The 52,348-nt window shown below is 41.1% G+C and overlaps 2 protein-coding genes across 7 annotated transcripts; both read right to left on the bottom strand.

Moving 5' to 3' along the window:
* Positions 1-1,412: 1,412 nt before the first annotated feature.
* On the bottom strand, positions 1,413-16,824 carry LOC122966474 (nucleus accumbens-associated protein 1). Of its 5 annotated transcripts, none has more exons than XR_006398402.1 (9): positions 14,811-15,303; positions 10,162-10,315; positions 8,498-8,770; positions 7,277-7,907; positions 6,937-7,107; positions 5,952-6,057; positions 5,673-5,770; positions 3,062-3,786; positions 1,413-2,899 (listed from the first exon to the last, which is right to left on the bottom strand). XR_006398402.1 is itself a non-coding variant. In XM_044330754.1 (9 exons), exons 2-9 carry the CDS (start codon positions 10,285-10,287, stop codon positions 3,132-3,134), a joined length of 1,686 nt encoding a protein of 561 aa, XP_044186689.1. In that variant the 5' UTR covers positions 10,288-10,315; positions 14,811-15,303; the 3' UTR covers positions 1,413-3,131. The 5 variants fall into 5 exon arrangements, 4 of the variants coding, with proteins under 4 accessions (XP_044186689.1, XP_044186687.1, XP_044186686.1 ...); XM_044330754.1 differs by having other exon boundaries at positions 1,413-3,148; positions 3,523-3,786; XM_044330752.1 differs by lacking the exon at positions 14,811-15,303 and adding an exon at positions 15,439-16,824 and having other exon boundaries at positions 1,413-3,786.
* A 19,304-nt stretch (positions 16,825-36,128) lies between these two features.
* On the bottom strand, positions 36,129-51,651 carry ighd (immunoglobulin heavy constant delta). 2 transcript variants are annotated; one of them, XM_044330728.1, is made up of 20 exons: positions 51,544-51,651; positions 49,632-49,934; positions 43,848-44,159; positions 43,423-43,719; positions 43,014-43,328; positions 42,617-42,901; positions 42,083-42,379; positions 41,674-41,988; positions 41,277-41,561; positions 40,743-41,039; positions 40,334-40,648; positions 39,937-40,221; positions 39,403-39,699; positions 38,994-39,308; positions 38,597-38,881; positions 38,110-38,436; positions 37,574-37,891; positions 37,080-37,367; positions 36,807-36,955; positions 36,129-36,567 (listed from the first exon to the last, which is right to left on the bottom strand). In XM_044330728.1, the coding sequence occupies exons 1-20, from the start codon at positions 51,560-51,562 to the stop codon at positions 36,559-36,561; spliced, it is 5,313 nt and encodes a 1,770-aa protein (XP_044186663.1). In that variant the 5' UTR covers positions 51,563-51,651; the 3' UTR covers positions 36,129-36,558. The 2 variants fall into 2 exon arrangements, with proteins under 2 accessions (XP_044186663.1, XP_044186662.1); XM_044330727.1 differs by lacking the exons at positions 49,632-49,934; positions 51,544-51,651 and adding an exon at positions 44,261-45,070 and having other exon boundaries at positions 36,171-36,567.
* Positions 51,652-52,348: the final 697 nt, after the last annotated feature.

The raw sequence follows: 52,348 nt of genomic DNA, 5'->3' as shown, positions 1-52,348 counted from the left end.
TCTAGGTTGGGCTGCTCTGTTGTGAAAACAAACTAAAACCAATGCTGATTCATTGGTGATACTTCAAGTCAATGACTCAGAGTAGATTACAAGTCATTCAGTGGGTCACTGTAACATGGTTACTGTTAGCAGCAAATTTAAGGTTATTTCTTGCTCTAAATTGCTTTAAAAGATTGTTTACTTTCATTTTAAAATTCATTTTTTTAAAAGATTTATGTGGGAGTTGTGTAATAATGGAACTAATTTCATCTGATTCCATTTAATTGCTTGATTGGATGCCCCCCAAAGGACCTCTGATTAAATTGTGTTAAATTGTCCTCATGATTAGTCTCTTGGTCCTTTCATTGCACACAAAGCAATTATCCAGGAATCTGGTATTAAAATGGATTTATTCTTAAAACCTTGAGCAAAGTGTTTTGGAGCTTTTGGATTTATGAAAAAATAAATTACAAACATTCTCAGTTTGATTTATTTCAAACTTGAAATGACAGGTTTTCTGTATGGATTATGGTAAACACACCTGGCAAAGACTAACTACATAATTAAAAAAAAAAAAAAAAAAGTTGGAGAAATGTAATTTGAGTTGTGAGTTCGGGCCCTGATACAAAAACCAGCTGAAAGCCACTAAGCAAATTAAACATACATGTTATAATTCAGATTTAACAACCTAAAACCACAACTTTGCCTCTCTCTCTTTCTCTGAAACGCATGAATAAACTTGTGGAAGTGAAACATGACACCAGCTGCATGAAGGACAGGAAGCACAACAGTCTTCAAAGATACTGAAGAGGTAAGTGGGGGGAAGGGTGCTCATGTGGCATTTACAGTCAAATACAAAGCTTACTGAGGTTTTGTTGTCATTTTACACAAGGTACTGCATTTTTGTTCTGTCTTCTTATCTCCTGGTTAAACCGTTTAAAGGTGCAGTGTGTAGAATTTAGTGGCATCTAGCTGAAAGGACAGAAATGAAATATAATATTCATAAGTAGGTTTTCATTGGTGCATAATCACCTGAAAATAAGAATCGTTGTATTTTCGTTACCTTAGAATGAGCCCTTTATATCTACATAGGGAGCAGGACCTCTTCCATGGAGCCCGCCATGTTTCTACAGTAGTACAGAACGGACAAACGAAACACTGGCTCTAGAGAGGGCCTTTAGCATTTTTCATGAGCCACTGTAGGTTCTACACAGTTGGAACGGGAGGGTGAGGGGAGGGGTATTCAGTTGGTTGCAATCTGCAACCTCACTGCTAGATGCCACTAAAGCCTTAACATTGGTCCTTTAAGTAAACTCATCCTTGTACTTTTAAACAATGATGGAAATAGGAAGAGCTATATCCATCATAATCTGGCTATTTTTTCTATGAGATTGATTCGACTGCCTTTTAAGAATGCTTTTTCCAATTAGAGAAAGTAGTCAGTTGCCTGTGAAAGCATTTCAGGTTTTCCTACAAACAGTATAAGAACACATTCCTCTGTCAGACCATTTTCACTTTTATCCACCTGCAACAGGAATAATGAATCCCCTGTGCTGACCTCTGATCCGCAGGCAGATCAACATGCTTTCAAAAAGGGTTTCTAGCAAACACAAACTTACACATAAAAAGGTCAGTTGTTGACATTTCATCGTAACCGAACTCCTCCAGCAACAGAAAGGAAGAACACTTGGGTTTTAACTCAACAGTCTTCTTGATTATTTACAGTAGGAGTTTGTGCCACTTCTACACAAGAAACACAGGCAGACATGGAGAAAAAAAAAGACAAATTCCACCTAAAGAGGTTCAATTGCTACACAACATTTCTCAAAAAGGTGCATGAACCACTGGTTCTTCTCATTAAGGTGCTAAAACCTCCACTCTACCTCTTATGGAAGGTGCAAACTCCAAAATAAACTCCAAAATAAAACTGTCATCAGGCATTTTGAATTTCCATATTAAAGAGGCGGTTCTACAACATGGAAATACATTAGATACATGAATAAACCACATACCAAAACAAACAGCCGTGCAATACAGACTCTCCTTCTTTACACACACATGGATAATACCATGAAACCTATTTGCTTAAAGCAATATTGCCTCCTTGACATCACTGTACCCACCAGACTAAAGTTTATCAATTTCAATTAAAAGGCACGTTCCAATATTCCATAAATATTTCCTGTGGCTTTTGCACTTGCACAAAATGCCGGCAGGTTTTTTTTCATTTTTATTAATTTCAGTACAAAGAAGAAACTAGCTGAGTGTTCAGACCAATAAAACCTTTACATTTCTACAAGTAATTGTCAGAATTGTGGGCAAATGTTTTATCGAAGGAGGCAAACGTTCACAACCTTACAAGAAATGGTTATTATAGACAACAGTCAAGCCAGCTGAATCAGTCTTATTATTCCTTCTAAGTTAGTGAACAGAAGATGAAATGCTTCAAATTTAGCAGTTCAACTGCTCATTCCATCACTCTGCACTGTAAAATAAAGATAAAAATAAATGACTGTGGGTCCTATGATAAGACTGCTTTATTATACTCCTTTTTTCTGCAAAAATAGCACTTTTCCTTATTTGTCAAGACCTCTTTCAATAAAACATGAAGATTTTTAAAACAATCCCTCCCACTCTCTCTGCTCACACCATTCTAGGCGTGGGCACTTGTATAAATATAGTTTGTCTTCTAAAAATATGACCATCTTTTGATTACCTGTTGTCCTTAAAATTTCTTTACAATCATCTCAGTAAAAAGCTTCCCCCCTTCTTTCTGGATCACTTTTCCGTTTAAACATGCTAAAAATATAGAAAACAGAGAAAGATGAGATATATTTATATAAGACACCGCAGAGTGAAACACTCAGGTGGAGAGAGATTTTCTCTGGTCTCAAGAAAGGTGAGGTGGGATGGAAGAGTACTTGCAGGGCGATGAGTGGAATATGCAAGGGGAGGAAGAACAGGTAGTGTTAATTCATTTTAATAATGTATCTGTTTTAAATTTTACTGGTAGTTCCTTTTTTTCTGAGGCTGGAACACAAGTTGTCAGGCTTGCATAGAGAAAAATGCCACTGACACTTACATTCAATATACTCGCCACCTCTCCTCCCTGCCTCTCCATCCAGCCGTCCCTTCCTCCTCAGGCTGCACTATCAGCTCCCCCCACCACCTGCACTTCAGGGAATGTATTTAATATGCAACAGTGGATGCACTTACACACCTTAAAAAGACAAGGGGAGGCAGAGGGCAGTTAGGAGAAAACTAAACACCCTCTTACTCTCTCCCTTTTCTCTACTAACTCCATTGTACAGTCATGAAGCAAAAATTTAAATTTTCACGTCCTGGTTACATCAGGTCAACAGCTGTCGACCCTTGCAGTGTAGTATAGACAGTCAGATGTAAGAGATCAGCGTGGGCCAAAGAGTGAGGAGGCAAGCAGAACTGGGGAATACTTGTATGTGTGTCACCAAATTTCAACCTTCCCCGGACACAATGTTCAAAATAATGGTCCTCCATCCCCGCCCACACCTGGTAGTGATTCACCTGAAGAGCCACCTGACTCCATGCCGGCACCGCCAGCGGCCTCCAGAGTGGCGGGGTCGAATGCCGGATCGCCTCCCAGTGCGTCGTCCTCCGCCTTGACGCCGTCGGGAAGGAAAGAGGTGTAGGCATCGCTGTCGGCCATCAGTAGCTTCAGCTTGGGGATCCAGCTCTTGCGGACCACACGCCGGGCATTGGTGCACATGTCGGCTGCGATGGCGTTCATCTCGCTCTCTTTGAAGCTGGTGGCAAAGTTCTGGCAATAAACTGATATGAGGAAGGAAAACATAAAGTTATACTGACTGCACCTACAACTAAGACAAGAACTGGTGCCATAAAGCAGACGGGCACCTAAACAACAAAAACAGAACTGCCAGATTGAAAACCAAAAAAGCTGAACATGCTCTAAACCATTTCCTTACCACCTACTACTCTTATTTTCATGAGATTTAATATATCACAAACCAAACCCAAAACAGCCTCAACCATGTAGTAGATGCTTTACAGTAAGCCGATCTATATTCTGTATGTAGGAAATGACTTTTAGTAAAATCATTTGCTCTATGACTTTTTAAACTGGGTCATTATCTACTATAAAAACCAGCCAACTTAATAATCAAAATTTGTCTCTCAGGTTTTGATACATATTAGCCTGACTGAAATTCTACTACATTAAATGTGTCTCATGTCCCCGACTTATGTCTCCTAACCCTAAAAAAAAATCTGTGATCGTTTTGAAGTTTGTTTTCTGATGACAGTCTTCTTAACGGAAAACTTATACTTCTGTGATATACACATTACTTAATGAGTAATTCGTGGTGTGGCGCTGACTCATTCTATACTTTTTTTAAATGCCAATCTGTCCACTGTGTTCTGGCACAACTTCATCTACTTGCAAGGATAAGAGCATATCAAAGCTCCTCCTTGTCACACTGCAACACTTGCAGTATTGATATGTGTTGCTGGGGCTTCAATACTTCCTGTTTACAAGGTTAGGGACATGCAGATTTTACTCAGATTTTACTGTGCATGTAAAATTCTGAATCATCTCAACCACCTAAAAACTCCTCCTCACATCTGTCTCCCCCAAAATTTCCTTCATTCTTACATACAGTTCAGATGATACTGTAATATACTGTATAACTATCTCCCTACAATAAAATTAAGAAGACATATTTTTAAAAAATAGAGATATAGGACACTGAATTATACTTGTAAATTGAACAGCTCAGAGACTTAAAATATGTCCAGCTGTCTTACTCATTTCACTAATGAGATGTAGGGAAATTTGTTCATTTACTGAGTAATCCTAACAGCTGGAATACACCAGGCAGGGATGTGGCACATAGGCAGGATGGAGCGGGGTTTTCTACCTGTCTCCGTTACTGCATGCATATTGAGTCTTGGCAAGTGATAATGCAGTTGGTTATGCAGGGTTCAGAAGTGTATATTAACTGGTACTGAATTAATAAACTAGATTGCACTAGGTTGCACTGCTGCGTCGCATTGCCTCTGGTACAATGAGGTATTTATTTTAATCATTTTTAAACAGATTGTACTTATTTTTTTGCACAGTTCTTTGTAGGTTTTACCTGTTGGAGGGCCACATAGTCACCCGTAGAGGAATAAAAATAGACCAGCCACCCAAAAATATAGATGAGCCATGCAACGCCCTTCCGGGTGCATGTGGCTTCCATGGTCAGTGTAGCAGCTTCAGCTGACTATAATGGACACACTCTGTTGCGGCCATGCTGCAACAGACATGTTGCACTGCGTCCGTGCCCGGTATATTTTGGCCGTAAGAGTTACATATGATTTCTGTTTAAAACTTTCCCTTTTTCATAAACATCTGAACATGTATTCACCTGGCTAAGCTGTTTTATACGTGTGTAATACAGTATTTTCTACCAAGTCTGTCTGGTGTTGACATTCAGTCATTCATTCAGTCTCAGGTTGAATGTTGCTATCTAGTGGTCACCGTGAGTCATTACCTAATCCTAATTATAAAGATGCAGTAGGTAGAAGGTCATCTTCCATTTGCACTTTCATCCAAAACTAGCCTGAAAATGTATTTAAGTTTCATACTTAAATGAACTTAGACAATTAACAGCCAATCATTAAATTCAGCCACAATGTGCTTTACAAATACTCACATTTGACTGCATGCAGTACTCTGTTGTCCAGGGGCTTGCGGCTCGGGTCATTGGTGGACGAGCGGATTCCTGTTCCACAGCTGTTGGCCAGAGTATTCCTGATACATCAAATTAAGAATGAGTTCCACAGAACAGATGAAAACAAAAATAGCTCTTTTACCCCTCCTACAGTATGCCAGCAGATAAAACAATACTTTAATTTCTATATTAAAACTCACTTTACATGAAAGTCAAACACTTGCAGAAATAGACCCAGACACGCAGACAGAAGGAACAAACCTGTCAAAGAAGGCAGCCAGCAGCCTCCTCAGCAGCACCTTGTGTCTGGTCCCTGCGCTCACGTGACAGTTCATTAGCTGGGCTCGCGATATATACACAGAAGTACCTGGTGATACAAATACAAAGAATGTCAACAATCCACAGATAAATGAACACATTTATTACTGACACTTATCATTTATGATTCATCGATCGCCTGTCTTTATGATACTTTTGACTGGTTTGAGTTCAGGTTTTGTGGGTAATATGGTATTAAATCAGGATCTTCAGTTTCATTTACTTGAATGAGGTATTTATATATAAAATATTGGAGCTCTGGGTGGAAAATGAGGAGACTGTGTCATAGTTTTAAGTTTTGCTTTTGCTCTTTGCTTTTTTTTTTAATCTATCATGTTTTTGCATCTGTGTCACAGAAAAGTTCATTCATTTTCATATTATTATGTAGTGTGCAATACATCTCTTCTCGCATTTTGCATCTTGCAAACTACCCTAAAATACTTGCCAGCTGGCTTATGTTAATTCCCTCCTGTTCTTTCTTTCTTTATCTCGCTTTCTTAGTCACCCGCACAAAAACACACAATTTATTGCAAAGTATGTAATCCTGCTCGTAAGGTTACACAGACATTGTCACAGGATGTCCTTGACATAAACACTCTGAGTCACATGTACGGTGTTGCTGCATAATCTGCATGCCAATGCCAAGTCCTGTCATTTGAGGACAGCCTCCTCTAAATATGTGTACTGTATACATATCACTGCTGTTGGCCTTGTCCTGTTTAGATCTCCTGTATGTTGGTATATTGTGCATGAAGGATTATTTTATTGTTCAACTGTACTTTTGTACCATTACACTTGTACCCTCCAAATGTCTACAGGCCTAGAAAAACACTAAAAACCAATTCTGTATGTTTTAAAATCCAATCTCATACAGATGTTTGTCTTTTGTAAGGACAGCACAAACGCTCTCTCTCACACACAAACATACCTGAGACTAACTCTAGTTTCTCAGCAGGGTCTCCTTCCTCGTACAGTTTGGGGTGACAGCGGTTGCCTATCTGAGCGATGAGTTCTGCAGGGAGACATGTAAGGTCTCGGCCTCGCATCCGACCCCGTGTCTCTGTGTGGTCTGGTAGAGCCTCCACCCGCTCGCCAGCTGCTGAGGAGACAATACTGTGAAATTAGAATAAACCCACATCACTTGTACACACAGTCCCCATGAGTGTAGAGAACAATGCCTGCATCACATATTTGCTTTAATATCAGCATTTAAGACAAAAAAGGCAAGTAATATGTATAAATGTATTACTATGTCTCATGCCGATTACCTGCAGCTCCCATGTTGAGCATGCTGTACATGGTATACATGTTGCAGATTTGCCTGTACTGCTCCTCTGCACATTCATCTGTCCCCTCTTCCTCTTCTTCGTCATCATGGTAGCTGATAGGTGAGTCACTGGCATAGGTGCTTAGGGTGCCGGGGCTGGCGCCCTCTGACACACCGAGACCTGCTGCAGAGCTTCCATTGGTGCCGGCACTGCCACTAAGCCCACCACCAACCACCATGCCCGCCATGCTGGTAGCTGTGGTCCCCATACCCATGGCCAGTCCGAGGGCTCCAGGGCTCTGGATGGCACTGCCCCGCACTGCCTCCTGGGAATAACGGGCCGCCTTCCTGGCCCCCCCTCCGCCCCCTGAACCTGCTCCACCTCCGTCTCGGCTGCTGCCACCCTCCCACAGCCGCTTGGCTACAGGAGTGCAGACCACCGAATACGGAGTGGCTGCTTCCGGTTGGCTAGCTGGCTGCTCTGTCTTCACTCGTGATACCAAGGGGAGCGGCGTCAAGCAGGAGGCGGGCCGGCCTGCACTATTACTGGTCTGTGTTACGGGGCTCTGGGGCTCAGAAGGTGGGGCCTCCTCTGCGTGAAGACCCTGGGAGTCGCAGCTGGGGGAGGAGACCTAGAAATGAATGTATACATCATCTTTGTGTCACCATATATGAACACTTCGGTGCACCAACAGATATGTGTTTGCTCTTTTGATTTTACCCACCCTCTGTTAGTCCGTCAGTTCTTCCAACTCTTTGGAACCCTGTCCGGCTATAACTCTGGCCATTGACAAGTTATGTCAACAACTGTTATAACTGGCAAACTGCTATTAAATTTCCTCGATGAGTACATCCTCCCCCACAAATAAACCCTTTCCATTTTAGCCAAACTGCTGGCCAAACTCTGAACACCATATATATATTTCAGAACTGTACAAACTGGAATAGGTACTTGATTTTTAATGGTGAATTCACCCAAATACTGAGAAACAAATCCCATACATTTGTAATAGAGTTTTGGTTTAGCTTGACCTGTTTTTCACCAAGACTCTTGCCGCTACCTTAAAACAATTGATGTAAATGGCATTTGGTTTGTGCATTTATTGCACTCAAACCACTGGAAATTTAAATGTGGAAAACTCAAAAGGCTCTCTTCTCTTTTTCAGATAATCCCTGCTACTCTGTTACTTGCTTTGACAAGTTTTTACCGAAAACTGTTTACCTTGAGGAAGAATTCGGTGCCTTTTTCCATGATCTGTTGGATCTGCAGGAAGCCGGCAGTATACATGAGGAGAAACTGGTCCCCCACTGTCATGCTGAGACGGCCCGTGTAACAGAAGGATAGAATCTGCTGGAAGCTCTGGGGCTGCACAGCTGGTGGAAGCTCCACTACTGTCGGGCTCGTCTCATTGTTGCTAGCACCTCCATTATTGCTGCTGCCACTGAAAAGGTCCCGAAAATATGAACTGCTAGCAGCCAGCACAGCTCGATGGGCCTAAAACAAAAGAAGAGAAGGAAGGTGTCCTATTAGAACTTTTGAGAGTAGAGCTGATTTTGAAGATTAAATGTAGGATTTTAGATTTTTGGCATTTTCTCTCCTTTCTCACTTAATGATTTTAACTGAAACAGAATTTCTGAATTCAATGTCTCGCTCGATGCTTCAACACAGGGATTGGCTGCTGCTGGGATCAAACCTGAGATGTTCAGGAGATGAGACACCTTAAGTCAGAGCTTCGACCAAGGTATTTGTGGTGAGTGATACCCATGCAGAGTTCCTTGATATGAAGACAGGGTCTAAAAAGATCACAGTAAACTAATGTACTAATTTACTTTTGGTACCAAAACTAAAACTAGACTCTTTGTGATACCTTATTTTGCTTAGTGCAAGCATTTACTCTACAAAACAATTCCAAAAAATATATCATAACACAATAAGTCAAGCCTTTCAAATAAATCAGTGTTTAATTTTGTCTTTATGTAAAACAGCTGCACAAGAACCTTTCAAATGTAAAAAACAGTATAACACTGACAAAAGTATAAATTAAATTAAGTAAAGAAGACAGATATTAAACCAAGAATTTGGTGCCAAATGTTGGTGAATTAAATTTAGTCAGTATTTGAATATTGAGTTTCAATACCCAGCCATATATTTATTTGTGTAGTTATTTAATAAATCTTCAATATAACATATAAATAATATAAAATACTTATTTGGAGTTGTCTCAATGTTCTATGAAAGAAAGCCATACTCATTGACAGCTCTCTTACAATTGGCGTTATTAAAATTTTGACCCAGGGCATTAAAGTTGGAACCCTAAAAAATAAAAATAAAATTAGATGCCATTAAGAGGGTCCAGGAGAGGACAAATTAATTTAAGTCACCACAGTAGTATACTAGAATGAAAATCTGCACATTGTGAAAGTGTATCAACATTTAAGGTTGGACGATGCATTGTCCACCATTGCTACGAAGTTACAAAATAGGAAAAGTTACAAGAGCTGCCCCCACTTTGAGACCAAACAGCATTTCTTTTGAAGTATATGTTCCTGCAATCCTGTATGCAACATGGCTGCCATAGAGCCACAAGACTAACTGTTTACACCATGGATGTATTAAGGAGAACTGGATAACAAACTCAAAGATGGTGCCCCGTTCATTCCTATGAAAGTTGCTCAGTGGCACATGAAGCCAAAAAACTGGCTTCCCGCTGTGAAGAAATTGCTCAATTGCTGCTCTTGAATCTTTGAATCCAGTATCCAGTTCTTTCTAATAGATCTATGTTTACACCCAAGACCAACTTCTCCAGGGTTAACCTTGATTTTCAATACTAAACTGTAATTGCCATTAAAAAAAAAAACAATAATAACTTGCTGTCTCATCAGTACCTTGAAGGCATGCCCCTTGACCACCACCGAGACGTCACAGTAGAGGCCCTGCAGCCGCTGCTCATTCAGACACTCTAAAACATTGTTGCCAAAGTTTGGGATCGCCATCTGCAGGGTCTGGGCCATGGTGCGCCTACGCACACCACCAAAGGGTCTTGTTGGGAAAGAGACAGAGACAGAAACAAGAGTGCAAGAAAGAGATAAGTGACAAAGTTATTCCCCATACACATAAAACTCTGTGTATAATACTGGTTATTAAACATGGGTTCAACTTCACTTGAAAGTACCAGACTTTTTCTGTTTTTATAAGAACTTTGGTCTGCAAATTTAATGACATACACATCACCCATCAACAGGGTTGACTGTAATGTTGGATATTTGTAGAGCTGCAACGATCAGTTGATTAATTGATTAGTCAATCGGCAGAAAATTAATTGCCAAATATTTTGATAAATGACTAATCAAGTCCATTTTAAAGAAAAAATGCCCAAATTCTCTTCTAGCTGCTCAAATGTGAATATTTTCTAGTTTCTTTAGTCCTCTATGATAGTAAACTGATATCTTTGTGCTGTGGACTAAGACAACAATGACTGACATTTTACACCATTTTCTGAAATGTCTAATTGTTTAATCGAGTAAATAATCGACAGATTAATCGATAATGAAAATTGCTGTTAGTTGTAGTGCTAGATATTTGTTTACTTGGGTCAACCATACAGTCATTTAACATAGCTTGCACAGCCAGATCTCCATCTTGTTGAGTTCAAGAAGACATGGAAAGATTCAAACTAAAAACTTGATAAGAAAAGGGAAGACACAAAAGGCTGTCACTTAAAGTTGAAGTAACAATGGGTAGAACTCATTTGTACCCAACCAGTTCTCAGCATGTGTTTGATGAGGACTGATTTTGTGAGATTATCCATAAAATAACTGTACAGTCATTACCCTGTTCATACACAGGTTACAGTACTTTATCCCTGGTGCGATAACTTGACCAGGCCTATTCAGAACAATGGCAAAAACTGTTTGATCCTGGACTGTTTCTTTGGTTTGAGGGGGGTATCAGTAGGTAATGTGAGGAGGGGGAGGTGTAATATAACATGGAAATGTTAAATGACAAAAGACTCAAGGAGAAGAGACCTAAAACAAAACAGCTGAGGAATCTCAGACTCTTATATTAAAGGTAGAGTCAGCAATTCTAATTCAATACACTTTTTGTCAAATTAAGCAAATATCTCATTGCGGTCTGCTATCTGCCCCTTCTCTGTGTGCGCTGAAAAAAAATTTGGTGGTCATACGCAGCCCTGGCTCTGTAAATGGGCACGTAAACACAGTGGCTTGGAGTGAGCCACACAACACTATTCCAGCCAATCAGCAACAGGGGGTGTTCATACACAGGACAGGGAGAAGTCATCAGAGCAGCTGTCTGTGTGAGGACATGATGGTCTCCCGTCTCCAGCATTGGTTGAATGGTGGGGGAGGGCTGGCGAACTGGAGAGAGAGAGGTTGTGGCCAATTCACATAGAAAGTGTTTTCTTACTGAACAGATAAACTTCCATTTTATTAAATGTATCAGTGCACACTGAATCAGAGACAGTCTCACGGAGACCCCCCCCGCCTTTTTTTACACTCTGAGTCTGTTCTGGTCGCGTTTAGTGAAGCGTAATCTGAGCAGGCAGCTGTTTAAATCACACTAATATCCCACTGTATGTGTTTTGAACCTATTAATCATCAGTGAATCAATAAATACAAACACTGTTGATTTCTTCCTGTGGAGCCGACATGCAAACTATTTTGGTTCAGTAAATTTAAATACAGTGCGAGAGGAACAGAAGTGGCTCTATTACTTTTTTGGTCATTGCCTTCGCAATGAGCGTCCATGAATTTGGGGGGGCGGAGCTTCTGAAGGAGCACAAAGGGAGGGGTGTATTTGTTTGTGTGTTTAGTTCAAATATCAACAATCAAAAATTCTCCAGACTGACTGACTCTACCTTTAATGGACGCTATAAAATGGTTGACAGTCTTTCTAAACACATATTAAATCCAATGGAAGTCTATTTTTATCATTAATAGGCTAAATTATCCATAATGAAATGCCTCTTTTCTGAAGAAAAGTAGTTCTGAATAAAAATTACACCCCTTGGAATATCCAGTTGACATAGGCCGCAAATATTTCTTCACACAGTCCTATCGAGAGTTTCTGTCCAGCTCACAGGACGTTGATATTCGAAACAAAGTTTTGTTTAAGGATTCGTGGATAATCTACGTTGCATTAATCCTATACGTCACTTCAGCCGTGCAGTGGTTGTTATTGCCAGGAGCAGGCTCAGTGAAAGCCTTTTTATTTTCTGTCTTCTACAAGCTATAAAATCCAGTGTCCTCAGATAACTGGGTCAAGTTCTGTTATTCTATGTGCAAATGTGTGGCCTACACAAACAACGCATAGCATGTTTCCATTCACTTTTCTAAACAGTGAAAGGCAAACATACCCCCTTGCCCTGCGCCCTCTCAAAGATTCCTATATTATGTTTTGTCAATATTAAATGTAAGTGGACCAATGTTCCCTCTGCTGTGGATATGAACACTGTCTGCAGGCCTCTGCTTCATACTGTAAGATACAGTAGCTTCATATTCAGTGATAGGATATGTGAAGACACAATGTAGAAATTATACCAAATATATTCTTTTATGTTTCTGAATTTTCATTCTACAGAGTGGCATGAGGAGGAATTCAGGGATTAACATGTAAAAGCATGATATGCCCTCTGAGCCCACATGATTGTCTTTGTTTTTATATGTTTTTTTTCTCTCTTATGTGTTGACTATTGTTGTTTCCCCTTTGGGGACCAATAAAGTCTATCTATCTACTATATTACCCTCAAGATAACAGCAAAGAATACAACAGATCAGACAGATAAGCATTTACATAAAGCAGTATATCAGTCATAAAAGTTCTCACATACATACAGCTGAGGATATAGTGGTGCACTGCACAAGTGTGCATGCATAGCCTAGATAAAGCTACTTTTCACACGGATGCTTTACCACTTAAAAGTGTTGCATGAATGCACGCTGAGCAAACACACACACAGAAAAATACCAATACCAAACAAAGACAATCTCTGATACTGTGAGAACAAACTGATTGAAGCCCACCCTGTGAGAGGCATACAACTAACTTTGGTGTGACTGACTGATGAGGGCTGGAGAGAGCCGCCCCATCATATCCAAAGCCTTTCATTTGGGACCTAGCCAAGCTCCAGGGTAAAGAGAAATGCTCTCTTTGTCTCCGTCTCACTCAAGCTCCCTCTCCCTCATACTAAAACACAGATGCGCACACACAAACTCAAACAAACCCACAAAAGGCACACTGACTCACACACAGGCATTAGACAATACTGCTTGTTTACAGTTTGGCGAGCCGCAGTAAGCACACATGCGTGCACATAAAGACACACAAACACTGGGCTGAGAGCAGGGTGTGTTTGCACAGTTTGCCCTGACAGTGAGAGAGAATGTGACTGTGTGTGCTCGTGTGTGTGTGTGTATGTGTGTCTGCATGTGTGTCTTTATGTAGCAAGGAGGGGCTGTGGGGCTTGCAGAGATGAACGGGATCATCTCAGGTTCTTCTTCTATTAAATATATAGAGTGCAGCCAGTGTGAAAGAATGAAATCCACCCGAAATGACCCCTGTGGCTTAGATCTCATACCAACCAGCCTAGAGAGGAATGTAGGTCAAACAAGCAACATACTTAAGACCTTAGACTTTTCATACTGAGCCTTAAGAATGGTTCGCCCGCATTCAAAAGGCTTATGTTATGTTATGATGGGAGGGCTGTCAACATATTTTGGAACTTATATTGTCTGACAACTTTCCAGTTTATCCAGTTTGAATACAGCAAGGGCTTTTATACTGCTATGAGGGTGATTACTGTAGAGTCACTGGTGCAGCTGGCACACAATGCTTTCCCTCTATAGGCATTTCCTGGTTTCTCAAGTGCCCATGCCTGCATGGCTGTGGTAGGCTACTCCTATCAAGTCAAGACAGTACATGCAGGATTATTCTTAACAGGGAAGACTCTGGATAGGTAAATCAGCACAGACATCAAACGTCTCAAAACTTCTTAAACTCCATACATTATTACTGAAGCTGTGTTCAAATGTCTGTGCAGAAATGTTTAAACCTAAAAGGATGGCGGGTATAGGGGGAACAGATAGGACCGCGCCGTGTGCCAGTCTAGCAGCCGGGACTTCTCCTCTGTCTGCTGGCAGCGGAGCCGGGAGGCGCCGGGAGGGGGGCGACACAGGCTGGCAGCAAACCCCGGTGATACCCCGGCGAGGGCGACCGTGTGTTAGTGTTGACGTGCTGTGAAATGACATTCCAATACATTTATCTAAAACAGTTTCAGCGTATTAGGCTGTCGTTATGTGTCCTCCTTTCCCCTGTGGCTGATAGCGCTGAAACGTTTGATGCCCTCTCCCATCCGCAGCAGGCCTATAGAGGTGGCTAATGGCTAAGCTAACAGCACTGTTAAATATTTTGGGTTCGCCCCGGCGCACCATCCACCTCATGCACACTCAGCCCAGCTGCACAATGTCAAGCATTTCCGCGATAGTCCCCCACTCAAAAGATAAACAATGACACTTACTGCCTGTGTGGACGAGGTAGCGGTGCGGCGACGCCGGTTGTCAAGCCCAAAATGTTGCTTATTTAAATTTTTTGGTGATGGGGGAAATCGCTCCCCCTGCCATTCTCCATTCTACCGACATCAACAGGTCATCCCAGGACACGCAGCAGCTGAGGGCGAGCCAGACGGAACCAGTGCGGCACGGAGCGGGGGGGCGGGGCGGCAGGGGAGGGGGGCACAACAAGGCACAATTCTTTACAACCGGCGCTCGCAAGGGCTGACGTGCCAAAAAACCCGACTGCCATCGCGTTTTCGCATATTTGTGAGAAGACCTTCATGAAAGTAACGATTTAGCAACAGACGTCGCTCTCCACGCCGATAACAAGCAACGTTTCAGTCTTTTGAAAAGGCTGGGGTAAAGAAAGTTTAGGATCACCCCCTACTTATCCCCAAACTTTAATTGTCCCGTATCTACTGGATCGTTCAACCCAAACCCACGGCGCTAACTAAGGACACCGGCACAGACTCCTCTCCCCTCCCACACTTCATACAACCCTCCACCCCCCCACCCCTCCTCTGCCGCCGCCGGTGGATCCTGAGACGACCCCGGCAGAACGCCTCGCACAACGGCAGACAAGAAGACACTCACCCCCCTCGCTGGGAAGTTGATGCGGAGCGTTGGTTCAAAGGAGGGGACGCAGCGCTCTCTCTCCCCGCTTTCCCTTGCTCCAGGCAGCCATTCAGTGTGAGCGAGACGCCGATAGCAGAGCCATCGAGGGCGGTACGGTATCCCAGGGGATTGCGGAACACAGAGCCACTGATCGCACAGAACAGAAGAGGAGGAAGACAAGCATGACGCGCTCGTCATTCAATCGCATGATCGTTTCGAGCGCAGCCTCAATTTGGGGAGACCTATCCCACGGCGTAGACTGTTTGCGCATTGGCACAGCAACAGCAGCAGCCTGCAATGAGAAACGTCTCTCTCTCTTTGAGTTGCTCTCTCCCCCCCTCTCTCTCCCTCTCTCTCTCTGCATATGAGCGATAGATTTGGGAAAAGTAGGCCGCGCGCGCGTGTGTGTATGTGTACTTATTTAACTTGAGTGAACTCGCTGCGCGCATATAAAGTAGGGATAAAGCCGCGCCCTTGGTGGCTGTAAACAGTGAAACCGTGCAAATTGCAGGGTGCTATACACCTACATACATATACATACTGTACATACCTGTGTCTGGCTGATAGTTTGCTATAAAACACGGAGTTACATTATCTATAATGCCCTACAAAGTATACTGAGGCCTAACTGTAAGGCCATTTATGTGACTGTGCATTAATATTCATTCTTCTGTGCATCTATGCTTGTATGCATTTATTCATACCCATGTGAAGCTGGAAGCAAAGCAGATATTCAACCATCATACATATTTCATATATGCCGACAGTAGGCTACACATAGAAATAAATTCACCTCTGGAGTAATGGAGTTATGAATAAATGTCTTCAAAATAGCATGCCTGCAGCAATATTAAAATGGAAAAAGTATAAATAACCTGTGACTTATGCAGAACAGAGTGAAACAGAAACCTTATTTATACTATACAATGTCATGGGAAAATTTAAGGATAGATTCACTCAGTTTTTCAAGTCTGTCTTAAACAGTGAGGTGCCCAAATGAACACTGAAACAGGTTTAACTTGCTGTAATCATTCCTCCTGATTATACTGACTACTTAAAGATCCCTTCATAATCCGCTTTCAATGTGAGTGATGGTGGACAATTAATCCAGAGTCCTTGTTTTGTGCAAAAATGTACACCAAAGTTTATCTAGTGTAAATATGAGACTCCAGCCATCTGAGCCATTCCTCTTTGTGTTTCCCTGGACTGCATTTCCTAGACTGCTGAAAACTCATACTGTATTAGCTTCAGAGGAACTTTGGAATACATTCTTGCACAAAACAAGAATTGTGGATTTTTGTGCCCCATCACTTACACTGAAAGCGGATTAGAAAGGGGTCTTTAATCGCTCAGTATGAACAAGAGGAATGATTACAGCAAGCAAAACCTCTTTCAGTGTTCATATATGCACCTGATTTTTGTTTTAAGACAGTTTGTATATTTGTGTCATACACATGTGCATCATGTCTGACACTATGGTTTCGGCGGTATAGACAAATTGTGCATTTTCTTGTTATGAATGAGTGCACAGTGGTATTATTCATTCCCCTCTTTAATAGTGCCAAGCTGACATATTATTCAGATATAAATGCTTTTCATAAGTTGTTTCTGTCCACCCTGGAAAAGGTTGCACCTTGCAAAACCCTGTTAAAATAAGAGCAACCCCCTGGATAAAGAAAGACATTTAGATATTAAAAGAACATGCAGGAGAGCAGAAAGAAAGTGAAAATCTAATAAATTACAAGTGCACTTTCAATCATTAAAATATTTATTAAATTATTTGCATTATATTTGTTTACATAGGTTATTGTTTCTTTTAATTTGCACTTTCATCTGTTTTATGTATGGGCTCAGTGCTGCTAGATCTGGTATATGTGCCTAATTTTTCTATTTCTTCTATGTATGCATGAATTGGGGGGAGGGTAATCTGGAAAGCACTTAATTCTTATGCTTGAAAAGTGCTATATAAATGAAATGAAATGATGATGATGTTGATGAAGATGATGAAGATGATTATTATTACTGGTCATTTTCAATGCTCATGTTAGAGAGACTTCTTACTGTTGTTTCGTTCTGTCCTTGGTACAGTATATGTGTTTCATTGGCAGAGGGCTTGTCTGTTATACTGTATGTCCACAAGAGGTGAAAATATTGTTGATGCAGCTGTGGTCACTAAATTCTTGATTAAAGTATACCCTAAAATATGAGTGAGTTTGAATAACTACGTAAAGCTCAATTTAATTCATGCATTTGAATAAGTTTACTAAATATATCATCAGCAAATAATGGAACAACTACTGAACAATTTACAGAACTCATGATGAAATAAAGAAGAGAAATAAAGAGATAAGAACTTGTCACAGTATGAAAAAACATAGTTACCAGTATCATTAATGATGGTTCTGTTACATTAAATTGTCCCATTAAGCCATGACAGTGAGATAGCATGCACAAGTGAAGCTTTAAGATACAAAATACAACTCTTATGACAACACCAAATTCATCTTGTTATTTCTTTCTTTTAAATCACTCATAACAATTTGCAAATAAATGGTGAATAAATAATAAAAGTAGATGGATTCATAATAACAGTTTTAACATTCACTTTTGGGCCTAAATCATTTCTAAGGAGTGGGTGAAAAGTTGTTTTTTAAAAATATTTTTGTCCGTAGTGTCAGTTTGTAGTATTTTTTCTTTTCATTCAATACACTTCCTTTAATCTGCCTGTCCATTCTACTGTGGAGGGGGCATCCTCGCTGAACCTTGCCTTGCCGTAACCAAAAGAATATTTAATAAGTATGAATGTCTACAATCCTCAGGGATTACCTACAGTACTATAGTTTTGGGATTTGCAAGGATGCCTCCACAAATCTTGATACAATTCATTTGGTAAAGTATTGAATTATATATTTGTAAGACATATTAATATGTCATCCAACAATATTTTATGCTCTTCATCACCAATTTTTAATATCTTTAATATTGGGTTTAATCTTATCATTTGTGCAAAGGGTTCAATACTAATTGCAAAAAGAAGGGCACTTTAGGACAGCATCGATGCACTCCTCTATCAATACCAAAAGGTTGTAAGATGATGATAAGTGATCAATTATTCATACCTTGCATGATTAGTTGAAAATAAGATTTGTGTTTTAAAAAAATTTGGGCCAAAACCATGTTCATAAAATATCTGGAACAAGTATGAACATTATACCCAATGAAAGGCTTTTTGTGCAGCCAAAGCTAAAGCAAAATTCTCTCCACCGACTGTAGATAGAAGTTATACTATGTAGCAGTCTTTGAATATTATCAATAAACTGAGAGCCTGTGATACATGTCATTTGATCAGGGTGTATAGTGTGTTCCAGTGCCACAGAAGGTAGAGGTGTGCCTGAATACAAATACGGCAAAGCACAAACAGTGGGTTTTTTACAAATATTTGTTTCATACAAATATTTAAAAATTATTTGTTTTCTGGAAGAGAAAAAAAAGCATGTCAAATATCAGTGCGCAGGTCGGTTACATCGCTATCTCAGTCTCTCTCATCTGCTCCGCTGTTATGGCTATCAGCAGGTCTCAACGAGGGGAGTCACATCCACCTGCTACATGACACACATTTCCTAATTTGGACATCACTCCCAGAGTTGGGGGTGTTCCCCAGAGATAAAGCTGAGCTACTGACACACACAAAATGCTCCCAAGGGACTCTCCATAACTGTTTTTCCCTTCTCCTTTTCACAAAATTAGGTTGTAAAAAATAGGCAATAAATGAAAAATACAAAGCAATTATCGCCTTTGAAGTCCTTCCCTACATGTCACATGATGTGCTGTCTCTGTGTTATGGGTGTATAAATAGGTAGAGGTCTGTCTGCAATGAGGGGATGAATAAAGTTTTAGTTCAGTTGTCAGCACAGTCGTCTATGATCTGGGAGACTCCGGTGTGGGGACCTCCTTTGTAAGGTAGTTTATTCATGAACACTTATTGTAACACTTTAATTTTCTAAATTTACAAGTGTACTGAAAACAAAAACAGGACAGAATACAAATAGTTTTGCTGCCTCAACAAATACAGATGCAAATACAAATGCTGGGCCCTCTGCACAACCCTGACAGAAGATTAGTAAAAATACAATAGCAAAGTTTCAAGATAAATAAAAAAAGAAAAAAGTGAACCTCTAAAGAAGCAAACATTAAAAATCAGTTTGGTTTAATATCTATGCCAGGTAATTCATCTTTTGCTTCTTCTTCCGAATATTCATAAGGATAGATGGACTTTCCAGATGATTGGTTTATTATATTAATGTACAGAATTAATGTACAGGAAGTAAGATCATTGTTCCTTTCTTTGTTTCTGTGTGCCTGTCATTGAGAGAGGCTCCTTCCATCCTGGCGTAGGCCCAAATAAGGTGATATTCTGGGTCTCAAAATAAGCAAAACACATCAATGGGTCAAAGGCCACATATGGTTTGGGGGCCTTGGTTTCTTGTGTGTCTTAGGGAAAGATGGCTCTCACATATATGTAGAAGTACATCTTGTGGCCTTCTGACACTATAATAGATTAGGTTTCCTTTGTTCATTGAAACAAGCTAATGCAAATCTTTGTGTGTTCTGTCTCCTTATTGTACAATAATAATTTTTAATCTTCAACCCAGCAGTGTTTTGTGTATTATTTCATATGTGTGTTTAGTGTTCTCAGACAATTTCCACAACAAGGCTTTAATAGAAATCACTTAAAAATTGCTGTATTCAGCATTCAAATGCATTTGAACAAAATGAACTAGCGCGACATTAAGAGCAGTGCCACTTTGCGGTTCTGATTTTCTGTATTATGTTTTCAAGAAAAGCTAATGTAGCACATGTCAAATTACACACTTGTTGATTGTATAACTAGCCAAACTTGACAGTGGCTATCCCAGAAATACTATTTTATCAAACATTTACAATGATGCTGTTGTTGCAGTATTATATGTGTTCTATCTCACACAGGCTCTGCCCTCTACTGGACTCTATTGATAATACTCTCGTCCTATCACATGCACACAATCGCCCACTGAAATTTGCATGTACGTAGCCAGCCAGTCAGGACGCGCTTACCTATTACGTGTGTCTCGCACACTATATAAGCAACATTTCACTGCTGCTCACTATCCTCTTTTCTTCGGTGATGGTGAAATCCGCTCACTGATCTTTCCTCTCCAAGGATGGAGTTGCCACTCTAAGCTCGATCCTGCCTGTTGTGCCCTGGTCTCATCGCCGCTGCAGCCAGACATTACTTTACTTCAAGTGCCTCGGAAGGGACCACACAGAGAGCCGCATGAGGCAGCCACTGCCCTGCCTGCACTGCCAGGCACTCACTCCCGTTCAACTCCAGAAATGGTGGGAACATTTTTGGCTGTGTGACCTCTCACTCGACTGTGACGAGAGTGAAATTGGAGCTCGAGATTAATTTCCGCAGTGAAGATGAACACACCTCTTCATTCGGTCCTCTGCCGCCATCGGACACCTCAGCTGAGACTCTGCATACGGCTTCTCCGATGGATGATGATGACAACCTCTCTTCTGTCTCAGCTACTTAGCTGACCTTCAGAAATCTGTGGCCGAGTTCATTTCGCCATGATTTCCTGAAGGTTATAGCCATGGTGGCGAAGGCAGTGGCCAAAAAGCTGCAGCTTCCGCTGATGCAGGACAGAGACATACTGGAATATTTTAAGAAAATATTACGGCCGGGCATATGGCCAGGCGCACAGCTGGGCATAGCAGCGAACATTCTGGGTGTGTTGGGCATCGCGACAGAAAATACACCACTGCATGCCTCCTCCATGACTGAACAGGTTGAATTTCTGGATAGCACAATCGGTAAGATTAACAACCTTGTTCTGGGTGTTGCGAATGCTGCGGGGTGAGTGATGCGGCTTGCCACATTAGGCTAATGTCACGTGTGGCTGGGACTCTGGACAGTCTCTTTGGATTCATCTCCTCTATGACTCAGTGCTTAAAGACGCTGGAAGAAGAGAAGGCACAACTGAGCTGTCATCTGCCGCTGGTGCCTTCTTCGAACCAGAGAAGAGACGAGGTGCATTGCTGCAATGCCATGGCGAGGAAGAGAATGCACAGGCAGGGCAGAGTACCATCAGCCCCTGCTGCTTCAGCCACCTCCCATACCACCTCAACAAAGACACCACAGCAATGGCCTGCACGTGACCATGGATCAGCCCAATCTGCAGCAAGGAGTGCAGACAGACCCCCACTGAAGTTAGCTTATGCTTGGGGAAAGTCAGTGGCACCGAAATGACTGTCAGTGGGAGGGCGTGTCACATTGGTGCGGGCTACGTCCAACAACTCACCCCTGGATTTACCGGCGGAGTTCACTTCCCCCTCCCACCACTGCTCAAGTTCATTGTGTGTGTTCACATGTTGAAAATGTTTTAATAAAAACATGTTACATTTTCCAAAGAGCACAACCCTCCACCCTCCCCTTCTCCACCTCTCCAGCTCTCTGTGACACTGGGATGACAGCAATTCAGCCTACTTCGTCCAGCTGGCCACAGAGGCTTTGTAATACAGAAAGCACTTGCTCTGCTGGTGCCCCTGCGTCTCTTCTCTCTATCAGAGAAGCAAATAGCAGGAGGCTTTATTCAGCTGCAGACGGTGCTAGCCGAAAAAAGCCCAGTGCTGTTAGGCGTGATGTGGTGAGAAAAACACATATCATGCCCAACATAGCAACACTCAGAAGCAGATCTGAGTCTGGCTGCGCTCGCTGGTACTGTTATTTCTGTGGGAAATATGGAGGGTGACGGACGCACTGACACAAATTTGATGCCATGGGCCAAACTTTCATTTATGGAAGGTTTGGCCGTGGAAAGGGCCAAATCAGAATATCACAGCTTCCTGGCTGCTGCCCCCCAGCTGACCGCTCATCCTCAGATGCAGTTTTATGAGGAATGGCATCACAGCTGTGTCTTATTGGAGTGGATGGACAAAACACTGAGACTCCCAAGAGGGGATAGATTTTCTCTCAGAAAAGATCCAGGACCTGTTCCTGAAATAGGCTGTCTCAATCGTTCACACTCATGACAGACAGAAGGGGTTTTATGCCGTGCACTTCCTGGTTCCCAAGAAGACAGGAGGTGTCAGACCCATTTTGAACCAATGCATTGCCAGAAAGACATTCCACATGCTGACCATAAGGAAATTGCTGGAACTGGTTCAACCAGATGACTGGTTCACCACCATTAACCTGAAAGATGCTTATTTTTACATCGAGGTGGCAACAAAACACAGGAAGTTCCTGCACTTAGCCTTCCACGGATAACCTACAAGTACAACAGGCTACCATTTGGCAAATGTGTGGATGCGGTGCTACAACTGCTGCGCGCTGTGGCATGAGGGTTTTCTTCTACTTAGATGACCTCATTGTCATGGCCAGGTCCAGAGAATGGGCCATTTTCCACACTGCCAGATTGGTGCTGCACCTAAGTTAGGTTTTGCCATCAACTGGAAAAAGAGCACCACCCCAGCCACACCAGCAGGCAGAGTATCTGGGAGTCGTGCTCGACTCATTCAGGCTGCAGGTTGTTCTGTTGGAAGCCAGACATACAGCCCTGCGGCTTGCAGTTCTCAGACTGCAGTGGGGAGTGGCAGTGACAGCTTTGACTGTAATGCAGGCATTGGGGCTTATGGCGATGGGCCATCCAGTTGTTCCACTGGGGCTCCTGCACATATGCTACCAACAACGGTGGATCGCCGGCCTGTGCTTGGATCTCAAGGGGCACAAGCACTGCTTGATGAATGTTCCCCCATCAGTGCAGGAGGACCTGCTTTACTGGGGGTCCCCACAGCATCTGTTGACAGTCAACCGCATCACAGTTGCCTACATCAACAGGTAGGGCAGACTCCTGATCCACAGCCCTGTTGAAGATGGCGGAAAACCTGTTGGTGTGGGCCTCAGAACACCTCCTGTCTCGAAGAGTCCTCCACATTCTGGGTCTGAAGAACAGAGGCACTGACCTCATGTTGAGAGGCAGCCCTGCTGCACCACCTCAGGGTGCAGCAGATTTGGAACCAGTTTGGGAGAGCAGAAGTGGACCTGTTTGGCAGTTGAAACAACACCCACTGCCTGCTCTGGTTCTCCCTGACGCTGCAAGATGATCTACCATTGGGGGTGAATGTGCCATGGCCAAGGGGGCTGCTTTACAACTTTCCCCCTCTTCATCTCATTCTCTTGCTGCTGAAGAGAGTGAGACAACCGTGTAATGGTCATCCTTGCTCTGGACCACTGTTCGGCACTATGCTACGCAGAGATGACCCAGATGTTGGGGACCCAGCCCTGGTCCATCCCCCAAGTGTGGGGGGATGCTACAAGGCTAAGTAGTTGAGATGTCAATGCTGGTAAGAGGATAGGAGACTGGACCCCCTGACATGTGCGATGGGAGAGGTTTTCTCCTTTCTACAGTATCTGGAGAAAAGGGGCTGTCTCATGTCACTATTAAAATGTATACAGCAGCTGTTTCCTCCTGTCATGAGCATTTGGGCAACAGACTTGTCTTCGCCTATCCCTTCATAAAATGTTTCTTGCAGGGGATTAGGAGACAACAGCCTATGATATGTGTCTCTGCGCCCCAGTGGGAACTGCCGGTGGTGCTCGAGGTCCTAGACAGTGATCACTATGAGCCTCTGGAGCGCTCCTCTCTGAAGGCGTTATCATTCAAGACAACTTTGCTGCTTGTACTGACCTCAGCTAAGAGAGTAAGTGAATTGTGCACCCTGTCGGTTCACCCCAGCTGTTTGCTGCTTTGTGGTGACCGCAGCAGTGCTTCTCTCTTTTCAAGGTCCCTGATAACAGGTGCGACTCAGGACTCAAGAAAAGGGTGGCGTGAGTGTCAGCTGTGGTACACCCGGCCCCCCTGGGCAATTATACACCTGCATTCTTTGGTGTATGACCTATGACCCCTTCGAGGTTAGACGATGTTTTCACCCAGCTCAGGTCCATGTTACTTGGACTGGATGGGGCCCCTTACTGCTCCGCTTAAGCTGCTGGGATTATAAAGTATTAGGAGGGCCGCGACAAATAACCTCTCACTGGTTGAGCTAAATGAGGCAGTTTTGACACGTCACAGCAGGGCTAACATTCATCGGGCTCCGCCTACTGTACCCTAGAGCTTGTGTGAGATAGAATGAAAGTTACGATATTATAACCCTAGTTCAGTAAGCACAGGAGGAGCCCTCTACCTATGGACCCTGCCGCTTCTTCACCGTCTACTGAAGTGGTTTTGGATAGTTAGCGGCAGTGAGACACTACTTATATAGGGTGCGAGACACATGTAATCGGTAGGCGTGTCCCGTGATCAAACCATATACACATGCTGTATATTAAAAAACATGCTCGGTTATGACAGAGGCTACATTTTACATTACAAAATATAGATCGATATTATCTCCCAGAATATTTTGGGTACAACAGGGTAAACTTCAATTCCACAATTTCCTATTGAGCAACAGAAGTGACTCCATGAGTCAGATCCATTATGGTCTAACAGTGTACTTGTGGCTTGAAGAAAGATGCAAGTGAGAAACACAGACATTAAGAGAAAAAATAGATATATCTTATAATCTCTGTTTAACTTTTAGAAAACAGAAGAAGATAATATGACACAGAAAGAGAACCATAGATATAAAGAGAACATCTTACTCTCCTTATATTTTGATTGCGGAGCAACACTCTGAAGGGTCCTCCAGAGATAAATAGCCATAGTGGGAGTTTTGCCACCATCTAGAGGATAATGAAAGGACAAATAAAAAAGACCCCTGCACTTATTTGAAGAGAGTAAAAACAAATACAACTCTATCATCTTTGGCAACACATTAGCCGAGTAGTCTTAACCTGGAGTGATCTCAGCACAAATGATTATAGATGGTTAAACAGCTGTTTTGGAAGAAATACTCATATATTAATTTGTTGTCACCTGCAAAATCAAATACAATTAGGTGCTGTTTTTCCTAATAAATTTGGTGTGTTTGCCTTTTTTGCTTGTAGGAATACTAAGATATGTGTCTTTCTGTTATAAAAGCAAGTAAGTCTGAAGCAAACATAATAACAGAAGATGCCAGATGGTTGATAGTGTTCTTATCTTATGATCTCAAGATGAAGCTGATTATTGCCAGTAAGTGCTGGTCAAAAGAATTAAGGCTGCCCTTAAAAGTTTGGAATAGTCATAATTTGCTTTTATTTCATTCATCATCATTCATTCATCTTCCTCCTCTTCCTTACACACCTCAAAACAGCAGATCATTCTTGGTCTGACCCCATCCCTCTCCCTCCTGTCCACATAGGTGAAGTGAAGCATTTTGAATATATCAATTAAACACAATATCGCCACATGGACTGAATGAAGAGGTGCTTCCTTACAATCTAAGTTGAACTGTTATTATTTAGCTTTGACACAATTTGTTGGAAATTCTGCTGAAATTAGATTTTTTGTTTGTTCTCTTGGCTGGATTGATTTGTTTTGATTTAACCACAAGATGGTGCTACAATGTGTAAAGCAAACACATACAGCAATACAGGTGGTACAGATGATGGCTTGTTTACTGAATGATATAATTATCCTAAAGGATGCCTTATGTGATGTTTGACAATGTATAAAAAGTAGTTTTCAGCCCATTATTCCTGATTGGCCCCTGATGAAGGTGTATGCTGAAACATTGGGCTTTGATTCAGCACAATGCTGTTTGAATAAAGAAGAATGATGAATGATGAAATGAGCAAATCTGTGTGCAGTCCTCCTCCGTCAAGCAGTATTCCTGGAAAATAGAAAAAGTAAAATATGGAAGAAAGAAATTTTAACAGTCACATACTCGGATCCTGTCCGTTGAGGAGTTTGTTGCTTTTGTCACAGTTTTCCTCTTACAGCAAGGGAAAGTGGAGAGTCACTTTTAATTGTTTAATTGTTGTTTTAGAGAGTATGTTATTAGTGGAGTTGAAGTTTAAATGTTTTGTCTCGGTTCATGTAATGGTGAATTATCAATACTAATGCCTTGTAAGAGCTATAACATTAGGTTAACACTGCTAATATTTGCAGTTGGTTCAATCTTTTCTTAATCATGGTGGATAGGCATAAGCCATGTCCTCATTGCATTGTTTGACTAAAATCTCGCTATTAATTGTATGCATTCATTTTCAGACAAGCAATTTCTGAAAGAGAAAGCAAATGAGACAGTTTCTGATATGAGCCATTTCAGTTAAAAGGCCACAGCGGAAATTTTGACTGCATGGTCATAGAAGGAAAAGCACAAGCGTTATTAATACATCAATTATGTTCTATCTGTTCTATTCAAGTGTCCCAGTAAGCCATGACAGTGTGACAGTGAGCCAGTATGCATAACAACAGGACCCAGAAACTGTGAAGCAACTAAATGGAATTTAGTGTTGTAATTTAGAGATTGAAACAGCCCTGGCATGTTAGTGAATTAGGACAAAAGTAGATCTGCACTCACGTAGGCTTTTTTTTTCATATCATGCACTGAGTGGATGATCTGAAAGGTACGATATTGTAACCCTAGTTCTATAAGCACAGGCAGAGCCCTCTACTGGACTCTATGGGTAATATTCTCTTCCTATCACACCCACGCAATTATCCACTGAAATTTGCATGTACGTAGCCAGCCAATCAGGACACACCTACCAATTATGTGTGTCTCGCACACTATATAAGCAATGTCGTACAGATGCTCATTATCCGAAACCACTTCAGTGGACGTCGAAAGAGTGGCAGGGTCCATAGGTAGAAGGCTTCGCCTGTGCTTATAGAACTAGGATTACAATATTGTAAACTTTGTTCTATCTCACACAGTCTCCGCCCTCTACTGGACTCCATGTGTACAGTAGGCGAAGCCTGGCGGATGTTCGCCCTGCTGTGACATATCATCAATCTGCCTCACTGAGCCTGCCCGGCTATAGGCAAGTCACTGCAGCCCTCCTGCTACTTTATAATCCCAGCTGCTTAAGTGTAGCAGTAGGGGGCCCAACCCAGTCCAGTTATCATGGACCTGAGCTGGGTGAAAACTTGGCCTAACCTTGCAGGAGTCATAGGTCATACACCAAACACCCTGCACACCCCATTTCCCGAGTCATCTTGGATCATGGAAGAATGTAGGCGTATAATGGCCCAGGGGGGTCAGGTGTACCACAGTTGACACTCCACCCTTTTCACAAGTCCTGAGTCGCAACTGTGAACACAGACCTTAAAAAGGAGCCCGTCATGTCCAAGAGATAAAACCTTATGAACAGACAAGACTTAGACCAGGATGCCGATATACGTATGTCCTTGACACTCAACCCACTGAACAAGGCCATAGACATTGCCACGTCACCTGTGGAATGCGCTTGGACTAGGGATGTGCAGAGAGCCCAGTATTTGTATTTGTATCTATATTTGTTGAGGCAGCAAAATTATTTGTATTTGTATTTGTATTAGAATAAAACTGGAAATAGGCTTAAAAACCCTGTTTTTGTTTTTGTTTTTATTACGCTTTCATTTTAGAAAATTAAAGCGTTACAATAAGTGCTCATGAATAAATAAGCTTATGAAGGGAGTCCCCACACCGGGTCTCGAACTGGAGTCTCCCACATCATAGATGACTGTGGTGACTACTGAGCTAAAACCTAGCACATCACTGCTGTGCAGATAGACCTATAGGTATTTATACACCCATAACACAGAGACAGTACAGCATGTGACGTGTAGAGAAGAACTTCAAAGGCGATTGCTTTACACTTTTCATTTATTGCCTATTTTTTACAACCTAACTTTGTGGAAAGGAGAAGGGAAACAACAGGTTATGGAAACTTCCTTGAGAGCACTTCACACGTGTCAGTAGCTCAGCTCATTAGACTTTTTTTTTTCAATTCCTGAAAACAAATAATTTAAAAAATATTTGTACGAAATAAATATTCGTAAAAAAACCCACTATTTTTGCTTTGCCGAATAAGATACCACAGTAGGGGGGAGGTCCTTACACACCTGCATGTAAGCTTTGGAGATGCATTCACAAAGCCAACTAGCTAGGCACTTCTTGGATAGGGCTTTGCCAGCCACTCGCTCTCCATAGCACATGCGCTGAAAGGGGGCTGTGCGCTCAATATAACATGCCAATGCATGTACTGGGCACAAGCGATGCAATTTTGCCTCCCCTAGTGTACCACAGCTGGGTGAAAAAAAGGCCTAACCTCACAGGGATCATAGGTCATATACCAAACGACCTGCACACCCCTTCTCCCGAGTCATCTTGGATCATGGGAGAATACTGGTGTATAATTGCCCAGGGGGGTCAAGTGAATCACAACTGACACACACACCACCCTTTTCACAAGTCCTGAGTTGCACCTGTGAGCATGGACCTTGAAAAGGAGCCCGTCATGTCCAAGAGATAGAACCTTTGAACGGACAAGGCGTAGACCAGGACGCCGCTGTGCACATGTCCTTGACACTCACCCCACCGAACAAGGCCGTAGATGCTGCCACACCACACGTGGAATGCACTCAGACCACAGTAGGGGGGGTCCTTAGCCGCCTGCCTGTAGGCTTGGGAGATGCACTCGTAAAGCCAACTAGCTAGGCAGCTCTTTCTTTCTCATTCAACATAACATGCCAACACACGTACTGGGCACAAGAGGTACAGTTTTCTCTCCCTAGCATCCGCATGGGGTGGAGGACAAAACACCTCTATCTGAATAGTTCTCGACCTAAACAAGCTCCTTATATTCTTAGGAGCAAAGGAGGGGTTCGGTCTGAGAGCAGCACCACTGTGGTCACCATGAAGCAGCAAACAACTGAAGTGAACCGACAGTGTGCCCAACTCGCTTACTCTCTTAGCTTAAGTCAGTGCAAGCAGCAAAGCTATCTTGAATGACAATGCCTTCAAAGAGGAGCGCTCCAGAGGTTCATAGGGATCACTCACTAGAGCCTCGAGCACCACCAGCAGTTCCCACTGGGGGGTGGAGACATGCCTCACCAGCTGTTGTCTCCTAACCCCTTGCAGGAAATGCTTCACGAGGGGGTGGGCAAAGACAGGTCTGTCGCCAAACCCCTCATGACAGGAGGAAACAGCTGCTACATACACTTAAACAGTAGCATGGGACAGCCCTTTATCTACCAGATATTGTAGAAAGGACGGGACCTCTCCCACTGCACATCTCAGGGGGTCTGGTCACCTTTCCTCACACCAGTGTTGGAATCCCAAACACTGTGCCATGCACCAAGCAATGATGGATCCCACTCTTGCCACCTGGATGGTCTGCGTCACCTGTGCAGACAGTCCTGCCCACATCATCCTGTCCCTCTCAAGAGAGTTTGACCTAACATGGCCAGTGCACCTATCAAGGCTGCCTCCTGGGACAGAGCCCCCCACACTTGGAGGATGGACCAGGGCTGGGCCGCCAACATCTGGGTCATCTCTGTGTACCATGGTGCTGAATGGCGGTCCAGGACTATCGGGATAACTAACAGCTGCTCTTGTCTCACTCTCTCCAGCAGCGGGGGAATGAGACAAAGAGTGGGAAAGGCATAAATCAGCATCCTTGGCCCTGGCATGTGTTCAAACACGTCCACACTTCCACTCTCCTGAACTGGTTCCAAATCTGCCTCTTGACATGAGGACGGCACCCCTGTTCTCCAGACCCGGAATGTGGAGGGCTCTCAGAGACACGAGGTGCCCTGAGGCCCACACCAACAGGTCCTCAGCCATCTTCAACAGGGCTGCAGATCGGAATTCGCCTCACCTGTTGATGTAGGCAACCGTGGTGTGGTTGTTTTCACCAACACGTGTCTCCCCTTGACCAGAGTCAAGAAGTGTTGGAGAACCAGGAGCATCACCTGAAGCTCAAGGAGGTTGATGCGTCACTTTTCCCCTGAAGGCCACACCACCTATCATTCTCCCCAGCCAGGTGTATCCCCATCCCATCAAGGACACATCTGTGAACACCGCTATGTAGGAGGTGCCTTGACCTAGCAATGTTCCTGCCAACAGATGCTGTGGAGTTCCCTAATAATGCAGGTCCTCCTGCACTGATGGGGGTTCACCAAGGAGTGCTTGTGTCTCTTGGGATCCAAATGCAGGCTGGCAATCCACCATTGCAGATGGCGCATGTGCAGAACCCCTTGTGGAACAAATGGATAGCCTCCTGCCATAAGCCCCAATGCCTGCATGACAGTCAAAGCTGTCACTGCCACTCCCCGCTGCCATCTGAGGACTGTCTGCTGCAGGGCCATCCAACCCGCACCCTGAACAAGTCAAGCAGGACTCCCAAATACTCAGCCTGCTGGTGTGGCTGGGGGTGCTCTTCCAGTTGATGGCAAAACCTAACCAGGTTAGATGCAACATGAACTTGGCTACGTATTCTCTCGACCTGGCCATGACAATGAGGTCATCTAAGTAGAAGAAGACTTTCATGCCCCCATCACACAGAGGTTGTAGCACCGTGTCCACGCATCTGAATGTGCAGGAAGTGAGGGAGTAGCCAAATGATAGCCTGTTGTACTTGTAGGCTATCCCCTGGAAGGGGGAGGAACTTCTTGTGTTTCAGTTCCACCTTGACATGAAAATAATGATAGTAATGATAGTAATAATGATAGTAATGATAGTAATAATAATAATAATAATAATAATAATGATAGTAATAATGATAATGATAATAATAATAATAATGATAATAATAATAATAATAATAATAATAATAATAATAATAAGTTTATTTAGTATAGCACCTTTCACAGAAATTAAATTTGCTTCACAGGAGTAAGAGTTGAAAATAAGACTATAAAAACATACATAGAGTAAAAACATATGCCACAAGTTAAAATAAAAAAAAAGGTACCACAAGTAGAAACACATGAAAAAATGATCATTACACATCACACACACCAATCAGACAACTCAAGAAGACACAAAAGCCAATTTAAAAAGATGGGTCTTCAATAGTTTTTTAAAAACTTCTATAGAGGCTGCTGATCGTATATATACAGGAAGAGAGTTCCATAGCGTTGGAGCCACAAATGCAAAGGCACAATCACCTTTAGTTTTCAGCCACGAGTGAGGGGACGGCCAGTAGGTCCTGTTTGGATGACCTAAGTGACCTACTGGCGAGGTAGGGATGGATAAGGTCCATGATGTACTCAGGAGCCTGTCCATGCAGGGCTCTATATGTAATAGCAAGAACCTTAAAATGAATCCTAAAATGAATGGGCAGCCAGTGAAAAGAACTTAAAATAGGAGAGATGTGAGTCATCCTGCTGGACCTGGTTAACAGCCTTGCAGCTGCATTTTGGACCATTTGTAGCCGGTTCAGAGATGCTTTGCTGAGACAAGTGAAAATTGAATTATAACAGTCCAAATGGGATGATATGAACACATGGATGATCATTTCTAGTTCCAGTTGTAATACGATGGACTTGAGTTTAGCGATATTTTGTAGATGGAAAAAACATGTACGAGTCAATGATTTAACATGCTGATCAAAATGCATAGCCTGGTCAAATATGACACCAAGATTTCTTAAGTTTGACCTAACAGCTGATGAAAGGGACTCAATACTCAACTTGGGAGCTATACTGTCAGAAGCAACTTTCAGGTTGATGGTGATGAACCAGTCATCTGATTGAACCAGTTCCAGCAATCTCCTGATGGGCATGCGGAATGTCTTTCTGGCGATGCATTGGTTCAGAATGCGGAGATCCAAAATGGGTCTGAAACCTCCTGTTTTCTTAGGAACCAGGAAGTATGCAGAGTAAAACCCATTCTATCTGTCGTCAGTGGGAAAGATAGAGACAACCTGTTTCAATAACAGGTCCTGGATCTCTTCAGAGAGAAAATCTATCTCCTCTTGGGAAGATAGATTTATCTCCTTGATGCCAGAGAACGGAGGAGGAACACAGCAGAACTGGAGAGAATAACCCAGTCTCAGTGTTTTGTCAATCCACTCCGATAACATGCAGCTGTGACGCCATTCCTTGTAAAACTGCTTAAGAGGATGGGTGGTCAGTTGGGGGGCAGCAGCCAGGAAGCTGTGATATTCCAATTTGGCCCTTTCCACTGCCAAACCTTCCATAAATTAATGTTTGGCCCATGGGGGCCTGGCATTGAAAGGGTTGAGCAGATGGAGCGGCCCATGAATGCATCACCATCAGCTGCCTCAACACAGCATCGGATTTTGTGTTGGTGCGTCTGTCACCCTTCGTATTTCCCCCAGAAATAACGAAGGGGAGTGGAACAGACTCGGTGTCTCCTCTCCTCAGTCCGTGAGTGGGCCCGTAGCATTACTCTCCAAGAAGGAAGTAGCGCTGCTGGCCTTGCTAATGTAACCCCGAGAGGTGAGCTCTATACGCCGGTCCCAAGCAGGGCAGCACAAACAGCAGGAGACAGTGCTAACACTAAGTAGATATGAAGCGTTCTCACTCCGGTCAGTGTGTGGGTGCAAGGCATTATTCCTGTGTGAGGTCATAATGCCACCCACTGCATCACCATACCCCACGGAGACACGCTGAACTGGCTGCTCTGAGAAATAACGGTACCAGTGAGCACAATGAGATACAGATCTGCTTTTGAGTGTTGCTATGTCGGGCAGGATGTGTGTTTTCAGATAGCACCGTCTGCAGCTGAATACAGCCTCCTGCTATCTGCTTCTCTGACAGAGAGAAGAGATGCAGGGGCACCAGCAGAGCAAACACTTTCTTCATTCAGCTATCCAGTCATTATGGTGCTGCTGACTTTCCGCAAGTCTAAGCCAGCTTCAGCAAGGGTCTGTCTACGCTCCTTGATGCAGCTTGGGCCACACCAACCTGGATACGGCTTTCAGGCTGCTGCCACCCAGTCCACCGAGTGAGGAATCAAGAGGGCTACAAGGGCATCTTCCGGGGCGGCACACCGGGACAGCCTCTCTCCATGTGGCCCAGCACTCTCAGGAAGGATACTAGTCCTGCCACTGGTGACTTCGTTTTCACTGGCTCCTTCCAGGACACTTTGACACACTGCCAGATGTCCAAAGAGAGGAGGCAAAACAAAGGTGTGTTGAGCCAGATTAGTTGGTCCGTAAAATCCCCCATGGAGCCAGCTGACCGGTTTTGGTGGGATGGCTGGGGAGGGGCAAAGGGACCCCAACACGCTCCACCGCCATGGCCATAATCTTTGGAAAATTGTGGTGAACTGAAGTTGGCAGTGAATTTCTGAAGGTCAGTGAATTTGTTGAGACAGATGAGAGGTTGTCATCATCATCCATCAGAGAAGCCACACGAGTCTCAGCTGAGGCGGCAGTGGCGGTGGAGGGCCTGATGAAGTGGTGCAGGGTGGTGGATGCATCATGTGGCTCTCTGCGTGATCCTGTCCAAGGCACTCGAAGCAGAAGTGATGCCCGTTGGCGGCGGTGATGGGACCGGGGCACAACAGGCAGGAATGAGCTTGTAGCGACTACTTCATCCTTGGAGAGGTAAGATCAGTGAGCTGATTTCGCTGTTGCTAAAGAAAAGAGGATAGTGAGCAGCAGTGAGATGCTGCTTATATAATGTGCGAGACTCATGTAATCGGTAGGTGCGTCCGTAGGTGGGTACGTACATGCAAATTTCAGTGGGCGATTGTGTGTGTGTGTGTGATTGGAAGAGAGTATTACTCATAGAGTTCAGTTGTAGGTGGAGCCTATGTGAGATAGAACAATGTGTATGAGATTCTTTCTTGTTCTGAGTAAAGATCTGTGTTTTAGTTCTTCTTTAGAGGCATGTCATGTAAGAGATGTTCATACAGCACTGTATATGCAACCAGAACTCAATGTTTACCAGAAAAAAATCTGTAGGCCTCTTACTCTGCTTTCCATTAGTTTGTTATTTATTGGGGTTATGTTGTTCATACTTTTTACAAATTTATTTGCATATTTTATGTGATAACTTCACATTATTATGGCAAGAGGGACAAATAAAGTACTGATTCCAAGAAGTGGACTCCAGACTGAAGTGGAGTGATGAGGTTTATGTTGGAGTTTGCTGTTTTTCCTTCCCTTAATTTGTTAATTTAATGAATTCATCTTACTAGGGTTGCAACTAACAGTTATTTTAATTATTGAACAATCTGCCAATTATTTTCTTGATTAATCAATTTGTCCACAAAATGTCAGAAAATGGTGAAATAATTTCTTAGAGCCCAAGGCGATTGTCCGATCAACAATCCAAAATCTTAATATATTCAGTTTACAAGCATATATGACTCATATAACTTTTAAATCCTCATATTTTAGAAGCTGTAAATAGCAAATGTTAGGCATTTTTCCTTTAAAAATGACCAGAATGATTATTTCATTATCAAAATAGTTGTAATTTTCAGTTTATTGAGTAATTGATTAACTGACTGTTTGTTGCTTCTGTACATTTTACAGTGCTTCTGTAGATTTTCCTCTAAATTGGGCTTACCTTTATTAAAATATGAGACAATTGATTCCCCTCCTTAATTACTTTATTGCTTGTTTGTGTGAAAAATTGAGATGAACATCAATTGTCAATAGTGCCTGCTATGAAGATGAAGCTGATCATTCAAGCTGATCGAGAGTAATAAAAAAGTAATGAAGATTTGAATGACAATGTTCACTCATTGATGATCAAAGTGTTGCTCATCTATTTCTCTTGCCATACTTATTTTCTTTTAAACTTATATTGTGACAACAGAAAGTTACAGAAAGAGCTGAATATTCAACAGACTGCTTCTCTCTCTTATAGCTCTAGATAAGATTAGATAAGATAATATGAAACAAATCTTTATTTATCAGGTAAAGCTCGTCTCAGCATTGCAATTCCTCACATTTAATTCAACACATTTAATGTTGGGAGCTGCTCAGTAAAACCACAGCCTTCTACTGTAGCCACTGGGCAGTTTGTGGCTCAGTGGTGCCTCAATAGTAGTTATAGAGAGAAAGTAGTTCTTCCGTACTTGTGAGGCTGTTTGGTTGTGACTTGTCCCTGGTTTATATGGACACACCGATGGGGTCAAGCAAGGACCTAGTGGGAGGGGGGCTTGGCATAAGAGGATGGGAGGGTATAGGGGTGTTAGACAGGGAGACACTCTCAGGCGGCCTGCTGGGCATGGTGCCCTGCTTCCCTATTGCCGGCCTCTTGGCACTTAGACTGGCAGCAGCATGCTGTGACTCCATCCCAGCAACAGCATCACAGATTTGGGCTGTCTGCCATGGTGTCCCCAGCCAATCGGGGCACACACAGTGCCAGATCACTCCAGAGGTAGCCAATAGTAAGTCTGGATGTGCTTAGTTTCATCCCTCCCAGATGTGAATTCCTTTAAACCCACAAGGTACACAAATGCAGACACAAACACGCAGCTCTAACTCAAAGACAGAGTGTGCACACATTTACAGAGTCTCTGCGTATGGATGGAAAGGAGAAGAGATAAAAAAAAGAGTCTCTGTTTGTGTTTTCAAGTGAATGTACCTCTGTATACTCTTCAGTAAGTCCAGTTCAGACCTGTCAGCATCTTCAAATTACTACACATCTAGTTTTTCACATAGGGGTGGCAAGTCACCACTGCTGCATTTAAATCTTTGTCTCCCTCTTGTGGACAATCTGAATAATGCAGGGGGTGTTGTTATTGTGAAAGGGTATACTGTAGTATCAAGTATATCACTGAGGAATAAATACAGTTTTATTGCAGTATATATAATTTGTTTTATTGGAATCCATGAGGAAAATCGTGACAAACATTGTTGTTCATATTTGAATCTTTATTTTCTAAATGCAAGAAAAGATCTAGTGATAGAATATTTGTTTGTGACATTGATATTTGAATTTCAAAGTCAGAATTTACAGCTTCATTTATATTTATATTTATATTTTGTTGTTGTTTCCTTCTTTCTTACACACATGAATTATTAATATACATGCCACACCAACTATAAAACTGAAACATAAAAAGAAATCAATATAGTATCAACAAATTCTATATACTGAAATGAGAGAAAAAAACAACAAAATGAAAATGAGTTCACCAGAACTTTTCTGGCCATGTGCTGTCAAAAGTCCACATTGAGATCATAAAATTGGAGTTGTCCTGTGGTCGTCATCATTTAGTCTAAAAGGAAGAAAAAAAAACAGGGAATGTGTCAGGATCTGGTGAAAGTTTTGTCTTGTATAAAAGTATATTAAAAAAAAAGTTCAGTTCAAACTACTGAAAAATATTAATATTGATAAAGTTTAGAATAATGACAATAGTAAACATTGCAGAGATAACAAAACCATACAAGTGAGATTACATACTGTACAGTGAGATTACCTTAAAATATCAAAAGTACTTCAGCTCCTGTATCTCACCTTGATCATTGTAGCCAAGACACCATAGACCATGGAGATGAGGAAAAAAAGGAGGAACATGAAAGCCATATACCAGCTTTCCACTCCTAAGTCCTGGTTAACATCAGCATGCATGATGTCATCTAAGAAACCACAGTTCTCCAAGATTTCTGTGACAGAATTAAAATGAGATCTGTCAGTGTTGTTACTGACTCACAAATGTGTGAAATAGGTGGTTAGGTATGTGAAAAATGAATGTGCAAGAAAGATGTGGATCAGTGGACTAACTGGCACCTGGTTTAGATATATTCAGGGCTAGAGTGATGGTTGTATGTGTCACCCTGCAGGTGTGGACCGCCCCGGACAACCAGTTGGATTGGGACAGACGAAGGCGACTTCGGATGCTGAACTTTCCGTCTGGGCCTCTGTGGGGTTCGCTGGTGTTGTAGTCTAACAGCTTCTTGGTGTCATCAAGGAACCAAGTGATGTTAATGGAAGCAGGACTGAAGCCGAACACCAGGCACACAAGTTCACCAGAGCCCTCAAGCAAGGTGGCTGAGGGTTGGGTGGGTGTCACAGTGGCTGGAGAATAAAGTTATACATGGTCATGGAGGAAGAAAAATCATGGAATACTTATAAAGTAGGAGAGTAAGAAAAAAATCTTCTTGGAATTTGAAAAAAACAACTGCTTTTTAGTAACACTAAACCGGGAAGAATTACAGACTCTTAAGATGTTTTTAACAACACTAGTGGACTGCAATTTTGCTGAATGTTAAGTCTCTGCTCACCAAACACATCCGTTATAGTGCTTTTAAAAGGCGTTTCAGATGACTCATGTCTGACAACACAAGAATAGGTCGATTCCTGGTCCTTGGTTTTAGATGTGTTTAGTCTGCTGCTCATTGAAAAACTGCTCCCTGTATTTAATTTCCATAGAGGGCTGTTAGTGTACTGAGTTGATGGAAGTCTATGGCCATCCTTCTCCCAGTTCACTATGATGTTAGATGGGAAAAATCCAGAAACTAGGCAAACCAGTGCGAGGATGTCTGACGTAGACAGCTCAGAGACAGTAGGTTGTATTATTTTCACTGTTGGTGGATGTAGCTCTTGAGAAACACAAAGAGAAGACAACAATAAATATTTCTATTTTGGCTCTTTCAATCTCATCATTTAGTCACATTCAGCATCATAGAGAATATAATTTTTAGCTGTTGAGTTTCTCATGCAATCTTGTCTTCTTAAAATATGCTGAACTCTAGAAATTCAGAAACAGCACTAATGAATTGTAAAGAATCAACTTCATGCATTTTACATATAACAATACCTCTGCTTTTGCTGATATGGTCCTCGTAGCCCTGGTTGGAACATTTGTGCTTTCCCTCACAAGACACTTGTTTATATGTGTGCCAATCCTCTGCTGACACATTGAGGAAACTCTGCAAAGTTTCTGTCCCATTCCTGTGACTCACTGGTGGCTCCATATACACATTCGAAGAATATTTTTTCCCACCTACTTTCCAGGTGATGGAGAAATCATTAAGACGAGGGCCAACCAGAAGACAGGTGATAGTCACCTTTCCCTTGTTCTGAAGCTGCTGGACTGGTGGTCCCCAAATATACACACCAACTATCTGGTATGATGGTGGAGTTACTGAAAAAAGACATTAAAGGGGGAGAAATGCAATCATCAAGTAATGAGTAAAGAGAAACATATGTCTCAGATTCTTTAAAGGATGATTCAGAAATAGTGTGAATGTTTTCATTTGACAATTAATGCATCTATATGATTATGGAATATGTTTTAATTTTACCTGAGCAGAGGCTGATGGTCTTGCTGACATTTTTATTCAGAGACCCGTCAGACATTTCACAAGTGAAGCCCTTCCCTGTCTTCCACTCTGTTTTGGAGACGTGTAGTTGACTGGTTACTGCTACACGTCCATCTGCAGCCACACTGGTGTCAGTAGTTGATGGAGCTTTTTGCTGAGACTCAGAAAGCCATTTAATTTGAGGGTTGAATCCCCATCCAGAGCATACGAGTGTCTGTGATCCTGACTCTTCACTGGGAAGTAGAAGGAGCTCCACTGATGGATCCACTGAATGAGAGATGGATCAATGCATCACTGAGTCAATCTATGACAGATTCATAAAGTGTAAAACAACATCATATCAGCTGTCATTAAGAGAAAGAAGAATAATTCCCCTCACCAGAAATATTGCCAATGGCTCTTGACTGGGTTTTGGCGCTGGAGATGCCGAGATTCACTGTGCAGGTGAAACCTCCGGTATTATACCAGTTGTTTTGGGGGACAGTGAAGTATTTACTGATTGAATGAGGGCCTGGGGCTTCAGGAAGATCAACAAACTGTTTATCAGAGATGTCAACATTGTCGGCCTGAAAAGTGACGTAGACATCACTGGAGGAGAGTTGTGTGATGTAACATTCAAGCACAGTTCTGTTGCCTTTCAGTATATCTGGGAGAAATCTCCTGATCTCCACTGATGGATGTGTAACTGGAGGCCCTGGAGGATAATAACAAGAAACAAAGCAAATGTTCTCTTTTACATCCTTCACTCTCAAAACACACCTGATTTATATTTTGTCTAGTCCTCTTACCTGTAACATTTATGGTCTTCTCAGCGGATGAGAAGCATGTATGTTCAGCTTTACATTTTAGAAGCTTCATCATTTTCCACTGACTTACGGAAACTGTCAGACTGCTGATTATATGAGTTGAGTTTGTGGCCTGCTTCACTTGGTCACTGGGCAGAGGTTTGTTATCTATCAGCCAGGTCAAGTTGGCATCAAAGGCAGTTTGGGCCTCACAAGTTGCTGTAACCTCAGTTGCTGCCATGATTACTGTCTTGAAGCTGGGGATCTTCACATGAATGGAGGGAGGGTTGCTTGAATGAGCTGAAAATGTGAAGTACACAAAAGAAAAAAATCATAAATCGAGACCAAATCATGTTTAAACTACTTCATCATGAAAAACAATTTTTATATATTAAGATTATATTGACATTATACTTGAAATCCAGTTAAAATAATTTTTTGACAGTAGGATGAGGTAATCATTATCCACCTAATTTTACCTGCACTGATGCCCTTTCGAACTCAATTGATTATGGATTATGTTTGAATTAATTTTACCTGAACAGAAGCTGATGGTCTTGCTGACATTTTTATTCAGAGACCCGTCAGACACTTCACAAGTGAAGCCCTTCCCTGTCTTCCACTCTGTTTTGGAGACGCGTAGTTGACTGGTTACTGCTACACGTCCATCTGCAGCCACACTGGTGTCAGTAGTTGATGGAGCTTTTTGCTGAGACTCAGAAAGCCATTTAATTTGAGGGTTGAATCCCCATCCAGAGCATACGAGTGTCTGTGATCCTGACTCTTCACTGGGAAGTAGAAGGAGCTCCACTGATGGATCCACTGAATGAGAGATGGATCAATGCATCACTGAGTCAATCTATGACAGATTCATAAAGTGTAAAACAACATCATATCACCTGTCATTAAGAGAAAGAAGAATAAATCCCCTCACCAGAAATATTGTCAATGGCTCTTGACTGGGTTTTGGCGCTGGAGATGCCGAGATTCACTGTGCAGGTGAAACCTCCGGTATTATACCAGTTGTTTTGGGGGACAGTGAAGTATTTACTGATTGAATGAGGGCCTGGGGCTTCAGGAAGATCAACAAACTGTTTATCAGAGATGTCAACATTGTCGGCCTGAAAAGTGACGTAGACATCACTGGAGGAGAGTTGTGTGATGTAACATTCAAGCACAGTTCTGTTGCCTTTCAGTATATCTGGGAGAAATCTCCTGATCTCCACTGATGGATGTGTAACTGGAGGCCCTGGAGGATAATAACAAGAAACAAAGCAAATGTTCTCTTTTAGATCCTTCACTCTCAAAACACACCTGATTTATATTTTGTCTAGTCCTCTTACCTGTAACATTTATGATCTTCTCAGCGGATGAGAAGCATGTATGTTCAGCTTTACATTTTAGAAGCTTCATCGTTTTCCACTGACTTACGGAAACTGTCAGACTGCTGATTATATGAGTTGAGTTTGTGGCCTGCTTCACTTGGTCACTGGGCAGAGGTTTGTTATCTATCAGCCAGGTCAAGTTGGCATCAAAGGCAGTTTGGGCCTCACAAGTTGCTGTAACCTCAGTTGCTGCCATGATTACTGTCTTGAAGCTGGGGATCTTCACATGAATGGAGGGAGGGTTGCTTGAATGAGCTGAAAATGTGAAGTACACAAAAGAAAAAAATCATAAATCGAGACCAAATCATGTTTAAACTACTTCATCATGAAAAACAATTTTTATATATTAAGATTATATTGACATTATACTTGAAATCCAGTTAAAATCATTTTTTGACAGTAGGATGAGGTAATCATTATCCACCTAATTTTACCTGCACTGATGCCCTTTCGAACTCAATTGATTATGGATTATGTTTGAATTAATTTTACCTGAACAGAAGCTGATGGTCTTGCTGACATTTTTATTCAGAGACCCGTCAGACACTTCACAAGTGAAGCCCTTCCCTGTCTTCCACTCTGTTTTGGAGACGCGTAGTTGACTGGTTACTGCTACACGTCCATCTGCAGCCACACTGGTGTCAGTAGTTGATGGAGCTTTTTGCTGAGACTCAGAAAGCCATTTAATTTGAGGGTTGAATCCCCATCCAGAGCATACGAGTGTCTGTGATCCTGACTCTTCACTGGGAAGTAGAAGGAGCTCCACTGATGGATCCACTGAATGAGAGATGGATCAATGCATCACTGAGTCAATCTATGACAGATTCATAAAGTGTAAAACAACATCATATCAGCTGTCATTAAGAGAAAGAAGAATAATTCCCCTCACCAGAAATATTGCCAATGGCTCTTGACTGGGTTTTGGCGCTGGAGATGCCGAGATTCACTGTGCAGGTGAAACCTCCGGTATTATACCAGTTGTTTTGGGGGACAGTGAAGTATTTACTGATTGAATGAGGGCCTGGGGCTTCAGGAAGATCAACAAACTGTTTATCAGAGATGTCAACATTGTCGGCCTGAAAAGTGACGTAGACATCACTGGAGGAGAGTTGTGTGATGTAACATTCAAGCACAGTTCTGTTGCCTTTCAGTATATCTGGGAGAAATCTCCTGATCTCCACTGATGGATGTGTAACTGGAGGCCCTGGAGGATAATAACAAGAAACAAAGCAAATGTTCTCTTTTACATCCTTCACTCTCAAAACACACCTGATTTATATTTTGTCTAGTCCTCTTACCTGGAACATTTATGGTCTTCTCAGCGGATGAGAAGCATGTATGTTCAGCTTTACATTTTAGAAGCTTCATCGTTTTCCACTGACTTACGGAAACTGTCAGACTGCTGATTATATGAGTTGAGTTTGTGGCCTGCTTCACTTGGTCACTGGGCAGAGGTTTGTCATCTATCAGCCAGGTCAAGTTGGCATCAAAGGCAGTTTGGGCCTCACAAGTTGCTGTCACCTCAGTTGCTGCCATGATTACTGTCTTGAAGCTGGGGATCTTCACATGAATGGAGGGAGGGTTGCTTGAATGAGCTGAAAATGTGAAGTACACAAAAGAAAAAAATCATAAATCGAGACCAAATCATGTTTAAACTACTTCATCATGAAAAACAATTTTTATATATTAAGATTATATTGACATTATACTTGAAATCCAGTTAAAATAATTTTTTGACAGTAGGATGAGGTAATCATTATCCACCTAATTTTACCTGCACTGATGCCCTTTCGAACTCAATTGATTATGGATTATGTTTGAATTAATTTTACCTGAGCAGAAGCTGATGGTCTTTCTGACATTTTTATTCAGAGACCCGTCAGACACTTCACAAGTGAAGCCCTTCCCTGTCTTCCACTCTGTTTTGGGGACGCGTAGTTGACTGGTTACTGCTACACGTCCATCTGCAGCCACACTGGTGTCAGTAGTTGATGGAGCTTTTTGCTGAGACTCAGAAAGCCATTTAATTTGAGGGTTGAATCCCCATCCAGAGCATACGAGTGTCTGTGATCCTGACTCTTCACTGGGAAGTAGAAGGAGCTCCACTGATGGATCCACTGAATGAGAGATGGATCAATGCATCACTGAGTCAATCTATTACAGATTCATAAAGTGTAAAACAACATCATATCAGCTGTCATTAAGAGAAAGAAGAATAAATCCCCTCACCAGAAATATTGCCAATGGATCTTGACGGGATTTTGTCGCTGGAGAAGCCGAGATTCACTGTGCAGGTGAAACCTCCGGTATTATACCAGTTGTTTTGGGGGACAGTGAAGTATTTACTGATTGAATGAGGGCCTGGGGCTTCAGGAAGATCAACAAACTGTTTATCAGAGATGTCAACATTGTCGGCCTGAAAAGTGACGTAGACATCACTGGAGGAGAGTTGTGTGATGTAACATTCAAGCACAGTTCTGTTGCCTTTCAGTATATCTGGGAGAAATCTCCTGATCTCCACTGATGGATGTGTAACTGGAGGCCCTGGAGGATAATAACAAGAAACAAAGCAAATGTTCTCTTTTACATCCTTCACTCTCAAAACACACCTGATTTATATTTTGTCTAGTCCTCTTACCTGTAACATTTATGGTCTTCTCAGCGGATGAGAAGCATGTATGTTCAGCTTTACATTTTAGAAGCTTCATCGTTTTCCACTGACTTACGGAAACTGTCAGACTGCTGATTATATGAGTTGAGTTTGTGGCCTGCTTCACTTGGTCACTGGGCAGAGGTTTGTCATCCATCAGCCAGGTCAAGCTGGCATCAAAGACAGTGTGGACCTCACAAGTTGCTGTCACCTCAGTTGCTGCCATGATTACTGTCTTGAAGCTGGGAAGCTTCACATGAATAGAAGGAGGAGCTCTTCCGTATACTGCCAGAAAAAAAATGTGTTTGGCCAAAATGTTAATCTCATTGAATTTAGTTTATTACATTTTTGAAATTAAAACTATATGTCAGCAATTTTCATATTGTGCTGTGAAAATAGCTGTACATACTTACTTTCACAAATACTTATGGATTTTGTAAAGTCTTTGTCGTTGTGCCTAGAATTGCATGAAAAATTTGAGCCTTTTTCCCACTCTGACTTATTCGGCTCAATCTCACTGCTTAAACTGAAGGTCTTCTCCTCTCCCACACTCTGCAGCTTCCTTTGGGTTGGCCCAGTGTTTAAGGGTCGGTTGTCCTGTTGCCACGTCACATTCAGTGCGTCTGGAAAGAACTCACTCATGGTGCAAACAAGTTTGACTGCTGAGGTCCTGAATTCGCCTTCCCAAACAGGGTATAATGTGATGTTTGGAGAGACAATTTGTGCTGAAATAGAAAAGAGATTATTATTTATTTTCATGTATTATTCCACATTGTTGGATATTTTAAAAATTTTTAGCTGATTTGATCTCTTTAATTATACATACCTTCAGATTGTAGTCACAATTCTGAGTGTAATATCTTTGTATTTAGGCTAGATGGCAGAGTTGTACGTTTACAGTGTTTGGTATCTTAAAGTCAGGTGGAGATAAGGCTGGAAGTCTGTTGTGCATATGTTGCAGCATGACAGGGCAGAGTGATTAGGGTTAGCAGCAGGCGGAAGCATTGAGTAACACCCAGGTCCCAAAAAAGTGCCAAATACAGAAGTGAAACGCGGCACAGAGCAACGATGCATCACACACACCAGGTGTGAGGTGTGGTTATGCCAGTAAGAGAAACACATCGCACATTTAAATGTCTCATATCAGTTTACATATCTTCACATCACATAGCTTTTACATGGCTCCTTGTGACATTGCTTAAGGTTTTAGTTCTCGAATCTATTAATAATAGACTCGAGAACTAAATCCCAATTTGCATATTGGGTTGAACATGGTCTGTTGATTCCAGGTGCTGGGGAGGTGACAAGCATAACTGATAAATGTACACAATAAAAAATAGTAAAAAAAAAAAACTAAAGAAATAATACTGTAATGAGTATTATGTAATGAATGTTTAAAAGTAAAACTAGAGATAATAAGAACATTTTCTTAAGAGAGACAAAAGTTGGAGGAACAACATCAATGGTTATCTTCACTTAAACATTTATTTTCAAAAAGACAAAGACATTGTGATTAACTTGGAAAAAAGGACAATTGAGATTACTTACATGATACTTTAAGATTGTAAGAAACAATGCAAGAAAACATGTTGGTTTTTTTTTTTTTTTTTTTTTACAGAAAGTTCACCTCATTTCATTTGACCTGAAAAGAAAAGAAAGAAATATGTATCAGTAACACTGCATCAAAACGATCACATACTTACTACTTATCACCATTTAAATGTGTAGTTATTGCAAATGTATTATATGACTAATGTATGTATACTCTAGTTAAAATAAAGCTGCATCATTAAATATCATAAACATGAATCCTCCATCTGGCCTGAGCTCTTTATAGGGATGTTCTTCACATTTTATGGAGGACATTTACAGCTGGAATCTAAATATTTATTTTGGATTTCATATGCATCATTGGGTCTACTTTTTTAGAAAATTATTGTTAAATGAGGCATTGCACCATTTCTTTCTCTGACGATTTGAAAAATAAATGCATCAACACACGGCACAAACAAAATGTTACAACTGGCTTCTGTTGTAGTTTGCTGCACTTATTTTTTTTAGTTTAATTAACTAATGAGAAAACAACTATTTGGGGATAGAATTTAACACACAAGAAAAATAAAACCTGCAAGACATAGTGCAATTTAGTATAAAAGCCCCCAAATCTGAAATAAACATCGTCACTGAGGGGCTCGCGATGTTAAATCTTCGTTGAAGTAAATAATACCACTAGTTACTACACAGTTGATTCAGTCTATATATATTCTGTAAACTCTTAATGCTTTACAAATGTGATTTTTATTTTAAGTTTGTAATGCTTGAATGCATTAAAGTGTTCAGGCGTTGCTGTTATTGTATCCAACCCCTGTAAATGAATACATGACCAATAATTGAGATTTTGCTTTTTAGAATTATTCCAAGAATCTAAAATGTAATGTAATAAAAGAGTGATGTAGTAGGTAAAGAGTGACAATTAAAATATTTATTACATCAACAAGATGTTGTCAAACATTCATAATGATTTATGACATTTAGGTGTAGTTGGTCGTTGTGATGTGATAACATTACAATGACTATTACATTTTTAAAATGACAACAAAAAGTGGCTTCTATCAACCCATCTGAGTTATTTCCATAAAATTATTTACCCAGTTGTCTTTCTCTTGTTGAGTTAAATCTGTGCACAACTCTAACATATAAACTCATAATTACCTTGAAAGCAGTGGTTACAATGCTGAACAGCAGAGTGATGAGGAAGAGAAGAATGAAAGTGATGGCTGTACTCCCCATGTCATCTTGTTCTTGATCTCTTCCTGCCTCCGTGGCATAGCCGCAATCGTTGTTCACCTCATCTGGACGCACTGCAATATGTCAATTAATACTTGAGAAAATCCACACCCAGCTTTCAACAATAGCTCATGAGACAATGACCATTTAATTCCTCATTATCTCAATTATTATTTCTTCTATTTCTCTTAGTAGGATGATATATTCTATAAGCTCACAGGTTAGAGTGGATTTAATCATTGAATCAATCAGTCAGTCACGCAATCAATTATAAAGTATAAAAAAGTATCAAGTATAAAAAAGACACACACAATTTAAAAAAAACAGCTCTGGCATATATCTTATTACTTATTACATTATTATGAGTGTACCATAAGGCCTAATCGTCAAATGTGTCCTTCTAAAATGTTGATTATGTTAATTAAAGTGGCCCTAAAAAGATCCTGAATTGCTTTTGAAAGACCCCATTATTGGTGTGGCATGCATTACTTGGCTTGAGAATCAGTATCGTTATAATATGACTGAGAGACCACAGCGACTGAGTCAGACCTTGACAACCATCTCTCTTGTGTTGAGGGTGCAAGACCCAGTAGAGGAAACACACGTACACAAAGACAAGTCACAGAGACAATATTAATAAACTAGCTACAAATAAACATGAATATATAACACATGTTTTTAAAAATATGTAATTATTACCTAAATGTGGTAGGGTGTATGTGGTGTTATTCTAGTAAATACAATATCAGCGGTTGTAATAACTGATGAACTGATATACTGTCATGTCACTATGCTTTAAAACTCAAATATGCTGATATCTACACCTAATCTATGATGCATTACACTATGACAGCACACATTCAATAAACATGTAGCTCCAAATAAAGACATGAAATGCATGCGACATACAACAACAGAGTTGCAAAGTGTTTTTTTTTTATTTTGATTTTAAATCTGCATTAACAAGACAAACACAATGTCATATCACAAGCAACAAACATCAAACAACAAACAGCAGAAGACACAGCAACACAAAATAACATCTAATGGGCCTTGCACGTTTCAGGGATGTTCATGTTGAGGTTGACCAGATTGGTTTGTGCAGATGATCCGTGCGCAAAGGACCTGACGATGGCTTTAGTTGTGTTTTTCAGAGATTCATGGTAAACTACACAGCTATACACCGTGTCACTGTCTTTCCAATCGTGAAGGCTGAGTGTTAACTGGCCATAGACAGAATAGGATCCAGTGCTCTCTACAGGGTTTGTGGTACTGATATCGTAATTTGAGTCTGCTGGCACATCATCAACAAGCCAAGACACCAACACCTCCTTGGGGTAGAAGCCTTTCACAAAGCAAGTCAGGGTCACCGTTTCTTTTTTAGCCTGTTCTACTGGAAGCAGCATGAACACCGAAGGAGGCTGTTCAAGTCCTACTGCAAGCATGAGAAAACAATTAGGCCTCTTGACACAGACAAAAGTACCTACTGTATGACATCATATACACAAATATACAAAATGGCAATGGGAGTCAAACATAGGATTTTAGTATAAAATTGTGGTTTTCTTACCAGTCTTCCTTTCATATACTCTCTTTATTGGTTCCAGAAAATTTGTATGTTGAACAACGCAGACACGCTTTATCCCAGCAGTCCATTCGTCATACGTGATGTCAAGTGGAACGTTGACTGTGCCTTTAAATCCCTCACCAGGGACTGATTCTTCAATCATGCTCTTTCCATGCTCGTCCTCCCAAAAAATCTTCGTGACCTGTGGCTTGTTTATCTTGACTTGACATACTAAAGTTCCTTTACTCTCTACAAACATGTCCGGCATTGTGGGGCCTTTGATCTCTACTTCCACATCTAGTACTTCACATCCAGCTGGTTATGTAGAGTGAAGAATTATTTAACAATTATTGAATGAACATGGCTGCAAAAGCATTAGAATTGAAATTGAATTTACATCATTTTTTAAAGAAAAAGAAATATACTCACTTGACCCAGAACATGACCCTCCGTAGGGCACAGTTGAATTCACAAATGCATCACCGTTTCCACTTTTCCCCTTAAACTCACATGTTAACTTAGTGGATTCAGGAATCAAGTCCTTGGTGCGTACTGTGAGAAAACTTGCTACACTGTACAGTGTTCCATTGGTGGTCTGGCTTTCCTTAATGGGTGTTATGATCTCATATACTTTGTCGAAGACATCCCCTTCATCTTTCAGCCATTTGATCTCATATTCTTTTGGTGAGAAATCTTTGGCAAAGCAGGAGAAGGAAACCTCGCTTCCATCATCAGTGAAGGCCACTTTAAGAGTTGGCAACTGAAAAATCGCTGAAAAACAAACATATACACAAATATATGTATGCGGAAGCCAGGAATAATATATATATATATATGCAGAAGCAGAGGTGAACAGTTTACTACAATGTCCATTTAATCTATAGACTTTTCTGTACTAGTGTATGTTATGCAACTTGCATGTATACGTGAACATACTGATTACTCTCCTCAAATTAACATTTAACTTGTTACTCAAGTGTGCAGAAAGAGTCAAAAGGAAATTTCCATGGAAAAAAACAAACAATTATAACATACTTTTGACAGTATACGCTCGCTTCTGCATATACATTGACTGTTCAGGCAAGCAAACACAGATTAAACATTTTTTATGAACAGTGAATGTTAATTAACAACATACAGTGAACGTGAAAGCAGACAGAGATCAAGAAGAACAAGAACTATTATGCAGATAGATGGACAGAAGCAGAACACTTTGCAATAATCTGCTCTTGGACAGGTGAGAGAAAGTCAGCAGCTGAATATACATGAGCAAGCTTCAGCCTTTTTATTCCACCTCACTGTTTGTTTTGCCTGCTAGGCCTAAAAATATCTGAGATTATGTCACACTATTTAATATTTTGACAGTTCTCCAATAATGTTTCTCAGGAAAACCAACAAAGCAAAGTAATAGAAATGAACTGTCTATAGACAAACTACAACAATAACACTGACTTATAACTTTATTATAGTTTCCTTCTCATCTTTTAGTCTTTCATTTTATCTGGTAAAGCACTCGGATCTGCATTTATTGGATGAATTGTGTTATATAAATACATTTATTATAAAATTATTATAACAGCAAGAGTTTTGTAACTTGAATAGTTATTTACTAGTTATTTGACATAAGGTCACCAAATGATTTTGTAAAAAAGCAAAATTAAATTAAATCCAGTATGACATTATCAATCCGTTATTATTCCCAAACTGCATGTACATTTTTGTTGCACAGTTATATAATATGTTAACAACACTGTCATGCTAAAAACTCTAGTTCAATTATTCTATATCTATATCAACTATTTAAAGTAATTTGTAATAATATATGACATGGGATAAGTCTTACGTGGTGGAGGTGGAATAAATTCGACGAAAGGACTTCCATCTGGATGTGTCACAGTACACTTATAAGGTGGCATTGTCTCCCAGTCCTGTTTCTTCACTTGGACTTGACTGACTCCCATATAAAATTCGCCTTTCTGTACTGGAGGATACTTGATGAAGTCCGTCAAGGCAGTCCCACTTTTGGTCCATGAGTAGGTCACTGAGCTGGGTGTGAACTCGGTGGCGAGGCAGCCAAGAGTGACCATGTCTCCAGTCCCAGAGCTACATGATGTCAGGGGAAACAGAGTTGGCAAACGTGGTGTGGCTAAAGAGGGGAAAAGCAGACATGTAATTAACATATCAAAATAAAATTTAATGTCAACATAATAGTTATTTTTCACCAAGCACTGGTTACAACAAAGAGATGTACAATTGAGTTGATACAGTCGTATAACAAAGCACAGCATGAAAACCATTACCTTTTTAAATGGTGAAATTGGAAATATAAAGTTCCCTCCATACGCGGACCTTTGTCACCCGATCCCATTTATTTAGACATTTTATGTTGCACTAAGATTAACATACCTAAATAACATTATTTGTGTGATTTTGTTATTCCATATAGAATAGGTAAATCTCTTTCAATGCATAACTTTAACAACATCTAAAACAATAATTATTTGTAATTTTGAAATTGCAGCACGGATCGGATAAACGGATAAACGACCGATCAACTGACCGTGTTGATTGCAGTCACATTATAAGTGCCAGTAGGAACAATTTGTCACAAAAACATATTTCTTTTGTTTCGATTTAGCGGTTATTTATGAGATCAAAGAGTATTCTTACCTGATGAAACAGTTACTGTTGTACCCTTTCCCCAGTAGTCAAAAGCACCGTAGTAGCACAGTGCGGAATCTACTTAACTGTTAATGTAAAAACGCTACATCTACTAATGGCCTGCGTAAAAAGTTACCCTTTACATTTAATTAACCCTGTTTTGTTATAAAATTCACTTTAACGACCAAAATATAAATTTGCCAAAAATATCCTTCATCGTATCCTACTGAGAATATCGCTGTTTTGACTTTTCTCATGTTAAAAACACTTTGCTTTACAATACAGAGAAGTTACAGTATAACTTAAACATGACTTTTCAAAGTTTGAAACACATCCTGCTGTAGATTTTAAATGGTACATATTTTACCTGATGTTACTGTTACCATAGTGCCTTTTCCCCAGTAGTCAAAAGCCCAGTTGTCACAGTAAAGTAAGTCAATTCACACTTCTCACAAAAACCCATTACTATCCCATTACTTCATGTCATACAATGTGATTCAGGAAACAATTAAAATCACACTAAAATATACAGCAGTTGATATACTTATGTTAACTGTCTTATGTTAACAGTCAGGAGTTTTAAACTTTTGATCAGTTCTTTGTCAGGCTACAAAATGCTGTTGGCTGTCTTATCACTGGCCAACAGTTGTGACCACCTGAAAATGATTATATATATTTTAATGATGTGATTAGGAATTTCTTTCTTCAATCGGAAATAATAAAAGAACATACCTGAGGTGACGGTGACCATCGTGCCTTTTCCCCAGTAGTCAAAAGCATCGTCACAGTCTAACAAATTGTTAACCACTGCATACAAAAACCTGTTCCCAGCTAACTACACTTTTCATGGAAGCTTATTTCATGACAATCTACCCTCTGACATATTTTCCCCGGCTTTTGCAAATTTGGATTCCGAAGATGAAACAAAAGATGATTTTCACCACCAAAGTTTCAACTGAGTCTACTGTTTATGACACATTTAACATATTCTAGAAATGAATTAAGTGTGTAGGATCACAACTGAACTTCTTAAAAAAATAAACAGTTTTTAAATCAAAATCTACACATTTAAGAAGAAAACAGGATTGACTTACCTGATGTAATTGTAACCATCGTGCCTTTTCCCCAGTAATCAAAACGACTGTCACAGTGTAATATGCCAACACATCCAACATACAAAAACAAGCACCTTAAAGATGCCAGTGATGGCACCAAAGACTAAATATGCTATATTAAACAATGCAATTATTACATTTTCATTCTGTAAACAAAAACTTCTTATTTTACCTGCTGTGACCGTCACTGTTGTTCCTTTTCCCCAGTAGTCAAAGTAGTAGTCACAGTGACAGGTTTCAATAGCACTTTAGTACAAAAAATACTTTACAGCTTGTATCATCTAAAAGATTATTGTAATTATTCAGTAAACTTTACCCTGATCTTCCTTTGCTTTCGCTTCAGAATACACACCAGTTTAAGTACAAAATATATCAACATAAAGTTAATGATAAACCAGACAAATATTGAGTCGTCTTTACTTGAAATAATTAGATTATTACTTACCAGAAGTGACTGTGACTTGGGTCCCTTTTCCCCAGTAGGCAAAGTAGTCATCACAGTGATGTATTATGATCTGCTTCTAATACAAATACCAGTAATAACAGTTTAAACCAAGAAAAGTGCACGTTTCATTGACAAAGCATTTCCCAATGCATGATTTATTAACCATTTCCCCTTGAGATAGTCATTTCCTGTGGTCTGAGTTATAAAAAATTATATATGTGTTGCCAACGGTTAGTGAAACTTCCCCTTTATCAAGCCTCCTGACAGCTCCAATTCCTGCCACATGGAGTTTACACAAGCAGATGAATTTGATTCAACCAAATTATTATAAAGCTTGAT

Source organism: Thunnus albacares, chromosome 17, assembly GCF_914725855.1.
Source record: "Thunnus albacares chromosome 17, fThuAlb1.1, whole genome shotgun sequence".
Classification (NCBI taxonomy): Eukaryota; Metazoa; Chordata; class Actinopteri; order Scombriformes; family Scombridae; genus Thunnus; species Thunnus albacares.
This window is presented reverse-complemented; position numbering and strand designations above follow the sequence as displayed.

Bases quoted from the DNA above. Each gene is read 5' to 3' on its own strand.
- ighd (XM_044330728.1), bottom strand. The intron at 43,720-43,847 runs GTAAGTATGTAC...TTTTTCTGGCAG, and splicing joins ATCCATAAGTATTTGTGAAA to TATACGGAAGAGCTCCTCCT. The intron at 39,700-39,936 runs GTAAAATTAATT...TCACATTTTCAG, and splicing joins GACCATCAGCTTCTGTTCAG to CTCATTCAAGCAACCCTCCC.
- LOC122966474 (XM_044330752.1), bottom strand. From the start codon at position 10,287: ATGGCCCAGACCCTGCAGATGGCGATCCCAAACTTTGGCAACAATGTT. The intron at 6,058-6,936 runs GTATGTTTGTGT...TTGTATCACCAG, and splicing joins GAAACTAGAGTTAGTCTCAG to GTACTTCTGTGTATATATCG. The intron at 5,771-5,951 runs GTTTGTTCCTTC...TTGATGTATCAG, and splicing joins CTGGCTGCCTTCTTTGACAG to GAATACTCTGGCCAACAGCT.